Source organism: Amphiura filiformis, chromosome 7 (assembly GCF_039555335.1).
Source record: "Amphiura filiformis chromosome 7, Afil_fr2py, whole genome shotgun sequence".
Lineage (NCBI taxonomy): Eukaryota > Metazoa > Echinodermata > Ophiuroidea > Amphilepidida > Amphiuridae > Amphiura > Amphiura filiformis.
The window spans coordinates 19,503,365-19,575,453 of record NC_092634.1 but is presented as its reverse complement, the minus strand read 5'-3'; the positions used below and the strand labels follow the sequence as shown (position 1 = coordinate 19,575,453).

Genomic DNA, 72,089 nt, shown 5'->3' with positions numbered 1-72,089 from the left:
AACACATGAAAACTAACTTTGAAAGAACTCGCCCAAATAATCTTTTTAGTCAGACATTTTTAAGGGCATATTTTGAACAGGCTTTTCGGTTGGCCTTCAGCGGAGAAAAGGCGGCGATGTCTAACACCTTTTGAAAAGAATAAAAGGCAGCGGAAAAATCTGACTTCACACGCCTTTCGATGGTTTAGATATACGATTGATTCCATGTAAGAAAAGCAACAGGGGACGATCTACCAAATATTGACTGTTTTCTGCTGCCTTTACAACGTTCATGGCACCCCCACTTATCTAGTCTTAATTGACATGGGGTTGTACTGTTACTTAATTTAACCTTTATTCGCTTTATAGACCTGACGGACTAAAGCTTTTATTTATCTATTATCATATTATGTCCGATTTGAACGCTGACATATTGGAACATGTTGTTAATCAATATTTATAAAGTCGTGCGAGTGACATTTATACTAGGTGACTTTATTATTAGGTGTTTGTATTCATTATATTGGGCGTATCGCACTATATCGTGAAACTATTCATATACTTTGGGCGCTGCCTTTGATAGAAGGTTTGTGTGCGTGTTCCAAATCGAGGCAATGTGTAATTGGGCTGTGTAATAAGAGGACTTATAGTACAGAGGCCACATCGGTCTATCTGCTCTAGTTAAGGTAGCTTAAGGTTTTTGTGCAACATTTTTGGACAAAGGTGCCAGCCGGGTTAAAATTAACCATAAGAGTCTCATCTTTCTGATTAACCCGGCTGGCACTCTTATGGTTAATTTTAACCCGGCTGGCACCTTTGTCCAAAAATGTTGCACGGGACCCTATGTAGCCAGAAAGGGGCCTCTCTACTATTACCACCAAATCACTTTAAGTTTTATGTGCCATTGAAATGCGATTAAAAATCCGTGTGTCTGCATTCAAACGGATTTCGTCTTTCCGCCATTGTAAGCACTGGAATAGGCATATCCAGTACATCATGAGAAATCGACAGGATATTGGATCAATGTTCAACTTACAGTTTGCGGAATTCTTCCCTTTTTAGCAATGTTGCAATCCATTTGATTTATCCCACATTATTAATGGTGAGATACATACGGTTATATTACATCATGTGATGTCACACCCATGCTTTGTTTAATGAACCCAAATTGCTCTTACCACCATCCGGTGTTTGTGAACTGGTCCACATCCTCACACATGTAGCGCTTCGATGAAATGGCAACCCCTCTCTTGGAAGATGTGTGCACCAAGTTTATAGTAACTAAACCTGACAGACAAAGTAAGCCCCAGAAAGCTGCAACAAATTAAGAAAGTTTGTTGTGTAAAGAAGTTTCCATTTGGCATATTATATATATATATATTTTTTTTTTCGATTGAAAGATCTTCAAATGCCCAGGTGCCCGGGTGGAAGACTAAGCCTGCCAATATCTTGACTGTAAAGAAAGTGTTCAAACGTGTGATTTTTATGTTGCTTTGATTTTAGTGGACTTTTTACTCAGCTCACAAAATAGCCACGGAGTCCTTATTAATGGTCACCCGCCAAGAATGGATGAGAGTCGCATCCCAACTGACTTTATCTTAATTCAAACTTGATTTGGCCTTCTTTTGTCTCGAATCCATTTTATTTTCGAATAAAGTTGTGGGAGGACAGCTACCAATTATGGCGTTGTGACAAAATACCTCATATGTTTTAATATAGTGGTATTTTTCAAATTTATTTTGATACACCCTGTATAGTTGTATCTTCCAGCCGGAAGGTGATTACAGTGGGTCATGTGCAGTTTCCCATTTGATAAATACTATTAGTTGTACGTGAACAGATAAGCGGTTTAAACATGTTAATGGTAGACGAGGTATTGTTGGTCGAAGCAACCTAAAAATCGATTTTCATTATCTAGATCAATATATTATTGAAAATTAACACCTTGATGTTTTGCAAAAGTTCATTCTACAAATTGTATACTTTGCAAACGTGCTTAATTTATTGTTGTTAATTAGTTATATACGTTTTACAAAAGTGTTGTTGTTTCAGCCCTCATTACAACGTAACTCAAGAACTACAGCACAAAAGTATGTCTGTGATATTTTAATTCTTCTACACACTCGCTATGAACTGAGCAATGCAGTTTTTGCCAAAGCTCACTACCATTCGTAAGATGCTGTGAACTACCAAATCACAACAGTTTAAAATAATTAATAACCTTAAACATGTCGAGATACAAATAGGTGCTTCAAAAAGAAATTCACTATTTTTTGTCCATTTTGTTACTTTTGAATTAGTGATCGAGCGAATGATTGAATAAGGGGTGATGGGGGTGGGGAACAGCCTATTTATTGCGAAGGGTGATTAGTTTGAAATGAGTTACAGTTAGGGTTTAGGGCACGTAGGTTAGGGTTAAGGATAAGGTTAGGGTTATGGTTACGGTTAGTATTAGTGTAAGATTAAGAGGCTTTATCCGATAGACTCTGATGGTAGGTGGAAGATGGGGGTCAGCAAATTTTGTTCATATTTTGTCAATCAAACATGTGTCCATGAGTATTTACTGTGGAGGTATTAAAAATTTGAGGACCCCCACTGGGAGATACTGGACCCCCTCAAATTGACCCCCATGATTGTCTTCTCAGACACAAAAACTTTGAAATGTGCACTAACTTTTGATTAGAGCCACGTAATAACGCGCATCTGCAGACATTTTATTTATACTTCACAGTAATAATACACATCTTGTCTCGACATAACAATTAAAAATTCTTTGGACAACATTTGGGTTGTTCCATTTTCAGAGAGGGGTGTAATGGCCTTTTCAGCAATTGTGTAAATGTGAAAAATCCTAATTTTGAAGCAAAGTTTGCAAGATGATTGTGAGAGTTCCTCAATATTTTTGGTCAAAGTTATTTACTTGTTGGATAAAGTATATATAGGTTGAACAATTGAGCAAATAAAAATCGTGGAGACTTTTTCCGTTTTAAAATGAGCACATCTTACTTTATGCTCTTTTTCAGAAAAGTGCAAAATCCTAATTTTGAAGCAAAGTTTGCATGATGATTGTGAGAGTTCCTCAATATTTTTGTCAAAGTTATTTACTTGTTGGATAAAGTAGATATAGGTTGAACAATTGAGCAAATAAAATCGTGGAGACTTTTTCCGTTTTAAAATGAGCACATCTTACTTTATGCTCTTTTTTCAGAAAAGTGCAAAAGTGCAATATTTTCATGCTAAACTCAGGTACGGTGATTTTCTAAGTTTAAAAATGACAATATTTTTCTTTATTTTTAGCTGTATTAAATAAAGCCTAAATTTTCACTTAAGCTTAATTTTGTATATCTTTACAGGTAAGGTTCAGTTTTTATTAACAAATGTTAGAAAGTGATACAACATCGAAACTAGTACTAAAACGGGCTCTGTTAGCAGTTAATTCGGAGAGGGCCTACTTTTCTTGTGAAATCGAACTTGCTTAATGTTACTGGGGAAATTCGCTTAAATATTAGTATAAATGGCCATTGCCATGACAACTGCCTTCTCTTTGAAATCTCCTAATACTTAAAATTAAAGAATCCATGAATATCAATATACTTATAAAGTGTAATACAAACTTTTTTAATGCAACAAATTGCTCAAAATGAAGAAAATGGGTCAATTTGGGGTCAAACTGCCCAAAATTCAAAGATCATAGATTACTGGGGAAATTCGCTTAAATATTAGTATAAATGGGCATTGCCATGGCAATTGCTTTCCCTTTGAAATCTCCTAATACATGAAGCTTAAAATTAAAGAATCCATATATCAATAATATACTCATTAAAGGGGCATTTCGTGATCCACAGCCTCATCCCCCCACTTTTCTCAAAAAAAGTTGAGATTTTTATATCACTGGAAACCTCGGGCTACATAATGTTTATGTACACAATATTTCTTGCAGATTAATTCGTTTAGCAAAGATATCGTGAAATTTGAATTTCGTTCTGGTGCACCAGAACGAAATTACAACGCATTGTCTATGGAGCAGTGTAATACACATAATCATGCATAACTCGCGAACGCAAAATCGGAAGCAACTGAAATTTTGGGAATAGTTTTTTTTCGTGGATATCTAATGAAAAATGACATAAATAGAGGATGCTAGGATCACGAAATACTCCTTTAAGTGTAATACAAACTTTTTTAATGCAACAAATTGCTCAAAATTTGGGGTCAAACTGCCCAAAATTCAAAGGTCATAGGTCACAGAAAAATGTTGTTGCTGTCATCTGGGATGAGGGAGGCAACAAAAGTTGGTAGGCCTATATTGGGTTTTACCTTGATGATAATGGGGACGAAACGCGGGGGACAAAACCTTCGAGTGGATCACCTGATGCGCGTTGGTACTGATACCGGGGATGAAAGTTTAGCAGCATGGCACTGATGATGATATAGGACACTATCATGCAGCAGTTTGAGATTGTGCCTGTGACACTTATCAGTTTCCGTAGCAACATAACAACTAGCCATTTATATTATGTTTTTTTTTTGTAAATTTTACCTCATATTGTGGAGATGTCCTTAAAAATTTTACTCTCAAATAGCCAGTATCGGGGATAATACATTTTTCCCCTCATCTTATTTTAACATACCACTGTCACCGTAGAAGGTCAAGGGTCAATACACATGACTTGGTTGGAGCTCTCCCCTACTGACAGTGTAAAAAAAGATCAGGAAAAGAAAATTTATTATCCCTGATACTGGCTATTCCGGGTTAAATGTTTAGGTCATGTTCACATGATGAGGGAATTTGTCGAAAAATGTTACCGGGGAAATTTGCTTTAAAATTAGTATAAATGGCCGTTGCCATGGAAACTGCCTTCTCCTTGAATTATCGTATAATCAGTAAAGTGTAATACAAACTTTTGTAATGCAAGAAATTGCTAAAAATGTAAATATAATAAAATCCATTAAACTATCAAAATTGTATAAAAGTCTGCAGTGCAAAAATCTACATTTTTTACTTGATGTAACGTATGTTGTGTGTCTATTTCGTTTTTCCAATTTATATTGTTATGTAAGTTTTAACCTGTTATCTAGCTTTTTCTGTAATTTAAATATGAGGTCTATGGGCCTGGTTCAAAATTTGGGTAAAAAAGGTGCATTGGGTCAGAAATGGTCGTAACTCAACACATGAAGATTTGAGACTACTTCTAACTGCATAAATAGATTGATTGACCCAAAACAACATATAGACTAGACACCAGAACCTGGTAAAAAGACCAAAAAATGACAAAGTTATGGCTAAAAATGTGATTTTCAGGGGAAAATGCGGCCATTTTGGATTTTTGCTGTGCACATTCTTTTTTGAAACCCAGGCTTATCATTTTGTAATTTCATGTTGAGATAGGCCTAGGTCAAATAGAACATACAAAAAACCTTATCCCGAAGCAAAACAAAACAAGTCCCATTTATAGCCCACTCCTAGCATTAAGTTCCACCCCCAGGTTATTAGGATTTAGTACTTTGGGGTATGAAGCCCTACAAGGCCTAGGTCCTATAGCTTAAGTACTGATGCATGTGAAATGATTAAGAATCAGAATAGGAGCTTGTGATTCATAATACCACTAACATGTAGGCCTATGAATACGAGCTTGTGACATGAGGTAGGGGCTCATATTCAAGGAGCATTATCTACTGGCGATTTTACCAATATGCTGTAAAAGAGAAACATCTACCCCTGTATTTGATTTGCATTCTTAAATGTGGTTCTTAACTCCTCAATGCAATAACTGACTATTGGCTCAAAAAAAGGGACTGCTACAGTGAAAAGATCTTATATTTGATGTTGGTGTTTTATACAGCATCATTATACCAATGTCACATATTGGGAAAATCCATGTTTGTGTTCTATGAAAAGTAAAAAAGTCTCCATGATTTTTATTGCATTATATAAATGACCTATGTACAGAGGTTCTCTCCTGTAATGAACAATGTGAGAAAGATTGAGGAACTCCTACAATGACATCACAAAGTAGAGGGATATTTCACTTTTTTTCAAAAGTTGTAAAATGTGAAATATGGGCCCCACCCCTGTTCATAAATGGAACATCCCAATATAAACATTTGTTGTTTTATATATTTTGATAAAGACAAAGGATGAAAGAAGGTGTGTAGAAAAATTTACTTTCATAGATGCTTGTCTTAGGTGCCAAAAATTTGTTCAAAAATGGCATAAAACTGCATTTTACAAGTCAGGGAAATACGTGTTAGGGGGCATATTTTAGGGGGCCCCATATTTCCCAGGAGGGGGCATAGCAGATTTTTTTAAACTGATTATTATGAACACTTATCCAAACTTATTAAATTGCCAAAATATGGTTGAAATTTGCTGAACCCCATCTTCCACCTTTTTCCCATGGCATCAGTATTTCTCAGAAAATCTCTCTTAAGTGATAGGGTTAGGCTAGGCCAGGATTATGTTAGAATTAGGGTTTAGGTCAGTGTGGTTTTTGTAAAAATGCTTTGGGGACTTAAATTCTTTCCATTACTATTATATTGTGAAATATCATATAGCTGCAGTGTTAGTCCAATATGTTAAGGAAGATATTTTTTCTATGAACTCAAAAGTTGCAGGCCTTTTCGTAAAGAGCAGGGATCAGCCCGGGCATCTGTCACACTCAACATTGAGGTCAACTTGCGCTGCCCATTGCATTCTTAGGGGATTGGTATGTAGCGGTCCGTAGCGCTTTGGGTATCTGCTGAAAGTCGCATTCCAAGAAAAATCTATATGAAGAGCTTTGTTGCAAAACCCCTTACATCCACTTGCCCAATTTTGGGAACACATCAAAAAATCATCAAAACAATCACTGACATAAGGTTTTTTTCAACCAAAGCAGGTTTTGGCGGGATGCCCATCCTATTCAAAATAATTATGGCACCTTTGGCTTTCACCCTGTACAGACAGTAAATTGTAAAATTATCATATGAATGTGAAAAAAGAGTACGTATTTACCATTGTTCTGCATCCAGCGTATAAACATGTTTGACGTTAATGGCGATACCCCGTGTGAAGTCTAATCTCACTGTGCTGACAAGACCAGCTGATGAAGAAATGAAGATGTGTTTATTCCACGGATGTCCTGAAATCTTAACAGACGTAACCGGCCACCACGCTGTCTTTACGCCTGCTCAGTTATATATATTGGTTTTTCTCAGTGACCCAAGATTATGGGTAGGCCTATATGTAATATTATATTACACCCACTTATGATTGACTATTCTGCTCTACGTCATCGTTCGAATTGCTACTTCCACTAATATTAGTACTTCGAGTTGCCGTCATTGTATCTTGTAATTCGTCGATTGGCGGCGCTATTTTAATATTTTTTCCTTCTTTTACTGGAAAATTCCGGTTTTAACGACATTGTGCATAGGATATCGTAAGTAGACTACAATTGAAAAGTTTGTGGTTATTGTTTCACCGAAATTATTGTTTATTGTTTTAATATTCTAGAATATTCAGAACTTTGTCCATGTATATTTTTTCATGTTATGCGAATGTGAAAAAACATTGTACCTTAATCATTATACTAAGAAGTCGCTGTAAAAGTAGTTATGTTACAGGATTGATTACCATAGCAACGGGTTTACACTATCTTTGAACGTATTCGCCCTTCACTACAAACAGGATGCATATGTGCAATGATTGCCGCTCTTTTCAAAGACACAATATCTTACAGGCTCGGGTGATCAGCATAATGTGAAAATTCTATAGAGTTATCCCGGTCTTTATCTCTGTACGCCGCGGCGTCGCCTAGTGCGCGCAATACATTCAAAAGTAGTGTAAACCCATTGCTATCGTTATTAATCCAGTTACATCACCACTTGAGTTGACTTGTGACGTCATTAGCAGGCGGTTTTCGGCAATTACCATTGTTCCTTGCCTGGCAGTATGCGCACGTATCATATGGTGTACAGGACCTGTGTTTTTAAAACCCCCGCCGCATCACGATAAGTGGCTGTATGTAGTTCGCGCACGCATAATCGATATCGATAAACATTGAGGTCAGCTCATCTATAAGTAGGAGTCAAAATGGTACAAGTTTGGTATCATAATAATTCTATAAATGTTTTTTAGTTATCTTTTAGCTATCATTGGCAAAACAACAATATTTTTGAGGATATGATCTCGAATGTGCAAGTGATGGGGGGGGGGGGGCTACGTATCTCAGTCTCTGGATCAATTATTTTTATCAAAAATGTCTGAGAATTTCAAAAATGTCATTCAAATTTGGATACGTCAATTAGTTCTTACGTTATTGATCAAAATATAGAGAATTTATATTTTTATATTTACATCTTCAAAACCGTTTTTTATCAAATAAGCTATAATTATTTGCAAATTAATGATATCTAATGATGTGGTTTTTACATATTTGTAAGCACGGAACGATTGGTGCAAATATATTTTTTTAATATCACAAGATTCGTTGGAACTCACTTTTATGGGACACCCTGTATATTGGCTTAGAAATGAAAGGCATCAATTAAGAGACTAATTGTTTCCTTCAACACCCTTAATTACACTTCTGCCACTTACTCAATGACGTTAAAGATACAATCTATACAACGAATGACGAAAATGACATTAATGAAATGCGTGAATTCAAAATAAATAAATAATTGAAAATAAAATCACATTGTCTTGAAGAAAGATGGAACGACAGATAGAGGGGGGGGGGGATAAAGAGCGAAGAGAGGAGTGACGATCGATTGAAGGAAAGAGCGAGAAAGATAAGGAAGCCGCTAGCCGGAAGAAGGTTATTGAAGCTTAATGCCCTGCGTGCTTCAACATAAAAAGGCCAAGGTTTGAGATATTTTTTTTCAAAATATCAAGAGCTTTAAGAACCATTGAGCTTTAAGAACCATTTTAATGCATTTGTCATGCTGATTCCAAGTATGGTCATTGTTGTCTACCAACCTGCTGCCATGTCAAATAAATGCCATATACCTGTGACAAGGGGTTACAGAGCTACAGGCCTTTGGGCCTCAACTGCAATTCCTTCACTCATCGTTGTATTATGCATTTCCATAGTTTATTATATACCTATGTATTATTGCTTATATCTTTATAATGAATAATGTATTATTCTTATGTATTATTCTTGTATCATGTAATGAGTGAAAAGATAATAATAAAAAAATAAAAATAAAAGTCATGCCAATTTACAATATTCTTAAATTTTTGAAAAAAATAAATGAAACTTGTCGTCTGCAGTCGACATGACACCCGAGTGGAGGGGTTTAACAAAACACGATACAACACAACTGTAAGAAGTAATTTATTCTCTTACTTATTTAATTTATCGTAAATATCAACCGCGAATATACGGTATGCAAAAAACAGTAAATTCTAGTTCTTTACATAATCGTTTAATACCAACCAATACCACTGGAATTATTTCAAAACCACTGAACCACAAAAGCACAGGCCATCCTACTAGTCTATCTTTATTATTATACTTTTATTAAGGATTCGAAATGAAATACACAGGTGTCCTACGAGTTATTACACCCATACTTTTGGTCTTAACACCAATAAAATAACAATAATAAGCCTTTTTGAAGTATGACGTGCACAAAGGGAGAGGGCGTACTTTGATTTGGGTAATCATTTCACAACTGAAAAAGCATACAAAAGATTACCCAAATAAAAGTACACACTCTTCTTTTGTGCCCGCCATACACGTACTTCAAAAAACCTTATGCTATTTTAAAAATGTCTTAGAGTTATAAACTATTTTCGATACAAGGTTGGAGAGAGAATGCTATTTCCTTGAAGATAAACAACCCAACACTGATTAGTCCGGGCGAACTAGGAAATGTGTCACATCTGGTAATACGTTAAGGTATGTATAATAATGAAAACAATTAATTAATCAAATTTCTCAAATTTAATTGATAAAGGTCATCATTTGTTGAGTTAGCATTCCAAGTATATGTTCTGTAAAAAAAATGAAACGGTTGATTTAAACTAGGAAATTTGAATTGAGCAAGTCTATGTGCAATGTATTGTGGGATCGATATTAAAATCAGTCATTGTATTACCAGATTGGTCACATTTCATAATCTGGAAATTTGCTTGGACTGCTGATGTTGTTATATCTGTGAGTTTTGTGACGAATCTCTAAATATTTACCCCTAAGACTGTCACTTTTTTCTTCTTCAAAATTTCACAACATAATATAATATAATTATAATATCTTTAAAATCTATTATAATTAATTAACTTATGTAAATGGGTCTAATAACTTTGGGACACCCGGTACCCATAAAGATTTATATTTTCTTTATTTCAAATTGAAACTTGGTTGACAATAAATTACACTGCGTGATATTATTGATTGAAATTATTGTAATATTCTCCAAGCGGTGTAAGCTTAGTCTCATTTGCTTCTAAGAGGGAAGCAGATGGCTTGACATAGCCGTTTGGATCGGTTAGTCGGTTACAGTACCATGCATACCTTTCAACAAAGTCCGCTTCTTCTAACAAAGGTAAGACCTCCTTCATATAATCAAGCTGATCGTTAGGATCGGTAGTGTGGGGGCAGGCAAACTCTGTCAACCAAATTTTTTTACCATATCTCTCCCATAAATTGGTGAGAAAATTCATAACTCTATTGGTATTGCAGTTAAATAAATGAGTAGCAAGAAAATCTATTTGACAATCTGTACAAAGTTCGAAAAACGTGTCGAACCATTCAATGTAATTATCGCCGCCAGGTGCCGCGGCTGGACTCCCAAAATATATTGCACCATTTTCTCTCCCTTCTGTTTCTAGCTCTTTCCAACGTATTGCAGCATCTTGTGGTGACATGTATGCTTGTTTGGGGTGGTTTGGTTCGTTAAAACCGAGGACATACTCAGATGGTTCAGAGAATTGAAACCGTTTTGCAGGATCCTTGCGCCATCCCCAAATCATCGGGATACGGTTTTCTTTTAATGGGTTGGTACATCCATATTGTTCCGTGTGGTAGGCGTTCCAATCGCCCCAATCGTACCTGCACCGTGGTAAAAAAAAAACCCCACAAATTTAGAGCAGGCAATTTCATACAGTTACATTACATTAAAAAACCCACAGTTGGGAAAATGAAACATTCTGAGGAAGAATAATGCCCATAATTAATTAATGAAGCAATGATTCGTTTAAGACGGTTAATGAAACCAATGATTGCTCTTACCACCACGTGATGTTTGTGAACTGGTCCAAATCCTCACACATGTAGCGCTTCCTTGAAATGCCAACCCCTTTCTTGGTAGATGCTGCTGCATGCACCAAGTCTATAGTAACTAAGACTGACAGACAAAGTAAGCCATAGAAAGCTGTAACAAATTCAGAAACTTTATGTTAAACAAATGTTTCTATTTAATGGCATATATATTTTAATCTAACTTTTCGAGAGAAAGATCTTCAAAATGGTGTTCAAGCGCAAAACTGAGTATCCTTAAATTTAAAACAAAGGCAATTTAAAGACCCTGCACCTAAATCATTATGTAGTCAGCAAATGGAAAACTTTGTTTTGGGTATTTTGATAGCTCATTTGGAACAATGCGATTTTCACAACATAAACCAATTTAAATAAAATAAGAGAGTATTTAAAAAATGACAAAACTTTTGTCCCGAAACACGCTCATTATGAGCACAGTGATTTTTTGATATGTCACGTCGTAACGAACCCGTTACAAAAGCCGGTGGTAATCGCCCTGAAGGAAGAAGTATCTCAAATGTGTCACTTTTGAAATTATCTCGTTTCCATTAAAATTGGAATAACATGAGGAAATAAAGTTACATTGTGCAGAATAAAATGCTAAAATACACAGAACAAAATATTTCATCTAAGAACTGTATGCTTTATTTGTTAATTTTAATAGTGTCTTTATTAAGATATTGCTTTTGTTATAAGTGTATTAAACACTTTTTTACGCAGTATTACACATTCTATTACTCTAATATTTCTATTTACTGGCGATATTACAGATATTTTAATGTTAAATGTAGACACTAAAATGTTTATAATTTTCGGAGTTTCCTTCTAAGCCGTTATTTCTAACCGTACATTTCAGAAGTAAAATTATAACGATATAATTATTAAGATATAACACTAAACGTATTTACCATTGTTTTGCATCCAGCGTATAAACATGTTTGCCGTTACTGACGGTATCCCGTTTGAAGTGTAATCTCAATGTACTGACAAGACCAACTGATGAAAAAAAATGTCCTGAAATCTTTGATTTGCCGGAGAAAATAGGCTAGACATAACCACTACGTTGTCTTGTCTGTCTAACAGAGCATTTACGCCTCGGATTTACGCCTACTTGTATTGGCTTTTAACAGTGTCCCGTAGTATTATGGGTAAGCCTATAACAGTGTTACACACACTGATGGTTGGCTATTCTGCGCTACGTCATCGTTCGAATTGGTGAATCACGTTAAAATGTACTGTGTATTCCCGTTTTATAGACATTGCACATAGGATATCGTAAGTAGACAACAATTCCAAATATTGTGGTTAGGTATGTTATGAAAGTTTTTCCGGAAAACAATATGAGAAGTAAATTTGCTAATTTAGTCAATTAACGAGCTGTCAACTTATTTTGATATAATAATTAGTCCTAAGCCTATTAAAGTGAGGAAGGTCTATTTATTTTCTTGAGTTGTGGGCTATGCCAACCCCCCTCCCCCAGGGGATTTTCGGAGGCAGGTATTTTTGGGACCCTAATGCATTAAGGGGGAATAATACCCTGATTTTCATCAGTACCCCTCTTCTTTTTTTTCTTGCAAATTTATGAACTACATAAATATGTTCATCATCTCATGTCCTTACTATGGGATTATAGTAACTCAGTATGTGTGCCTCACTCATAACAAAACATAATTTATTCTATTGAAGTCAGTACTTGAAAAGAATAAATTATATCCTTTGTTATACCATCTTCAGACTTGTGATCAACTATATCTCTTCCTCAATGAATGGTATAGCAAATTTAATACTATCATGTCTCTATCATGTGTTAAAGAGATTTCTATAAGGTTATAGGTCATCATAGGTCAGGTTATATGTCACCTGGTTGAGGTCAAATTTTAGCCCATTTTGTATACACATGTGATATATCAACATAGCTGCAATGAGGCATCAATTTTGATATTTGGTCTAGTTTGTCATTTTACTGGATATATAATGCTATGATGGACAGAATAATATTTCTTGGGAATGGATGTAAATGGTGAGTACAATTTAGATTGGTTTGTCCAATCCATTTCAACTAGACAAAGGTAAAATTGGTACCAAAATCACAAAAATGAAGCTTACGAAAAACTACCTAATCTGATGGTATGGGTGAAGAGAAATGCAATTTTTCAACATAACTGTAGTTTGGTTGTGGAAACCTTTTACCTATAGCTTAATTAGGTTTCAGTGAAATAATGTCGCTAGTTAAAAATACAAAATATAGCTTAACATTGAAAATAGAAGCATTTTAACCAGTTCATTTGTTGATAGGTGTGGAGCACTGAAAATCACCAAGTTCATGAAGTCATCAAGAACCATTTATTCCCATTTTACATATCAACATTATTTCTCTAATGCGTTTGCAACATGTATCCAAAATTTTAACGAAATCCGTTGATAGTAAGGTTTCCAAAAGGAAGTGAATTTAAAATATTGGTGATGTACCACATTTTGGCTTCTACCTGTAAAAAGCATGTAAGCTACATTGATACCGATGCCACCAATAGAACGAGAAGATTTGCCCCTTCATTTTGCATACTACTTTGTCCAATTTTTTTTTTTTTTTTTTTTCACAAAATGCAAAAAAAAATTCAATGGGTGTAGTACCCCCTTAAGGTTTTTAAATTAAATTCGCTTGCCTGCACATTGGCCAGCGGTGGGTCCGGTGGTGAGGGCAAAATAGATTTCTGCATTACATGTCTGAAAATGACTCCACATTTTCCGTTTACTTGTTGAAAATTTTCAGTATGAAATTTCAGTCTTCCTGTATGAGCAGTTGGAGTTAAATAAGGCCACATACTCCCTGATAATATGAAGTTCTCGCAACGCTGTAAGGTCTACAGCTTCAATGACCTCAACCAGATCTATTACAATCTTGAAAATGCTTGGCCCTATTGCAGCAGCTCTCGCTTTGAGTTTCTCCCCAACTTCTCTGTGGCTGCCATCTTGGCAAACGTCAAGCGTTTGCTCAGTGGGACGCATGCATGGATTGAGGTATTCTTACTGAGCATCCGTCTCGCAAGAAGCTGGTCAACTTTTCCTCTCCCGTAGCACGTGCTGAGTTGAAGTCTGCAATAAGCTCATCGGAGATAAAACTCATGCTTGCACGCGATTGGGTCCTGCACACACTGCTTATCTTCTAGCATCCGTTTTGGGCCGCATTTTACATTCTGCGTGTTTCCCTTGGCTCGTTTACCGGTGGCCAAGGCGTTATGAGCCACCCGGATCTGTACCACGTTATTCACATTTCTGGAGTTCGAACCAGCAATAAACATTGAGGTCAGCTCATCTATAAGTAGGAGTCAAAATGGTACAAGTTTGGTATCATAATAATTCTATAAATGTTTTTTAGTTATCTTTTAGATATCATTGGCAAAACAACAATAGTTTTGAGGATATGATCTCGAATGTGCAAGTGATGGAGGGGGGGCAGGCTACGTTATCTCAGTCTCTAGATCAATTTGTTAAATCAAACATTTCTGAGAATTTCAAAAATGTCATTCAAATTTGGATACGTCAATTAGTTCTTACGTTATTGATCAAAATATAGAGAATCTATATTTTTATATTTACATCTTCAAGAAATGAAAGGCATCAATTAATCAATACTTCGACTTGCTTAATTTATTGTTGTTAAGGAGTTATGTACGTTTTACAAAAGTGTTGTTGTTTTAGCCCTCTTTACAACGTAACTCAAGAACCGCAGCACCTATAAAAGTATATCTGTGATATTTGAATTCTTCTACACGCTCGCTATGAATTGAGCAATGCAGTTTTTGGCAAAGCTCCCTACCATTCGTAAGATGCTGTGAACTACCAAATCACAACAGATTAAAATAATTAATAACCTTAAGGACTCTAAAAAGTACTTTTTTGGTTATATAACTTGATCAATTTCAGCGATTTTAATGCAGTCTTTTCGAATGCCATGAAAACAAATAGTTCCTCATCGTATTTCAATGTATCGCCCAGGCCTATTAGTGGTATTTAACCAATAGCTTTCCCCAAATCGAAACATAATTAATTGACTTATGCAAATACATAAGTCTAATAACTTTAGACACCCGGAACCCACAAAGATTTTCTTTATTTCAAATTGAAATTTGGTTGACAACTAAATTACACTGCGTGATATTAAGGATTGAAATTATTGTAATATTCTCCAAGCGGTGTAAGCTTAGCCTCAGTTTCTTCTAAGAGGGATGCAGATGGCTTGACATAGCCGTTTGGATCGGTTAGTCGGTTACAATACCATGCATACCTTTCAACAAATTCCGCTTGTTCTAATAGGGGTAAGAGCTCCTTCATATAATTAAGCTGATCGTTAGGATCGGTAGTGTGGGGCAGGCAAACTCTGTCAACCAAATTTTTTACCATATCTCTCCCATAAATTTGTCAGAAAATTCATAACCCCAGTGGCTTTGCAGTTATATGAATGAGTGGCAAGAAAATCTATTTGACAATCTGTACGATGTTCGAAAAACGTGTCGAACCATTCAATGTAACTATCACCGCCGGGTGCAGCGGCTGGACTCCAAAAATATATTGCACCATTTGCTCTACCAGCTGTTTCTAGATCTTTCCAACGTATTGCAGCGTCTTGTGCGGACATGTATGCTTGTTTGTGGTGGTTTGGTTCGTTAAAACCGAGGACGTACTCAGATTGCTGAATTTATGCAGAAAATGATTGATTAAAAATTGACGATAAAATTTTCTAAGTGTATAAAGATGAATTGTGAAGTATTGTTTTACATTTTGAACAGTCCATATCAGTGCATACGTATCCATCAACATAGCATTGAATCTGGAACTGAAATACCAAATCCGTATTCACGTTTTGTCTCTTTGTATGACGTTATTACCAGATTTCAAAAGGCTTGACAGATTTTAAAACAATATTTCATTTGTCATTTAGCATGACGGCAGCCTCAGCAGGTGATCTGATTGGTTCCTGTCCATTCATAACCAGCTCATAAAAAATGGACAAGCTAGACCGTATCACGCACTGTGTAGCGGGAAGTTCAAAACATTACGCCTGAGTTGTGCTTTTGATATGAATTTTGCTAGCAACAAGAGAAAGGATGAACAAATTGTGTCTCAAAAAATGACGGTGTTGGGTTTCTATTACCATTTTTTAGACACTCTGTAATAGGTCTACTTATAATTTGTAAAAAAAATGGCATAAAAGCCCAGTACAGATCATTATCCATATTATTAATGGTCACGCAGGGTAGATATAAACAGTTACATCACATTAAAAAAGCAAGAGTAGGGAAAACAAAACATGAGACATTTTATAGAAGAATAACGCCCATAATTGTGATGCGATCAAGCAAAATCAGTCGGACCTCGGAAATATTGATTTTTCACATTTTTTTGCGGGTTTTTTGCATTTTGTGAAGAAATTCGAAAAAAAATGGACAAAGTGGAATGCAAAACGAAGGGGCAAATCTTCTCGTTCTATTGGTGGCATCGGTATTAAGATGTAGCTTACATGCTTTTTTAGGTATAAGCCAAAAAGTGGTACGTCAGGCGACATTCATAACCAGGAGTATAATTATCTTGAATTTCAGAATTGCTACCGTGAATCCGTTCACACACACATATTTAGCACCAATGTCCGGCTCAAAAAGTATTAAAATTTATTTTTTGGGGAAATTCACTAATTATACACAGCTTTGAAAACACAAATTTGCATCAATTTCATGTTATCAATGAAATTAAACGTATTTTTCCCCTTCCAGTTGACAATGATATGCAAAATTTGTGTTCGCTAGCCAGCACATCTGTTTCAGTTTTGAAACAGTAAAATCTGAATGATAATATTATGGTTGGTTTTTAGTAATAGGCGATTTTTAGGGCCGCCATCTGACAATGTCTGAGTAAAACACCAACACTGAATTATAATGTAAAACGCTACATAATCACACGTGTTTGGGACAAACACGTTAATTTGTGCAACTTGTTGCACAAAATCAACTAAAGTGGAAACATTGACAGTGTATGTTGGAGCATAATTAATATGCCATCAGGCACGTTAATCCGGTCCATTTCACTTTAAACAACTGTCTCTGCCAGCTAAATATTCCTGTACTGGCCGTCGCCATTGTAATATGGATTTCGGTGCTGGGCGATACTCGATGGGTGATACCGCCGGATGGTAGATACCCTTAATTGGTATCGGCCATACGATAGGCCACTTTTGATTTATTTTTTGAAGCTTTTTGACAGAATATAGAAAAAATAAAATGTATTATTATGAAACGTATTGAAAACAAAAAAAATTCGAAAATTGAAAACAAATAATTATAAGCAAATATTCTAATCTTTCATTCTCGACTTCAGGTAGAGAATAAATTGTGTGGTATAGTGATTTCCAATGGATTGTCCCTGGATTGTCTATGGGATATACACTCAGCGGCATACATGGCGTGATATTATGCGAGATATTTCGAGTGATAGAGGTGAAATTTATGTGGTTTTTTTTTTGGTGTGCAAATTTCCAATGTTTTTCGCCTCCAAATGTATTGGGAACTTTCATAATGATTGCATATTAAAGACCCATTCAGTGATTCAGCGCAACTGCGCAAGTGTAAAAAAATAAAATTGTTTGAAGGATAAGTCATTCAAATTGTCAATTGGTATTTTTGAAATGACAAATTTGGCAAAAAACGAAAAAAAAACCCAGCAGCACTGACGAAGTTGAAGCCACATTTAAATACACGTAGCTAATTTAGATACTGTCAGTATCTAAATTACAGATTCGTGTAAAATGTCTTTCGGCTGAACCACTCGCAGGCTATGTTTGGCACATCTATGACAATGACAAAGGTACCAAAATCTGAATTTTGATGATTTTTACTATCGTCCGGATGAGCAAATCACTGAATGGGCCTTTAACTATTTTATCATTTTGGAAGAAAAAAAGAAAAATTTAAAACGATCGTACATTAAGGCTTTAAAAAGAAAGTTGTAAACTTGTTGCATCTAGTTGATTAAAGTGATGTTTGCTACTGGATTTATTATCACCTGTGTTGTTTGTGTTTACGATTCGTAATCCCACGAAGAGTAAGTTTAGTTCATTAATGTGGTAGGCCTACAGCCACACGTACCCCGCATCCCCTAAACAAACACATCCTACTCATTTCAGGCGCGGATTCAGGGGAGCGCCGACTGGCTCTGCTACCCCCCCAAAAGAGAGAGAAAGGCGAGAAGAGAAGATAAGAGAAAGGGGGAAGGAGAAGAGAAAAGGGAGAAAAGGAGGAGAGAAAAGGAAGGTTAAATTTCACGTAATTGAGTAGGGCTATGCTTAATAAAAACCCGCAGTAGTCGGGTCGATTGGAAGTAGGTCCTATAATAATGGCCTGTGATTATTTTAGGCATTGGGCTTGAAGGCGGGTCCGCATCCTAAAAGCATGTGAAAATTACTAGTGCGGCCCCGCCGATACAGAGTCCGTCACATTTTACCACCAAAGTCATTATTCCTACCGACTTCATCCCGGCGTTTTATGCACGGCTTTAACCATGTTTACGAATCTCAAATTTTGCAAATTGAGTTCGGGCCCTTTTTTTAAGCAATTGTTTTGAATGGTGTAAAAATGATGCACCAAATGGCTTGAATTGGACCTTCATTTTGCAAACTTCTCAGGAGGGAACACCCGTCCTCAGACAGCGTAGTGGATAAACATATTATATTAAACCATTTTCGCTCTTCTTTCAACATTTGCTAATTTCCTATTTTAACACAATTTATAGGGAATTAATTTTACACATTTGTGGCTTTTTCAAGTAAAATTTTACACTATAGCCTAATAGTGCCAAAATTGTCCACCACTCAATTAGATCCTCATTTTGCACAAGTTTCTTACTTCTGTAGAGGAACATCCCCCTTAGACAACCCCCTGCGTCGCACAAGCGCGCTCCGCGGCCATTATTTTTTCATTTTATTTTATTTATTTTCTAAAAATCCGGCCCTACCCCACTGCTCTACCCCACACCTAAATCATCAATTATGTAGTCAGCATATGGAAAAGTTTGTTCTAGGTATTTTGACACCTCATTTGGCACAATGCGATTTTTACAACATAGCAATTAAAATGAAATGAGAGATTATTTCAATAGTAACAAAAGTTTTCTCCCGCAACACGCTAATAATGTGAGCGATTGTTGATGTCACATCATAATGAGTCCGTTACAAAAGCCGTTGATAATCCCCTGAAGGAAGAAGTATTGCAAATGTGTCACTTTTGAAATGATCTCTTTTTTTCCATTCAAATTGACATAACATAATAGAATAAACTTCCATTGTGCAGATAAAATGCCAAAACAACGAGAACAATATGTTTTATCTATTAACTACTTTAAATACTTTATAATTTTGTTTTATGTTTAGTGTCAGTAAGATAATTGCTTTTCTTAGAAGTGTAAGGACACTCTATATACGCAGTACTCTGATATTTCTATTTACTGGCATTATTACAGATATTTTAATGTTAAATGTAGACACTAAATTGTTTATAATTTTCGGACTTTCCTTGTAAGCCGTCATCTCCATGTACATTTCAAAGTAAAATTATAACGATATATTTATAAAAAAAATAGCACTAAATGTATTTACCATTGTTCTGCATCCAGCGTATAAACATGTTTGCCGTTACTGACGGTATCCCGTGTGAAGTCTAATCTCAATGCACTGACAAGAACAACTGATGAAAAAAAATAAAAGTTGTGTTATACCTCGAATGTCAGAAGTTAAAGAAGTAACCACCACACTGTCTTGACTGTGTAACAGAGCATTTACGTCTCGGATTTACGCCTACTTGCATTGGCTTTTAACAGTGTCCCGTAGTATTATTTTTGGACATAAATAACTGATCAGTGAACCAGTTGTGCACTTTCATCGAGCTGTAGCTATAATAAGTAATCAAACAGTTCCGGGTTAAGGATATGGTGTCATTATGCATTTTCAAATATTTTTGGTAGCTATTCAGCTATAGGGGAAAATCAAAATAATAAGAATCTGAGACCCGTATTATAATATGTAATCGCAAGGAGCATATTGCGTAAAGAGCTGTAAAGAGGCAGGTTTTCAATTTCCAACATCAAACTCCGAGTTATTGCCACATAAAATATTGGCTATATTGAATGTACATCAATTAAACCCCATATTTTACCGACATTTTCTTCAATTCTTTTATTTTACTTATCTTAAGCCTTATAGTATAGGGTCGCCAACTTTTAAAATCCAACTAAATATTTTTTTGCTTTTCCGAGTCGCCGATATACAGAAACGTCTCACGAGGCGCCATTTTGTTTTGTTAGCATTTGGCCCCATTGTTTTAGGCCAAATCAAACAACATTCCTTATAAATTGTAGAACACCAAAACATACTGGAATTTGGCGCTTTAGAGCCAAATTAAGGTTCGGATACGATTTAAAATGTGTTTGACTTTGTGATGTGCATTAAACGGCGCGAAGTCATAGTCAGAGGTAGTGGTGCCACAATTAAGTTGTGGGTATGATCTGTGTGTATTTGTCCAGTGTATTAGAGGGCGCTTCTACAGTTAAGGTGGGGTATGATTTGTGTGTGCTTGTGCTGTGTATGTGTAGGTATAATCTGTGCTGTGCATAGAAGGGGGTCCCACAATTAAGGGTTGGGTATGATTTGTGTGTTTGTGTTGTGTATTAGAGGGCGGTCCCAAAATTAAGGTGTAGGTATGATCTGCGTGTGTTTGTGCTGTGTATTAGAGGGCGGTCCCAAAATTAAGGTGTGGGTATGATCTGTGTGTGTTTATGCTGTGTATTAGAGGGCGGTCCCAAAATTAAGGTGTATGTATAATTTGTTTGCGTTTGTGCTGTGTATTAGAGGGTGGTCCCACAATTAAGGTGTGGGTATGATCGGGGGGTGTTTATGCTGTGTATTAGAGGGCGGTCCCACAATTAAGGTGTAGGTATGATCTGTGTATGTTTGTTCTCTGTATTAGGGGGCAGTCCCACAATTAAGGTGTAGGTATGATCGGTGTGTGTTTGTGTTGTGTATTAGGGGGCGGTCCAACAATTATAGTGTAGGTATGATTGGGGTGTGTTTGTGCTGTGTATTAGAGGGTGGTCCCACATTTAAGGTGTAGGTATGATCTGTGTATGTTTATTCTCTGTATTAGAGGGCAGTCCCACAATTAAGGTGTAGGTATGATCGGTGTGTGTTTGTGTTGTGTATAAGAGAGTGGTCCCACAATTAAGGTGTAGGTATGATTTGTGTGTTTTGTGCTGTGTATTAGAGGGCGGCCCCACAATTAAGGTGTAGGTATGGTCCGTGTATGTTTGTGCTCTGTATAAGAGGGTGGTCCCACAATTAAGGTGTAGGTATGATTTGTGTCTGTTTGTCGGGTTGCAACAATTAACAATTAATTAAGGTGTAGATATGATCTGTGTATATTTGTGCTCTGTATTAGAGGCGGTCTCAAAATTAAGGTGTAGGTATGATTTGTGTATGTTTGTTCTCTGTATTAGAGGGCGGTCCCACAATTAAGGTGTACGTATGATCTGTGTATGTTTGTGCTGTGTATTAGATTGTGGTCCCTCAATTAAGGTGTGGGTATGATATGTGTATGTTTGTAATCTGTATTAGAGGGCGGTCCCACAATTACGGTGTGGGTACGATTTGTATGTGTTTGTGCTGTGTATTAGAGGGTGGTCCCACAATTAAGGCGTGGGCATGATTTGTGCGTGTTTGTGTTGTGTTTTAGAGGGCGCTCCCACAATCACACGTGTAGGTGTGATTTGTTTGTTTGTATTGTGTATTAGATGGTACTCCCGTTATTAAGGTGTGGGTATTCGAGGGCGGTCCTAAAATTTAAATGTGGGTATGGGGTGTGTATGTTTGTGGCGTGTATTTAATGGTGCTTCCTCAATTGAGGGTGGGGTACGATCTGTGTGTGCTTGTACTGTGTACTAGAGGGCGGTCCTACAATTAAAAGGTATGTATGATCTGCTTGTGTTACGACGATTTTTACACAGTGACGTTAACTAGGCAATACCCTATACCACTAACATACACCGTTTGTAGAGGTCACACGTCAATGGTGAGAGCACTGTGTATTGTGTATAGGAAAATGGACAGTAACTGCAGTATGTGTGGTCCAATAATTAAGGTGTGTGTATTATTTGTGTGAGTTTGTGCTGTACGGTGTCTTAGAGTGTAGTCCCACAATTAAGATGTGGGTATAATGATCCGTGTGTTTGTGCGTATTTTTTAGTCACCTTGTTCACTGACTCTTTTGGCAGGGATGAGAAGTTGTGTGCTCTGAATTTGAAGGTGGTCCCACAATGAGAAATTTGCACCAAAAATGGTAAAAAAATGCTTAATTTGTGAAAAATCATAAAAAGTCTGATTTTCACCCAAATTTCTAATATTTTTAGTGAAGTTGGTCAAAATTAAAAAAAAACCCAAAAAAAACACCAAAAAACAAAAAAAACCGGCTCCTAGATATATTTATCTAGTTTTTAAAAGTTAATGAGCATTTTGGCCCAAATTTGACCTCACAGATGAATTTACCAAGTCACTGTTTAATATATGATATTACATGTAGTGATTCTTCAGTAGGGAGAGGCTGTCTCCTGCTTCTTGAGTATAAAAAACACCGTTACTCTTTGACCTTGATCAAACTTTGGACTTGGATTTATGCAACAAGCACTCAAGTAGATAAACTTCTCTAACCGTGAAACCATCTCATGAGAAGAAATCAAGGGTCCCACCATAACCAAGCTTAGCCTATGCATCAAGAATATCATCATCATTTCAGAATTTGATGATTTAAAAGTACCATCCTTCACATCGTCATGCCAACAAATTTGCCACTGATATCAGAACATTATAAAGGCGTGAAACCCGAGAACTGCTGAAGTATGATTTGCTCCTAGCGTCTCACAGATTAGTCTTTGGTTGCCATCCCATACGTCACCATGAATATCTCGTTAACTGATTTAGGCTGCAGGTAAGTCTTACTAAATATACTCATCTATACCTTTTCGCCGAGTTAATGTCAAAGAGGAGGTGTTTAGGGATATGGATGAGTGTACTACCCTTGACGTGTTCTTGCTGGTTATCTCTTTTTGAAGACTATCTAAGGGTGCGTTTTCTGGACTGAAACAGGAAAAATGAGAAATAATCCACTAGGACAAACCTATGAAAAGCTATGAGAAAGCATATAGTACTCCTCAGCTTCCACACCTTTATCTGGTTTTGATATGAGCGACAAATTTCCTGACAGGATGGCAGAAGGATACTTCAATCCTGTAATGATAATGTAATTGTTGATACATTGGCATCGCTTGATTATGGTGGTAACTTTCCTTCGCATGAGATGGTTTCACAGTTAAAAAAAGTTTGAGTTTTTGAGTTGCAAGAAAGGGGTGGCACTGCAACCGCACTGGAAATTGCAGTATCTCATTTCAATAGGCTACTCTGTACAGAAACATGTGGTTGCTTACAATATGGGTGCAATAAGTTCACACAATTTATATGAACAGTTATGAACTAATAGTATAATGTTCTTTTATTGATATATGTTCCCTTATTCAAAAAATGTTGGGCCACAAGAGAATAGGTTCACAAACATGACACGTGTTTCTATTGAGCATCCGGAATTTTTCCAGTGAAATTGTTAACCGGGTAATAGCGGAGAATGACGGCTAACAGTAAATTTCTATTGGGGACTGTTATCCGGAAAATGCAAGCAGCCGTGGCCCGATCGTCACACTTCGTAACTTTGCCGGAGAAAGGTCATCTCAGGTCATTGCAAGTCTTGTTGGTTGACGATGGCGATCGTAACTTGTTCACTTTTAATGGGAATTTTAACATGTTATTTCTACCTAGCCAATAAACATGTTGTATTATTGAAGTTGTATGCCGGGAATACCCGGGTCTTAATATCGCCCTACACACGCTCTACACCCGCTGCAATCACTGAACATGCTGAAATCTTCTCGGGCCCCTTAGGCCTATTCCTTCAGTTGTCCACACGAAAAGAAGATTTTCAGCAATGATTTCTGATATATTAATAATCTATACCTTAATTTATGCCTCTTTTAACAATGTTTAAAATATATTTTACTCTGCACGAACACATACAGCTGATGAAATGGTAAACAAAACAGAACACACGTTGCGATCATGTGACCGTGTCGATTTTCGGTTTCTCTCCTGTAAGCGCAGTCTGTCGGAACGATGTCAGTTTACATTGGCGTTATCCGGATAATTTCTCCGCCATTATGCACATATCAAATGCATCCCCGGAACCTGGGGACCCGGGGATGGTCCGGGACTTGACATCATGTGACCCGGGATTTGACTCAAAATGTGTCCCGGGGGAGCCGGGTGTTAGCCGGGACTGGTATAAGAATTGACGTCGGCCAAACCCCGGGAAATTGGGCTGGGACTTTACCCAGGCGAGACCCGGATTATGTCGTAACTTACAGGGGTTTTCCAACCAGTAAAATGGGTCGTGAACATGGCCGTGGTTTACTAGTAAGGATGCCCGCATTTATGGGCCGGGGAATCCTATCACTTGACCATACTTGAGCCGTGGATGTATATTAATAATCCACATTAATGTTAATACTGTTCATAATCCATTCCAAAAACAAAATCTTTGCTATTGTTTCAACATTTTGCAGTAGGCCATGTATCTGCTATTTAACGGGGCTCTAAAGTTAGCATGTTTAACCAGACCACACTGTCTTCCTATGCATGTGCACACGAAGACCTGCTATACGCTTATTTAACCACCGCCGAGATTTTTTTTATCACAAATCGTTGAAAGGATGTTTTAAATAATATCTAAAATGGCAACCTCGTGAAACAAAATCTTAATAAGTTGTGCGCTAAAAGTTTCATAGATGGTCATTTGATTTTAAACAAGATTCAAGGTAGGCATATTTGGATGGGGTATGGGCCTTATACAGAATAGCCTCATTATAATTGAAGTTGCATTTTGGATTGAAAAAAAAAAAAAAATCGTATAGGCCTATAATATTATGTGCTTAAAATGTTTATGCAAAGATCGAACATTCGCCACTCCCGTATCCTGGACAGATGTAAATGTAGTAATCTGTTTCTTTCATATCTTTGATGTTTTAATCATATAGACCTACACGTAGGCCCTATATCAATACGATATTCCTGGTTTATTCCCGGTATTTTCCGACCCGCCAATATTTAAAACAAGTATGCATAATATTAAATATAGTGATGGCACACACTGGGTCAGGTATCTTCCTCTTGTCCCGTTCCCCCTGCCACTATAAAGCATGAAAAATACGCGAAGTGACTAACTGGGAAAGTCGGGTGACTGGGTCCGACATTGATATATGCAACGTAAAATTCCTTCGACGGTGTGCCAAAATCACCCCAAAACTGTGGAACGTCCCCGTACACCTTCAACCAAGAAGATCCCCGCCATGTCGCGTCACACTCTTGGCCACGGGCCTGGGATATCAAATCCGGGTGTCAAATTCACCCAGCATGTCCAGAGCTCAGCAGTCCATTGAAGACATACCTGCCGCATGACAAGATTGCCGCGATATTAAAACCATATTAAAATCAACAGGCCTATATCCGATGCTCAGGGCCGGGAACTTGGGCCGAGGAATACCCGGGGTTTGCATCGGTTTGCATCGGTTATTCGCCCCGGGAGGGCCGGGGAGTGGCTGAGAGTTTGGCCCGGGTGGGTCCGGGACTGGCCAGGTGTTTACCCGGGACTTGAACTTTTAAACCAAAAATCCACGGCCCACGACCCGGCCATCCCCGGGTCCCCAGGGGCCGGGGTTGCATTTGATATGTGCATTATCCTACTAAAAGTAGGATAAATTCCCCGGAAAACTCTCGCCACTATTATCCGGAGAATAGCGGAGAAGGTCAGTTTCTATTGGGCACAGTTAATCTCTTAACCGGTTTTTATCCGGATAATGGCCCCAATAGAAACACGCTAAGGAAAAAAAAAAAAGTAGTCAATTTACTTAGGGGTGCAAAATTGATAGATAGTATAAATATCTATAGATAGAAGCTTCTAAATATTATTTAAATAGTCTTAAAAGACCTCTACAAAACAAATAATTCCTCAGAGTTTAAAATCCATTTATATCATTGTCTTACCTAACATATGAACATCTGCATGCATATTGTCATCGTGCATAAGCAATTATATACTTTTTAAAGTGATTTATTAATACATGCTTTGATTAACGAGCAAAAATAAGACTTTTTAGAATAGAACCTTAAAAAGGCGAGTACCATTAAATAAGTATCTCCTGATGAAGCAGAAAATAAACATAATCGTTTTATCAAGGAATTAATACCGAAACCACTGGAATTATTTCAAAACTACCGAATCACAAAAGTTCAGGGCATCCTGCTAGTCTATCTTTATTATTATACTTTTATCAAGGATTCGAATTGAAATACACAGGTGTCCTACAAGTTATTACACCCATACTATTGATCATAACTCCAATAAAATAATAACACTGGATTTCAAAAAATACAGTTGTGAACTGTTTGTTAGAAACCAAATTTGTCAAATAGAAGTAAACAACCCAACACTGATTAGTCCGACCAAATTGCCAGATTGGAAATGTGGTAATACGTTACGGTTTGTATATTAATGAAAACAATTTATTAATCAATTTTGGTTCTGTAAAAAAAGTAAAACGGTCGAGAAGCTTGACATTTGCCCGCGAAATTGTATTTGACCTTTTTGGTAAACCCATAAGCCGTTTCGGGTACACCTGAGATGTCGTCATTTGACGATGCGCACATCGTTTAACGAACTGCGCATTACAACTCGGCGTGACGTCAAATGACGACATCTCAGGTGTACTCGCAAAGTCGTGTGGGATTTACCGAAAGGTCAGTTCAGCAAATCTATGTGCAATGCATTGTGGGATCGATATATCAAGATCAGTCATTGTATTACCAGATTGGTCAAATTTCCTAATCTGGAAATTTGCCTGGACTGCTGATGTTGTTATTTCTGCAGGTTTTGTAATAAATCTTCAAATATTTACCCTAGGACTATCACCTTTTTTCAGTATTTTACAATATAATATGAAATAATATTTTTAAAATCGATACATAATTAATTGACATATGCAAATGGTCTAATAACTTTGGGACACCCGGAACCCACAAAGAGATTCATATTTTCTTTATTTCAAATTGAAAGATGGTTGACAATAGATTACACTGTGTGATATTATGGATTGTAATTATTGTAATATTCCCCAAGCGGTGTGAGCTTAGCCTCAGTTGCTTCTAAGAGGGCAGCAGAGGGCTTGACATAACTGTTTGGATCGGTTAGTCGATTACAATACCATGCATACCTTTCAACAAAGTCCGCTTCTTCTAACAGCGGCAAGAGCTCTTCCATATATTCAAGCTGATCGTTAACATCGGTAGTGTGGGGGCAGGCAAACTCTGTCAACCAAATTTTTTTACCATATCTCTCCCATAAATTGGTAAGAAAATTCATAACTCCAGTGGCTCTGCAGTTATATGAATGAGTAGCAAGAAAATCTATTTGACAATCTGTACAATGTTCGAAAAACGTGTCGAACCATTCAATGTAATTATCGTCACCAGGTGCCGCGGCTGGACTTCCAAAATATATTGCACCATTTGCTTTCCCAGCTGTTTCTAGCTCTCTCCAACGTATTGCAGCGTCTTGTGGTGACATGTATGCTTGTTTGTGATGGTTTGGTTCGTTAAACCCGAGAAGGTACTCAGATGGTTCAGAGAATTGAAACCGCTTTGCAGGATCCTTGCGCCATCCCCAAATCATCGGGATACGGTTTTCTTTTAATGGGTTGGTACATCCATATTGTTCCGTGTGGTAGGCGTTCGAATCGCCCCAATCGTACCTGCACCGTGGTAAAAACAGGGAAACAGAAAACCTTTCGAATTTTAGGAACTTAAGGATTGGACATGTTTTCCAAATTCGAAACATTCAAAACACGTACATTTAAAAATTAACGTGGCTATTGTGCTGAATTTATGCAGAAAATGAATTGATTCTACAAGATAAAATCGAGGGCTTAGAGCAAGAACTAGCTTACATGTTACTCAATTCGGCAACAAATGGATGGTTAATTCTGCCCTCCATAATAAATGCAAGTGACCTTGGGGTATATGCATGGTCACTTAAACACTTAGCATGGTTAGTTAGACGCAAGTTACCATGTACATATACCCCCAAAGTCACTTACATTATATTATAGAGGGCAGCATTAACCGTCCATTTGTTGCCGAAATGAGTAACATGTAATTGTGGACATAGCTAGTTCTTGCTCTAAGCCCTCAAAATTTTCTAAGTGTATACAGATGAATTGTTAATTGTTTTACATTTTGAACAGTCCAACTCAATACAGACGTATACATCAACATAGCATTGAAGCTGGAACTGAACCCGTATTCACGTCTTTCTCTCTGTACGTTATTACCAGATTTCAAAAGGCTTGACAGATTTTAAAACAATGTTCCATTTGTCATTTAGCATGGCAGCAGGTAATCTGATTGGTTCCTGCCCATCCATCATTATCAGATGATGAAAATGGACAAGCCAGACCGACCGCATCAAACACTGTATAGTGGGAAGTTCAATACTGAGTTGTGTTTTAGATATGAATTTAAATGTTGCTAACACCAAGAGAGAAGATGAACAAATTGTATCTGAAAAATTCACGTTGTTGGGTTGTTTTTTATAAGCAAATCAATTTTCTATAACCCTTTTTTAGACACTCTGTGAATTTACGTAGTAGTGTAACATTACTTTACTAAAATAATATCATATAAAAAGACATAAAAGCCCAGAACAAACCTTTATACATGTTATTATTGATTACGCAGGGCAGATACATACAGTTACATTATATTGAAAAGCCACAGTATATAAGTATACCGTAAAAACCCGATAGTTAGCATATGTGCTTACTATCGAGTGCTTTTTAAGACATGAAATTGTACCAAAGTCCTGCGCTATACCAACTGAGCTAATGGGGTTGAGATACACATTTGCAGGTTTGCTTGTTCGTATTATAACTATGTGTATCGACGATTTGCTCAAAACCCTTTACACTTTTGTGGATGGGGCTCTTGATGTTTGCATGTTTTAAAAGCGCTAGATAGTAAGCACATATGCTAACTATCGAGTTTTTACGGTATTGCTCTTACCACCACGCGATGTTTGTGAATTGATCCAAATCGTCACACATGTAGCGCTTCCTTGAAATGCCAACCCCTTTCTTGGTAGATGCTGCGTACACATAGTCTATAGTGACTAAGACTAACAGACAAAGTAAGCCACAGAAAGCTGTAACAAATTCAGAAAGTTTGTTGTGTTAAACAAATATTTCTACCTGGAGTATATATTTTAATCTAAGTTTTCGAGAGAAAGATCTTCAAAATGGTGTTTCAATTCGGACGTCTGTTCATTGTCAGACTTCACGTTGTTGTTTTTTTATCTTCAAAAATACACATATTAGTGTTTACATACTGCGCAAAACTGAGTATCTGCACACTTAAAACAAAAGTAAATTTAAAGACCCTACACCAAAATCATCAACTTATGTAGTCAGCAGATGGAAAATTTTGTTCTGTGTATTTTGACACCTCATTTGACACAATGCGATTTTCAAAACATAAACCAATTGAAATGAAATAAGAGAGAATTTCAAAAGTGACAAAACTTTTTTCCTGCAAAAATAACACTAAACGTATTTACCATTGTTCTGCATCCAGCGTATAAACATTTTTGCCGTTACTGACGGTATCCCGTGTGAAGTCTCACTGTACTGACAATACCAACTGATGAAAAAAATAAAAGTTGTGTTATACTACTGATGTCCTGAAATCTTTGATTTGCTGGAGAAAGACTAGCTGTAACCACCACGCTCTCTTGTCTGTCTAACAGAGCATTATCGCCTCGGATTTACACCTATGGCTTTTAACAATGTCCCGTAGTATTATGGGTAACCCTATAACAGTGTTAAACATGATTGGCTATTCTGCGCTACGTCATTATTCAAATTGGTGAATCACGTTAAAATGTACTGTGTCGAAGTTGTAATTCGCCAATTGGCGGCGCTATTTTATTATTTTTCCTTACTTCAAGAGTATTTTTTATAGACATTGTGCATAGGATGTCGTAATTAGACTACAATTTCAAATATTGTGGTTGGGGATGTTTTCAACAACTCTTCCTATACATTTGTACAGGAGCCAAGCGTGATGAATCCACAGTCCAGTAGCGTATACGCGAACGCAAGGTTACGCGTACGCGTTACGCGTGAATGCGTAAAATTCGTCATGCCTGGAACTTATCAGGAGGCAGCAGCTAATTCATTACCGCTTTATTCTTTAGTTTTATTGCTTGCTTTATTCTTTAGTTTTATTGCTGATATCAACAGAGAAATCACCGATCAGTCTTTTTGTAAGTTGATATGGTTGAGAGGCAATGACAAATGGACATTCCGAATGAAAGAATCATGTGAATTAGATGATCTTTAGCTTGTTTTCGTTGTTGAAAGGGATTCAATCATGTTTCACCGTTATTCATCACTGATTAACAACTCACGTCCGGCGCGTCTGCGTGGTTTACTTCGCTCGGGCAGCTAAAGCTACCCTCGCGAAGTACACCACGCAGACGACGCGGACTCATCGTTGTTCGGTGATGAACAACGGTGAAACATGATTGAATCTAAATGAAAGGTTTCTGGAAAACAAAATGAGAAGCAAAATTTAGCTGATTTAGTCACTTACGAGCTGTCAACTTTGATATAATAATAGTCCTAAGCCTATTAAAGTGAGGAAGGCCTATTCATTTTCTTGAGTTATAAATATCAAATAATGTACGTATTTTCCCGTAGTTTTGGAGCTCGAATAAGGCAAAATTCTAATTCATTCGCATGGCAAAGAATGAATTCAAATTGAAATCGTTTGCTCAATTTTTTTAATTACTAGCAAACTCTACTGTTGTATTAATTAATGCTCAAAATATGAAAAAAATCAAACAATATTGGTGTCAAAATGAATCAACTAACATTACAAAACAACTAAAATGTTGAACACAAGCTCCAAAATAAAAAAATTTTAACATCTTCAGAATGCAAAAATTTGAAAGGAAAAAAACCCTTTTCAGGTATTTCCAAAAATGGGGTCGGTATTCTTTTTCTGATTTCCAAAATTAGGGTCGGTCGGTTGAGGAAATCTTTTTTTTGGCCTAAGCGAGCAGTTTATTTAAAAGAGTAAAATAAGTATACTTATAGGGAGCTCTACATCAGTTGGACCCAGTTTGCTATTCCCACTGTCATGTCTGCTGGACCACTGTATTGCTATTTCCTAGCATGAGTTTCACAAAATGGTTACATTTGTTACCTTTTCTATATGAATTAAGCATCCTGTAGAAAAAAACAATGACTCGATATACTGTAAAATGGGCAATTTCGACCATCCTATTCCAAAATTTTCAGACTTCTTTACCCCCACTCCCAAAGTTTATGACCGGAGTATCAGCGTTAAAATCTAGAAATATTTATGAGGGAGGAGGAAAAATGTCCAAAAACTCAACTGCATGTCAAAAGTGGACTATACATCAATCTAAAATGAACTTTTGTGGGCTATTTTATTAAGTTGTCCCTTTGTTTGTTTGTTTTTCTTTTTTAATTTAGACTTTCTTTGATATTTTACTCTGAAAAGTGGACTCTTTTATCTAGGGGCGGGTGACTGCGGCGCGGGGGATGCGTTGCACTACCCGCACCTACCATCCTTTTTGGTGGATTAGGACCCTCGCCTCACACAGGCGTGCCCACTGAAAAAATCCCAGCTACGCCTCTGATTGTATGTTGAAATATTGGTCATATGGGATCTTTTCGTCGTGAGAGTTTCATGTATGAAGAGAGTGTGTAATAGAGAACTTGTGGTATTTGAATATATAACTTTGCAGAGTTTGTATGTGTTGTGTAATTTCGTCGAGCTGTAGCTGAACAAGGAGATGACAAATCAATTAAGTGGATTTACAATTTGAAGGAAAACCTACCCTTTTAAATAAACCCAATCAACATTTTCTTTCTGACTATTATTTTACATAATTTGTATGCGTTGTGTATTTTCATGGAACTGCAGCTATATGTAACAATATTACAATGCAATTAAATGGATTGACATTTTAAATGAAACCATACCCTTCTTAATCAATCCAATTATCATTTTCTTTTCTGTATGATATGTTCTGATTAACATTTTTAAACATGTATTTTAACTAATGGGTTAAAAACTGTTAAATCAACCGTTACGTAAAAAAATCCTTTAATATGGGTAGGGGTTCAGAGTTCAGCAGTACACCCTTGTCAAAATGTAATTCGCGTACCCACCCGGCCTAGATACATAATGTGACCGTAGTCCGAGGTTGCTCAGACTGATAATTCATAATTGAAGCTACACAGACAGTAACAATAAAAGTTATACAATTGCAATTTCACTTCTCAGAAAAAATAAAAGAGATCATGGCAGCAATATTATATGCAATGGAATCAGTAACATCTTGTCAAACAGAAAAAGACATTATAAACATATTATATAAAACACAAACCAGCCGAACTGGCATAAAAATTGGAATAAATAGTAAAAAGCATATTTACACCAAACTTAATAATGCATGAGTACCCAAAATAAGAATCACATATCAACTCAGAAGGTGTTGGGGAACATCAAGCTGGCAGAAATTGAGCAAAAAGGTACCGGGAAAAAACGCAGAACCACCCATCACCCTGAGCTAAGGGACTATGCAAATCCAAGCAAAAACATAAATACACAGACCAGCTATTTAAAAATAGCATACAAATAATAATAGGGTTCCAAGTCAAAAACGTTACTGAATTAAACGACCAAATGCTGGTGCCATTGTTGTCGGCAGCCATGGTGTGATACAAATTTGTTATACATGTATAGTGGCAGTGTAATAAGTATTAAGTACTTAGGTCAAATTAAAATAGTGCTATAAAAATGTCAACATATTTTTATTTGCATAAAATCAATAGGCTACAGATACAGCAAAAACATGCAAAAATGCGGGCTTTCAGTGAAAGCATATGCTCAAAACCTCAAAGAATATAGCCTACAAGATAACCACGTCTACATACTTGATCCAACATGACTCAAACCATCCAAATTTTAGACCTCTCATAATTTTTTGTATTGATTTCAAGTCAGCGCGAAGATACATTTTCGCCAATATCAAGCTTGCATTGCGTAAAATCGACTTTCATGACTAGCAATTGCATTTTGCTTTTCAGGAAAAAACACTAAAACGTGGTCATGGCGTAAATGTGATATGCAGTAGAATCAGAAATATCTTGACTAACAGAAAACTTTACTTGGTCTCTTTCCTAGGCCACTTTTTGCCATTATTTTGCACATCAAGTTTGCACCGTGTAAAATGAACTCTCATGCGTATCGTCAAAATTCTCAGAACAAAAGCAAAAAGTTTGTCATGTTTTTTTTTTCACTTGATTGACATAAGTAAATAAATAATATTTATATTTATTTCAAAATCATAAATTATAATACCACTTCAATTGCGTCATTGTTTAAAACTACCTATCTTAAGAGCACCGACCAGGCGGTTCATGATTCAACTCATTTCAGTCACTTTTTCTACACAAAAGTGGCCCAAGCTGTTTTAGGACTACCTTATACAATTGGCCATATCTTTGCTTGTAGACCACCGACTTTATTGAAAGGTAGTAGCTTAAGAAATTACCTTCACAACCAAGTAAAATTTAATACAATCAATAAGGGACATGTTTGCTTAATACTATTTTCTAAATTGTATAATTGTTTTTGTTGTAACCTGTAGTTACAGAGTGACTGAGGCTACAGGAACTGAGCTAATGCAACCCTAGCGAGCAGGATATTTGAACATTTCTGTTTTCCTAAGCCCTTTTAGGGCGTGCTATTTTTAAATTTTGTAAATTTGTGCCAAAAATCGGCAATGTGCTTTAAGATATTACTCTGTGTAAATGATACAATTTTCGGAAGTTATGAAAATGGAGAAATTGAAAAGAGGTTGGATATGTGGTTTCGTAAAACATAGATGCCGGGTCTTATTTATTTAGGGATTCAATCATGTTTCACCGTTGTTCATCACCGTTTAACAACGATGCGGCCGCGTCGTCTGCGTGGTTTACTTCGCGAGCGAAGTAAACCACGCAGACGTGCCGGACGCGAGTTGTTAAACGGTGATGAATAACGGTGAATCATGATTGAATCCCTTTCAACAACGTAAGCAAGCTAAAGATCGTCTAGTTCACATGATTCTTTCATTCGGAATATCCGTTTGTCATTGCCGCTCAACCTTACAAGAAGATCAAGTATTTCTCTGTTGATATCAGCAATAAAACTAAAGAATAAAGCGGTAATGTTTAGCTTACTTTAATAACATAATTAAGAAAGTGTTTACGCATAAGCTCCAGGCATGACGAATTTTACGCGCTCACGCGTAACGCGTACGCGTACGCGTAACCTTGCGTTCTCGTATACGCTACTGGAAGTGTGGATTCATCACGGATTAACAACGCTTGGCTTCTGTACAAAGGTATAGGAAGAGTTGTTGAATGCCAATTTGATGATCAGTTCTAATAAAGTCAGACAAACATCTGACGAAAGCTTGACAGCTCACACAGGAACCAGCTGCGCCGGTACAGTGATAACCGAAGGCGTACTCGTAGAAATACTTAGAGAATAAAGGTATTGTTTTTAGCCGCTGTCGTGCATCTATCGTCTCATATAACACGGGCGACATCATTATTTTAAGTAAAACAACGAGGCGAAGCCGAGTTGTTTTACGCCAAAAATAATGATGTCGCCCGTGTTATATGAGACGATAGATGCACGACAGCGGCTAAAAACAATACCTTTATTCTCATTCTTAAACACTTCAATTCAAATAGAAATATCATAAATATTACAAATTTTAATCAAATTAAATCCTACATTTTATAAGGAACTACCTATGGCTTAAAATCGAACAGTCCCGTTGTTGCTATGCGCCTCCCGATTGGTTCAAATAGCGAGCACGCGTATCGTGTTGATGCACACGCGCTGACCCGTGTGATATCGTATCATATCACACGGGTAAGAGCTGGAAAGAACCAATGAGATTGCAGGAACGTTCTCAAGTGTTTTTAAACACTTAAAAGAATATAACTTAACGCATACCTGTAGCATTTTGATATGGCAGGCCAGGACACAATTATAGTGCGAGAATCTCAGAGAGTCCTAAAGTTTTTAAGCAGAGTTAATAAAATGTAAGAAATTGCTTCGAAAAAGTCACACTTGACAGGTTATCACAACACAATGTGGTCTTCTAATTGTTGCGTCCATCATACCTACGTGAATGTAAAATTGATCATACATCGGGCCTGTTTAGCCTAACTTGAGCCTGGTCCTGATCAAGTGTGTTTCCACACGGAGAGACCATTTTTAAACAAACACACAAACTACTTGATGAAGTCTGTTTCACCACGAACCTGCAGTGAAATAAGTTACTCATACCTAAAAGCGTAATGTGGATTGAAAATCTAAAGATCATCCAAACTATTTACCAAAATGTGACTTTTCAATACGGATCAAGAAGTCGAGAGTTATAGATTTTGATAAAGTCTGTGAAAATAAACACCTACCTGATCTGCACGTCTGGTTGGTGTCCTTCCTATCCACTCCAGAAATGGTTGTCGAATAGAATATTCTAATCTATATATAGTAGTTTTCAACATGATCATGAAGATAGGTAAAAAAGAAGCTAATAAAATTGGCTTAAAGAGCGAACTATTCTATTAATAGTTTCGTAATTAGTCGTATTATTTACCAGTTTGCTGATGATGTGATTGGCTCAGAGACATCGAACCATTCAAAATTGTTGTGATTGGTCGAAAGTAAAATAGAATAGAACTGACTATAGCCGTATTTTTATCTTTGTATTTTTTATATAAATTAAGCAAAACAGAGGACATGGACTGGGACGTACATTTAATAAAAGGACGGGTTGACCAAATGCAATAAATATTTATGATTTTCAAACAGTAATTGAAAAATGGGAATTCACTGGTATAAATATGCTATAGGCCGTACCGTACGGTACGGCCATACCCATCATAATGCCTCGTGACTGTATATTATACTTTTGGTAATTTTAGTGTATTCTTTGTTTTGTTGTGCCAAGCAGTCTACATCTGAAATACAAAATGAGGTGGGATTGGACAGCCAACTTGAAAGCCTGAAGAGAAGTGGACGTGACGATAGCTTGCGGTTAATAATTCTAAAGTGGAGCATAAGGATAGAAGGATCTCGTAGAAAGAGTCAGGCGGAAAAAAAAGGGGGGGGGGTCAACGCCGCAGGAATTCAGGTGCCGCAGATTAGGTCGGAGATGTGGTCTGTAAGGGTTTGGAGATTAGCACAGACTGTGGAAGATTTTATACAAATGAAAAAGCGTGGCAACGTCAATACATGGCGCTTAGAGAGGGTTGGTAGATCCGAATCCCGTAGAAGCTCATCATGGGTTAACTTCCATCGCTGAAGGATAACACGGCAGACAAACCTCAGTGTGGACTCAATCGGATTTGTCAGTGTTTTACTGAGGGATGCCAGATAATACAGTCATATTCGAGGATAGGACGAACCAAGTCCAGGTATAAAGTGCGGCATAACCAACGATCAATGTACCGGTGGTGTACTTTCATCGAGATGTACTAAGCGAAAGTGCCCATTTGAATTCCAATTAAAGGGATTTGTATTTTAAAACAAAACTACCGTCTAAATATTGTTTTCGAACTAAAAATAACCGATCAGTGAACCAGATGTGTACTTTCATCGAGCTGTAACTAGAGCGGTTACCGCACCATAGCTGAACCATGGGGCTTCGGCAGTATACATGTGTGGTATACAACTGAATATATGAATACAAAACCCACCCAAGTCCACACTTTGGCCAAATTCAGTTAAGCATGGGAAATTGTTGCTATACATAGGCCTGTCATATGTATGAAAGAACAACTCAAATTCATCCTCTGTGACTATTGAGCATGCGAAAAATAGCATGTATGAAAGAATCACCCAAAATCCAGGATTTGAGTCTTGTAACACATTGATTAAAATCCAGTATGTATAAAAGTCCACTTGAAACACATTCATTGCTGGAGAGTGACTTTTGAAAAAATGGGTTTAATCAAAAAATTGTGTGTGGTTTATATTACATGGCAGCACCTGTGTGCTTTATTTTGTATTATCTTACTAGTGGTAATCTCATTCCAACATTGTTGTCTTTGTATATGATTCAAATAACCACCCAAGTCTAGCATTTAAAATGAACCCACACGAAGTCCCTGAAATGCTAATCGTCATACCTAATACAGTTTAACCCACTCATTTGCACGTAAAACTTACCATATTGACCAGGTAAATCAGACTGAAGGAATTAAAATGATACACAGCTTTTTTCCACAAAATCACTTCCCATGGACTTGGGTGGGTTTTTAATTCATATATTCATTACTGTCACGGAGGGGGGGGGGGTCATACCTTCTTGGGATTTCTAGATATGAAAAGGACCCAAAATAGGAACATTGACCTGAGTCTTTGAGGAGTGTCACCCCCGGTGGAAAAATTATTTTCATTATTTGTTTTACTTTTTCTCTTTCATTTGACACCACTCGGGGGTCATAGCTTCTTGGCATTTCAAGATATAAGGAGCGTATAGCGTAAATTTCGAAATGTTCATCAACTAAACCCCTTATTTTACCGATATTGTCATCAAATTCCTTTATTTTACTTACATTAAGTCTTATAGTAGGGTCGCCAACTTTTAAAATTCAATTAAATATATATATACGAGGGGTATCAAAAGTTTTAGAAATCGCCTAGAAGTGAAAGAGCTATATCAATGAAATTTTGTCAGTGCAATCACTAGTCCTTATGTACACTATGTACATCATCATGTGAAAATCCAACATGGCCGCCGTTACCATGCATGGCAACCGTTATAACGACGATCATTTTTTTGGCTGGAATCGCTAAGTTTGATCAGCACACACATTCCCACCAATTTACAAGTGCACAGGTCAAATACTTTAGAAAATCACTTTTTTCAGTGCAGCTTCCCTTAAAGAAACGTCTCACGAGGCGCCATTTTGTTTTGTTACATACTATTGTTTTGGGCCAAATTAACAAAATTTCCTACAATTTCGGGATTTTTTAGAACACCACAAAATACCGGAATTCGACGTTTTAGAGCCAAATTAATGTTTTGGTATGATTTATAATGTGTCTGACATTGTACTGTGGATTAAACGGCGCGACTGTCTCGCAAAGCCATAGTCAGGGGATATGCGACAATTAAGGTGTGTGTATGAATTGCATCATGCAGTTATTGTTAACTACATGTAGGCACACAACACAGGGACACTCACAATAGGCAATTGAACCCTACTGGTAGCGCTGTATCGTAGCTATTGGGGATGAACTAGTTAGTATCTTATATCAAAAAGTATAAAAGCTATGATTTTAGTACTTTCTCTCTGTTTCAATTACTTATTCTTTTCCAAATATCTGAATCTTCAATCCGGTACAAGCTTTAATAACGGGGAACATACATTTTATTAAAAGAAATCCTACCATCTATCCAAACTCGCCGTGTTATTCCAATGCACATTTTACTTCACCGGGCAGCCATTTTTGATCGTATTTTGAAGATTGGCGTCATAAAACCGTCATAGGTACAAATTTAGTACTTTCTGTCAATCAATTATGGCTTATTCTCTACATGTCAATCTTTAAATAATTGGCATAGTCCTTATAATAACGGTACTCCGCATTGATGAGTAAATGACAGCAAACAGCTGCAAACCAGTGAAAAATATCCCAAAACTCGGTCAGTGGGGCTCTGTTCGTACATGTCAATAAAGTCATTATCGATTGGATTAGTCGTCCGTAGCGGACAATTCGGTCGCTCATTGGATCAATATTATCAGGTGGTAATAAATTTGCATTGGACAATAGATTACTATATAATGGTTTAGTACTGCATATATCGGTTTAATCTTCAACATGTTCAATAAGCGGGTTTATGGCTGGAAAGGTCACGGTGAATTCGCCGTGGACGTAAGTGCACTATGGTGCGTGTTTGTGCTGTGTATTAGAGGGCGGTCCTACAATTAACGTGTGGGTATGATTTGTGTGTGTTTGTGCTGTATATTAGAGGGTGGTGTGTATGATATGTGTATTCTTGTCCCGGATTCTTGTCCTGTGAATTGGAGTTCCCAGAATTAGAGTGTGGTTATGATTTTGTGTCTGTAAATGTGTATTAGAAGGTCTCACAGTTAGTGCGTGCGTATGATTTGTGTGCGTTTGTGCTGTGTTTTAGAGGCGGTGCCACAATAAGGCGTGGGTATGATTTGTGTTTATTTGTCCCGTGTTTGAGAGGGCGCTAATACAGTTAAGGTGGGGATATGATTTGTGTGTGCTTGTGCTATGTATTAGATAGTGATCCCAATATTAAGGTGTAGGTATAATTTGTGCATGTTTGTGCTGTGTATTAGAGGGCGGTCCCACAATTACGGTGTGGGTATGATTTGTGTGTATCTGTGTTGTATAAAAGGCAGTCCTACAATTAAGGTGCGTGCGTATGATTTATACGTGTCTGTGCTGTGTATTTCGCGGTCCCACAATTAAGGTATGGGTATGATTTGTATGTGTGTGTGTTGTGTATTAGAGGGCGGTCCCACAATTAAGGTGTAGGTATGATCTGTGTATGTTTGTGCTGTGTATTAGATGACGGTCCCACAATTAAGGTGTGGGTATGATTTGTGCGTGTTTGTGCTCCGTATTAGAGTGCGGTTCCATAATTAAGGTGTGGGTATGATTTGTATGTGTTTGTGCTGTGTATAAGAGGGCGGTCCCACAATTAAGGTGTTGGTATGATTTGTGAGTGTTTGTGTTCTGCATTAGAGGGCGGTCCCACAATTAAGGTGTAGATATGATCTGTGTTGTGTATGTTTGTGCTGTGTACCCAGCAAACACAAAAACGTTTTTAAAACGTTTTAAATAAGTTATATTTTGGGTTTTGGTTTAGGTAAAAACGTTTTAATAACATTAAAATGTCGGGTTATGTAAAGGTCATGAAATCGTTTTAAAACGTTTTGTATGAAAACACACTACAACAATATTTTAAAATGTTTTCGAAATCTCATTGTAAACTATTTTTGCAAACATTTTTGGCCAAATATTTTGTCAACACTTAAATAACATTATGTTAAAATATTTGCACAGAAATGTTCTTAAAATGTTTTTTACAAAAATGTTTTAATAACATTTAAATGTCGGGTTATATAAAGGTCGTGAAAACATTTTAAAAACGTTATGGTAAATATTTTGGGCAAACATTTTTTGCAAAATATTTTCAACCCCAAAATAACATTCTGTTTAGAATGATTTGTACCAAGTTTTCGAGTTTTCAAAATGTTTTTGGAATGTTATTAAAACGTTTTTATACCCTTTATATAACCCGACATTTAAATGTTTTCTGTAAAACATTTGTGTTTGCTGTGCAGTAAATTACCAACAAATGTTATTTAATGTTATGAAAACGTTTTATACCATTAATGTACCCTTTATATAACCCGACATTTAAACGTTTTCTGACAACCTTTTATAACCCTTTGCGAATGATGTCGAACACGTTTTGTGTTTGCTGTGTATTAGAGGGCGGTCCCACAATTAAGGTGTGGGTATGATTTATATGTGTTCGTGCTGTGTATTAAAGAGCGGTCCCACAATAAACGTGTAGGTATGATTTGTGCGTGTTTGTGTTCTGTATTAGAGGGCGATCCCTCAATTAAGGTGTGGGTATGATTGGGGTGTGTTTGTGATGTGTATTAGAGGGCGGTCGTCCCACAATTAATGTGTAGATATGATCTGTGTACTTTTAGTATGTTTGTGTTCTGTATTAGATGGCGGTCCCACAATTAAGGTGTGGGTATGATTTGTGCGTGTTTGTGTTCTTTATTAGAGGGCGGTCCCATAAATAAGGTGTGGGTATGATTTGTATGTGTTTGTGCTGTGTATTAGAGGGCGGTCCCACAATTAACGTGTAGGTATGATTTGTGCGTGTTTGTGTTCTATATTAGAGGGCGGTCCCTCAATTAAGGTGTTAGTATGTTTTGTATGTGTTTGTGCTGTGTATTAGAGGTGGTCCCTAATTACGATTTGGGTATGATTGGGGTGTGTTTGTGCTCTTCTAATAAGAAGGCGGTCCCACAATTAAGGTGTAGGTATGATCTGTGTGTTTGTGCTCTTTATTTAAAGGCCGTCCCACAATTAAGGTGTAGGTACGATTTTTGCGTGTTTGTGTTGTGTATTAGAGAGCGGATCCATAATTAAGGTGTAGGTATAATATGTGTGTGTTTGTGCTGTGTATTAGAGGGCGGTCCTAAAATTAAAGTGTGGGTATGATTTGTATAATTATGTTTGTGCTGTGTATTAGAGGGCGGTCCCACAATTAAGGGGTGGGGTATGAACCTTTGGACAGTATTTATTGTGGGACATTAGAGCACATCAGACATATTGAATTGCATTCTGAATACGAAGAATGTCCTTCTGATATCAAATAATTTTGATTTTTTGAAATTCGCAATGTAATACACATTTTATGGCAAATGATTACAAATTGATATTTTTGATATTTAACAGTACTCCAAGTAAACTTTATAAATCTGATAATGTGTACTTAAAGTGTATGTAGGTGGGATGAAAAGCCGACGATCAATTGAAAATGTTGACCATTCGTATTGAAGATACGGATTTTTTTCCAAAAACACCAACAAAAAACATAGGTCTTTTGGGGAAAAAATCCATATCTTCAATATGAGAGGTCAAAATTGTCAATTGATCGTCGGCTTTTCCTCCCAGCTACATACACTTTAAGAATATATCATTAGATTTATAAAATTTACTTCGACTGTTATATATCAAAAATGTGAAAAATATCAAATTTTAATAATTTGTCCTAAAATTTGTATTATATCGTGAATTTCAAAAATGAAAATTATTTGATATCAGAAAGACATTCTTCGTATTCAGAATGCAATTCGATATGTCTGATGTGCTCTCATGTCCCACAAAAAATACTGTCGAAACGCTCAAAACGCTCATTCCAGATCCCTTAAGGTGCGGGTATGATTTGTGCGTGTTTGTGCTCTGTATTAGAAGGCGGTCCCACAATTAAGGTGTGGGTATGATTTGTGCGTGTTTGTGTTCTTTATTAGAGGGCGGTCCCATAAATAAGGTGTGGGTATGATTTGTATGTGCTTGTGCTGTGTATTAGAGGGCGGTCCCATAATTAAGATGTTGATATGATCTGTTTTGTGCGTGTTTGTATTCTGTACTAGAGGGCGATCCCTCAATTAAGGTGTGGGTATGATTGGGGTGTGTATTAGAGGGCGGTCCCACAATTAAGGTGTAGATATGATCTGTGTATATTTGTGCTGTGTATTAGAGGGCGGTCCCACAATTAAGGTGTAGATATGATCTATGTATATTTGTGCTGTGTATTAGAGGGCGGTCCCACAATTAAGGTGTAGATAAGATCTTTGTATATTTGTGCTGTGTATTAGAGGGCGGTCCCACAATTAAGATGAAGGTATGATCGGTGTGTGTATGTGTTGTGTATTAGAGTGTGGTCCAATTATTAAGGTGTGTGTATTATTTGTGTGGGGGTGTGCTATACGGTGTCTTAGAGTGTAGTCCCACAGTAAGATGTAGGTAATATGATCTGTGTGTTTGTGCTGTGGGTATTTTATAGTCCCTTCACCATGTTCACTGACTCTTTTGGCAGGGACAAAAAGGTGGAACTTGAATCATGCCATGTACACTAAGCCAAAAAAGAAACTTATATTATTCACAAGGTCATATCTTACAATCATGTGCATCAAAATGAACCAAAATTACACACATGATTATTTCAATACTCTACTCTAAACACATGCCAGTAACTGCAAGCAGTTGTGCAACTGGCACAACAGCAAAATGCACTGATATTGAACAGCTTCCTGGACAACATTCACAGTCCAATAATTTGCACCCAGCACAAGAAATCTGTGAGAATGCGTATAGGATCCTTACACTGATGACAATTTCCAAAGATTATGTGAAATAGTGTGGAACGGGGCTGATTTCGGCTTTTTACACACTTTTTTTTTCAAGAAACAGGTCTTGTTGTACACTATTCCACTTTTACTCACAGACTTGTTGTGCTGGGTGCCATTCATTGGGCTGCGAATGTTGTCCAGGAAGCTGTTCCATGTCAATGCATTTTGCTGTTGTGTCAGTTGGACAACTGCTTGGCTACTGACATGTGTTTGGAGTAGAATATTGCAGTTACCTAACATATTACCTAAATATGAACCTCTGCATCCATTTGCACTTCTGCACTTTTTTAAAGTGACTTATTAATAAATATGTAGTATGGAGCAAATGCTTTGTTTAAAGAACAAAAATAAGACTTTTAAAAATAAAATCTTAAAAAGGCGAATATCATTAATTCATTAAAATTAGTATCTCCTGATGAAGGAAAAAGTAAAGTTTTTGTAAAATCACTAATGGCATTATAGTGCTAATGTATCTGATGACGCCCATCTTGGATTTCACAAATGTGATGTGAAATTACATAAAATGTAGGTCTTATGGTCCAAGGACATGTCACTTGGAATATCGATTATAAAAGTAAAAGTTGTTCACATACATATTAATATTTACCATCTCTTTCAATAGTTGACTACCAGCACGCAGTATATCGGCGGCCATATTGGTCGCCATATTGAATATTATTCATATTACCAGAATATAAATAATCTATTTTTAGTGTCTGATACAAAAGAAGTTTTGAGAGTGATATATGGCTTTTTTACATTTTTACATTCATCATGTAATCATGGTAATTGCAAGGGCGTTTGGCGGCCATCTTGGATAAGTTGGATTTGACCACTTTCCCCCATCTGAAAAAATGGAAACATATTTTTTCCATTATTTGCACCCACAAGTGCCCAAATCAATTGCTTTTAACACAAAAATCGCACGAGAGCCCCTTCGTCAACGAAGTGCTATGTACTAATTAGCTTCAACTTAAAAAGTCCAAGTTTTGAGATATTTTCTCAAAATATCACGAAGCTACCTAAAGAACCACTGAGCTTGTTTGTACTTATTTAATGCATTTTTACATGCTGATTCCAAGATGACAATTTATAATTCTGAAGTTTTTGATAAAATAAATGAAATTTAGTCGACACCCGCGTGGAACACAATACAACACAACTGTAAGGAATAATTTAATATACCACTTATTTAATCTAATATCAACCGCAAATATACGATATGCAAAAACAATATTTTTTACATAATCTTTTAATATATCTAGGAATTATACCGAAACCACTGGAATTATCTCAAAACTACTGAATCACGAAAGTTCGGGGAATCCCGCTAGTCTATCTTTATTATTATACTTTTATTAAGGACTCGAAATGAAATACACAGGTATCCTACGAGTTATTACACCCATACTTTTGGTCATAACTTTAATAAAATAATAAGAATGGATTTAAAAAATGTCTTAGAGTTATAAACTATTTGTTAAAAACCAAATTGGTCAAATAGAGTGAGTACTATTTTTGAAACATGGTTGGAGAGAGAATATTTCCATGAAGGTAAACAACCCAACACTGATTAGTCCGGGCGAATTAACAGATTAGGAAATGTGGCACCTTTTGTAATACTTTCTGGTTTGTATATTAATGAAAACAACTGATTTACCAATTTTGAACAAATTGAACTGATAAAGGTCATCATTTGCAGTTTTAACTATAAAATTGTTGTTTCAGCATTCCTAGTTCTGTAAAAAAAACTGATAATAAAACGGTCTAGTTTAAGCTAGAAATTTTGCCCGGGAAATTTGATTTGACCTTTTCGGTAAATCCCATAAGCCTTTGCGAGCACACCTGAGATGTCGTCATTTGACGTCACGCCGATCTGCGCCGATGCGCACATCGTTTAACGAACATCGTTACTGCGCATACAAGTCGGCGTGACGTCAAATGACGACATCTCAGGTGTACTCGCAAAGACTTATGGGATTTACCGAAAAGGGCAGTTGAGCAAGTCTATGCGCAATGCATTGTGGGATTGATATTTCAAGATCAATCATTGTATTACCAGATTCCAAATCTGGAAATTTGCCTGATTGCTGATGTTGTTATTTCTGCCTTGTTTGTGACAAATCTTCAAATATTTACCCCTAGGACCATCACTTTTTTCAGTATTTCGCAACATAATATATAACATAATATCTTTAAAATCGATACATAATTAATTGACTTATGTAAATACATGGGTCAAATGACTTTTGAGACACCCGGAACCTACAAAGATTTATATCTTCTTTATCATGTTTATTTCAAATTGAAATTTGGTTGACAATGAATTACACGTATGATATTATGGATTGAAATTATTGTAATATTCTCCAAGCGGTGTAAGCTTAGCCTCATCTGCTTCTAAGAGGGATGCAGATGGCTTGACATAGCCGTTTGGATCGGTTAGTCGGTTACAATACCATGCATACCTTTCAACAAAGTCCGCTTCTTCTAACAGGGGTAAGAGCTCCTTCATATAATTAAGCTGATCGTTAGGATCGGTAGTGTGGGGGCAGGCAAACTCTGTCAACCAAATTTTTTTACCATATCTCTCCCACAAATTGGTGAGAAAATTCATAACTCCAGTGGCTTTGCAGTTATATGAATGAGTAGCAAGAAAATCTATTTGACAATCTGTACAAAGTTCGAAAAACGTGTCGAACCATTCAATGTAACTATCGCCGCCAGGTGCAGCGGCTGGACTCCCAAAATATATTGCACCATTTGCTTTCCCAGCTGTTTCTAGCTCTCTCCAACGTATTGCAGCGTCTTGTGGTGACATGTATGCTTGTTTGTGGTGGTTTGGTTCGTTAAAACCGAGGACGTACTCAGATCGTTCAGAGAATTGAAACCGTTTTTCAGGATTATCGCGCCATCCCCAAATCATCGGGATACGGTTTTCTTTTAATGGGTTGGTGCATCCTTGTCCTGCGTGATAGGCGTTCGAATCGCCCCAATCGTACCTGCACCGTGATAAAAAAAAACAGGAAAAAAAAGTAAAGCTTTCGAATTTTAGAGACTTAAGGATTGGACACGTTAATAATTAGGAAAATACAATTCCAGTATTTAATACTGGCATAGTACACACTTGTATTTTGTGCAAACGTTTGTGTTAGATACTCCTTAGATACTCCTTAGATAGTTACTTACTGTCCATTCAATTAGCTTAGATTCTTTTTGTTTTAAAAGATATTTGAAAAATAAAATAAAAAGAATAAACATGAAAACTTAGACCCAACGTCCACCTGTTTGCGCGAAATTAGGTGAAGCTTAAAAAGTATGTAATTTATTAGTCGGTTTATTGTTTTGTGGCTATTGTATTTATTGTACATGCCGAGTTGATATCCTGCGACGATCTGAGAATGTTATCTCCTAGTACGAAATGAATTATAATAATTCTCCCTATTCCAAAACAAAGTTGCTTTTAATATTTTGAGATTAAAAATATGAAGAGAAGAACAATTTTGCCATAACGTTGGATTATACCCTATTGTGAGCCCTAACTGGGAATTCAACTCAAATTGAACAAATCATAATTTCCAAGAAAAATAACTTGTTTTTGAACATTTGCCACACACATTTCACAAAACTTGAAGGCTTGGCACAAGTGTATAGGCCTATTATATTTGAATGATTTCAGTTCAGGCTTAAAATGTAACTCTAAATTTCCAAATTCTTTATTCATTACAATAATATCATTCCTCAAAATAACAAACATTATTTTAGAATGAACAAAGCTTAAAATTATAAATTTTAGGCAAACAGACATTACTGAATCCAGCACACTTCATGTATAATAATGTAGGACAATAATATTTCAATTGTTTAATATTCAATGCCTACCTTGGTATGCCCTACACAACAGCCACATGGGCCCAATGATACATATTAACGGTATATAATAAGATAATGATAATCAACAGAGAAAACACAAGACGAAGTTGGATATCGTGTCAAAGGTCACGACACGACATCCAAACCCCGGAGGGCGCTGGTCTATCGTAATTAATGTTTTAGGCAAACATACATCACTGTTTGTTAGACTAGCACACTATAATAATAGTATAGAACAATAATATTTTATTTGTTTAATATTCAATGCCTATTAGAGATTTCTCAATGCACACTTATGCTCTCAAATTTGAAATACATTTCTTTGCAGTTAATCATGTTCAAAGAGTTACACATGTCACATTTATGAACTCAAATTTGAAATTAATTTCTTTGCAGTCAATCATGTTCAAAGAGTTTATTAACAAAGTCCGGCATAGAAGCACCAATTTCATGCCAGTTGTCTAGATTTGACAACTGCATTGTGTTTACATTCCTTCGTTGGGACAGAAAGGAGGATATTGGTTTGATGACAGTTGGTGAAATCAATATCTTCCTGTTACCTACCACCTCTATAATAACCTGAGGTGCGATAAAAAACCCTGCCCTCTACTTTTGAATTGAGGGCGCTGCTGATAGCGACCGTTTGATTTTGACCTTGTTCACTCGCTTGCGATTGCCCCTTAATTGCCGCAAGCTCTGCTGCTACTTTCAATTGAACAACACCTTCTGAAGTGTGCGAAAAACTTTGGCTGTTTCCGCGTCAAACTGAGCAGCAAAAAGATGTTATGTTCTATGTGTGCTTTGAGTACTGTTGCGATCTGACCAATGTAATCTGGATTTATTGACTCTTTGTCCTCCAAGTCTCTGTAACACACTTTCACAATCTTCAATGCCGTTTCAACATAGCGACTAGCTTTTGTCAATTGAAAATATGTTGCTCTTTCGACTTTGTTGTTTGATACTACGGACAAGGTCCTTCACACGATCTTAATTCTGGATCTAGCGTTATACGTGCTACAGAGTCTCGAATACTCTGGCATTCTTTTTCTATGTCTAGGAGCAAAGTTTGTTCCTGATATTGGTGATTTGTCTGACCGACGACACCTTCCACTGCTTGCATAAGCTTGTTATTGTTTATTTCAATGGAACTTGCCTGATTTATCGTCTGCGAATTTGCCAATTGTTTTTTTCTTTGTTGTTCACTCGCTTCTTCTTTATTTTCGTCGATATTTTCGTCGAGGGCGCTGGTCTATTGTAATTACTGTTGGTCAAGAAACAATGGTCGATGTCACAAGTGTTTGTGTCAGTACAGACCATAGGATAACGCGGCCATAAAAACACATTATTTTCGGCCATTTCACACAGAAAATGGCAAAGCACTAACATTTAAATTATAGTACCGTCCCACTTAGGACTCACATATTGCAATTAAAGTCATAATGTTCTAATTTTCGAATTTCTAATTTATCCTGAGTTCAAGTAAGTAATAATTGATCTAAAGCATCCTGGTAAAAAACAGAGTTATTATAACCTTGTATGGTTTTGCACGCTCTCTTTTGAATACGCTCAAGAGCTGAATGTTGATGCTCAGTGAGCCCCGGATGGCAAGCCAGAACGGCATATTTAACAAGCGGCCTAATTTTACACCACCAAATAAATCCCCATAGAGATATGTAAAATTTGCCTTCAGAAAACGTCATTTTTTCTTTGCAGGAGCGACTTAGTTCTTAGCGACAGCTATGATGGTTAAAATTAGCACTAGCCTGATCCCTCTGGGTGGGTAAAAATATAGGTTGGCCGTCGAAGTCTATGATGTCTGGGAATCACCTAATTTACAGGCGAAATCGTGCCAGTGTTTCTGTATAGAAAAGGCTGCTTAAAAATCATTAAAGGTGAACCTCATTGAAAATAAAGTTATATATCAATGGAAAGCAGTTACTTCCGGGTTTGATTGTAAACACAATGTCCATGCATTACTGTTGCATGCATCGGGCCAATGCACGAATTCAGTCATTGTCAACTTACTTTACATGAAAAATATCTTCAATAAAATAAGAATAACACGAAGGAAACATCATGATCCAATCAAGAATGAAGTTCCTGAATAAAGTGTGTGGATTTAAAAATGGGAAAAGTGCTGGCCGGAATGATTTGGGATAGGCTAGGCCAAGCCATCCACGATATGCATAGGGAATATTACAGTAAAGCACGAAAAGCGAAGATTCGCCGAAGAACCGGAATGAAAACAGATTGCAAAAAAATAACTGCTAGTGCTACCAGTTCAGATCGTCACACCTAGTTGAGATGAACTTATCACAATGAGAAAATGAAGGAATAGAATAAGGTACATGTACAGGATTTTTTAATTATTTCTTAGCTTTACAACTGGTCTTGTATGATAGGCGAACTCGTAGATACATACGGGATGAAGTCAGTGACTGACTGAGTCTCAGTCGCCGAGTGTTCGGTATCCGCGACTGTACTTGCAGACAAAATGACCGATTTGATATTTACATTCTGATATTTTCAACTTATTGTTACTTTATCAGCAAAATTTATTCCTGTAAATGTTCCAAATATAAGGGAACGATTGATCAAATCTGCTGAAACACACAGCGCAAGTGCTACCGGAGGACGAAGCGAGTCGCTGTGTTTGTGCATATCCACCTTGATCATGTTGATCGGCTCCCTGCAATTTCTTCAGCAGCAATTTACGCATCGTGTTCGGTAGTCCATAAAACATGAATGTTGACTTTTTCAGTACCGTACACTGATTGTACTATCATTTAAAGAATCATGACACAAGTGACAATATTTTAATTTTATTCAGATTTCAGAATTCCACCAAATAACGGTCTACTAAGCCTAAATTGTATTTATTTTATAATAAAGTATCTGTTTTTGTTTTTTGGAAAGAATGTATTACCGCAATGCGCTAAATATGAAAACCTTTATATGGGCTGGATTTGATGAAATCGGCGGTTTTTTATTATTATTTTTTTGATTACTGCAAGACGATATTTTAAAAATCAGATATTTTAAAATGAATCAAGAATAGGGAATGTCACAAACAAGTATTTAATTTGTTATTCGATCATGCTTATTCAGTCCATGACATGAACGGTAGCAGCAAGCATTTGCGCATGGAATTGATCCCAGCGCGAAATTCAAACTCAATTACCCATTTATACCCAGCCAGCAATGACTGATTTTGTCAAAAATTTACGGAAAATTTATGTGTTGACAATAATTCTATTATTTCAAATATATATAGAAGGAACCAGCAACTTGAAGAGTCCTCTAATTTCAAGCTTTATTGTGAAAATCAGAATTGCCGGGCAGCTTGCAAAATACAGGAAGCAAGTCTTGTTTACACGTTTCCGAGTAGGATCACGTGACTGCGAACCATGAGCTTACGTCACGAGCATTCCCAAGGTCATAGACGATTGATTTGGGTGCTTTTTGGGCGCCTTAAAAAAGACCAAAATTCATTCATTTTTTAATTTTCAGCTTTATTGGCCATCAAAAATCGGAATAACTAATTTTGAGTATCCTGACATCATAAGCTTTCCATTGATATATAACTTTATTTTACTCGATCTCTCCCATCTGTGGTATACTTGCAGGAATTAATATTACTAATCATGATCAATCCAAATTTGGCTAAAATTGTGCAAATTTCTGCTCATTTTAATACTTAATTTGGCAATGCATGGGTTTTACTGAGAAATGAAATTCAAGGGCGCACAACCATATAATACTATAATACTAAACCAAACCGCTTCAAATGGTAAGCATAAATGAACGCTCACTGGCACGTTTAACAACATTTGATAAGTGCACATCCTATTTAAGATCTTTTGTGATTTGATGAACCCCCATGAATCTTGACACAACTTGTCGACTGCAGACCGCAGAACCTCCCCAGACAACCTCAGTGGGTCTCTAATAATAGGGATGACCATCAAAATTTCATGTTGCCCCTATTGCTACAAAAGATTGTTTTCTGGAAAGAACTCATCAGCAGAAGTATGTTGGTGGTTAAATGGCCAAAATCGGTCAAAACTTTTCGAATTATGAATTTTCAAAGTTTTCCATTCTGACCGGTCATTGGAACGAAATAAAATGACAAAGTCCAAAAATAGCAATGGGAGCAAAATTGGTATAAGCATATATTTACCTTTTTATATTTCTTTATTTTAATGCAAACATGAAACAAGCATATTGTGAAAGTATCAAAGGGGTTTCTTATGAAATGGCACTTTACTAGTCAATAGCATAAATTATTTCTTCAAACCGAGGCACTGAAATCAGACTTTTAGAAAACATTTGCCAAAAATCATCCAAAATGGCCGAAATGGCACAAAATCAAAAGTCCAGGTGAACTTTTTTTCCACAACAATATACACTACACATAAAAATAATACTACTACAAGGGATTTTCAACATAGGAATCCAAACAATCAAGTACCAACATGCACAGCTTTGTCCTGATATCACTTTTGTTTAACCTCTACTGTGATTGGCAGCTGCACAAGGCATCTCTTTGATAGCTGATAATGCCCAGCCATTCAGCAAGTGGCTAATAACTGACCTTGATAGGCTTGAATGAACACTGTCATCTGCTACAAACCATCACACTCTAGGACCTGGTCACTCCATAATGCTACAGGGAGCACAGTACTTGGAGTGAAAGACTCATTATTGATTAGGCGCGTATTTTAAAAGTACAACTCCTGTGCGTGTATAGCAGCAAGTCAGTGTAGATGGTATAAATATAAGATAAAGTTTAGGGTTGAGATCATGTGAAAAATACATCAAATGAGCACGAAAATTCACATTTATGTTCAGAAAGGTGTCTATTTAACATGACTCGAAAGGTGTATGGAAATTCCAAAGGGAAGCTGGTGATTTAATTTTTAACTCGAGATCTACTTGTCCATTTTTTAAACCTTTTTAGAGAGGGTATGATAGAGGTAAAAACGGCAACTCTGCCAAATTACAGCTCAGTAGGTAAAGGTTTGCACCTGATCTTATTGATCTGAATATTTTTGGGCCATTCTGAGCAGTGCTGTACTTGGCCACTGGCAATTAAGCGCACTGTGGCGATGGACCAATTTTGACTCACACTTGCAGAAAAACCAAATAAGTTGTGTTGCTGTAATTTGCAGGATAGTTACAAAACATAATTGGCATTAACATCCCCAATTTTTACAGAACAATTTTGAAAAATAAAAGAATGAGCTCAATTTAGAAATGTCTGTGCAAGCAGTGCACAGTTGAGCTCCCATGTCTATGGGAGTGTTCTAATCAAGTTGATGGTTCATTGGTCATCCCTACTAATAAGGTCAATGTGCATTGTAAGAGGACCAGCGAATTTGCCAGATTTTCAATTCGGAAAGAAAGTTCCTAAAATGTACACTTACTTTACCTTAGTATTGCAAAATCAACACAAAACTCCTGTTGTCTTCACCGACCAATGTTGGTATTTCTATTTGCTATGACAACTTGATAATTTTTTGACAATATTTTCTGTTTTATTCATAAACTGTCTAATAAAAAGTTAGAAACAACAACAAACTCAAAGCAATTATAAAGCTATGGCTGGCCGGTACAAAAAATGACGGCGTTGGTTGTCTTTGTAAGCGGTCAATTTTCTATAACCATTTTTAGACACTCTGCAATTTACGTAGTAGTATACTGTATATAACATCACTTCACTAAATATCAAATAAAAAGACATAAAACATAGGACAGACCTTTATTCATGTTATCAATTGTCACGCAGGGTAGATACATACAGTTACATAACATTAAAAAGCCACAATATATAAAAAGCAACACATGAGATATTTTTATGGAAGAATAACGCCCATAATAAAAACAATGATTTGTTTATTAATGGAACCAATGATTGCTCTTACCACCACGCGATGTTTGTGAACTTTTCCAAATCCTCACACATGTAGCGTTTCTTTGAACTGCCAAGCCCTTTCTTGGTAGATGCTGTGTCGGGTGCTGTGTGCACCAAGTCTATAGTAACTAAGACTGACAGACAAAGTAAGCCACAGAAAGCTGTAACAAATTCAAGTTTGTTGTGTTAAAATTTGGCATATTAATTTAAGGTTGCGAGAGAAAGATTTTAACGTCTATTCATTGTCAGACTTCACGTTGTTGTTATCTTGAAACATACTCATATTAGTGTTTATATACTGCGCAAATCTGAGTATCCGTACACTTAAAACAAAAGCAATTTTAAAGACCCTACACCTAAATCATCAAATTATGTAGTCAGCAGATGAGAAATTTTGTTCTGCGTATTTTGATACCTCATTTGGCACAATGCGATTTTCACAACATAGCAATTTAAATGTATTAATCCACGTGCTTCAACGGAAAAAGGTAAAGTTTTGAAATATTTTCTCAAAATATCAAGAGCTATCTTAAGAACTACTGAACCAATACTAGGCTTGTTTGTACTCATTTAATGCAATTTCCATGTTGATTCCAAATATGGTCAGGAAAATTTACTGAAATTTCTGAAATTTTTGAATTTTTAAGAAATTTTTGAAACATGTCGTCTGCAGTCGACACCCGCGTGAAGAGAGTTAAGAGAGTATTTCAAAAGTGACAAAGCTTTACACAGACTTTTCTCCCGAAACATGCTAATTATGAGCATTGTTGATATGTCACGTCGTAATGAGCCCGTTGCAAAAGGCCGGTGGTAATCGCCCTGAAGAAAGAAGTATCTCAATTATCTCTTTTTCCATTCAAATTGGTATAACTTAAGGCAATAAAGTTGCATTGTGCCGAATGAAATGCCAAAATACGACAAAAACACAAAATGTTTATGATCCTAGCATCCTCTTTTTTTTATGACATTTGTCAGTAGATATCCACGAACAAAGCTTAAGTTGATTCCGATTTTGCGTTAGCGAATTATGCATGATTATGTGTATTACATTGCTCCACTGTTGTAATTTCGTTCTGGTATACCAGAACGAAATTCAATTTTCACGATGTCTTTGCCAAACGAATTAATCTGCGGGAAATGTTTTGTACGTAAACATTATGTAGTCAGAGGTTTCCAGTGATATAAGGGGGATGGTGCTGTGGATCACGAAATGCCCTTTTAACTATATACTTTATTGTTATGTTTATTGTCTTTTAGATATTGCCAAGCCCTTTGTTATAAGTGTAAGGACACATTGTGTACGCAGTATTACACATTCTTATTCATGTACATTTCAGATATTATAACGATACAATTATTTAAAAAATAACACTAAACGTATTTACCATTGTTTTGCATCCAGCGTATAAACATGTTTGTCGTTACTGACGGTATCTCGTGTGAAGTCTAATCTCACTGTGCTGACAAGACCAGCTGATGAAGAAATAAGATGTGTTATACCACCGTACTACGGATGTCCTGAAATCTTTGATTTGCCGGAGAAAATAGACTAGCTGTCTAACAGAGCATTTACGTCTCGGATTTACGCCTACTTATATTGGCCTTTAACAGTGTTCCGTAGCATTATGGGTAAGCATATAACAGTGTTACACACACTGATGATTGGCTATTCTGCGTTACGTCATCGTTTCAATTAACATTAACATTAATGTTATATAGCGCCTTTGCCGAAAAGTTACATAGCGCTGATTTGGTGAATCACGTTAAAATGTACTGTGTCAAAGTACTTTGAGCTGCAAGCTGGTATTTTGGCGAACTTTTATAATAATAATTTTATTATTGTTATTTATTTATTATTGTAATAAATATTATAACAAGTTTTATATAATAGACATTAGTTCATACACGGTGTGAATACAACTTTGCCTAATTTTGTACAATTCACCGATATCTAATGGCAAATGTGAGCAGATTTCAGAGTAACATGAAGAAATGACATGTTTATTACCATTATTTCACAGTTTTGATGAAAAGTTCCTCCAAATTCATCCGGTAGATATCGAGTTTCTCACCCTACTGGTGTGTTCCTCTCAGGTTTCAAAGAGGAGGGCGCACTGTAAATTCGTGGTCTTTACACTTCAGTGGTTTAAAATAAGAAAAGTCTCAGGTCTTTGTTGCAGTGGCATAGCTGCCGGGGGCAAGGGGGAAATTGCGTATTTTTAAGAAAGCGTGTAATAGAGAATTTGTGGTATTTGAATATGCAACTTTGCAAAGTTTGTATGCGTCGTGTACTTGGGGATTTGCCATTTGGTCTAATACCATTTGGTCTAATATCCATTTCGTCTACATCCATTTCATCTAAACCCATTAGGTCTATATCCACTACGTCCAATAATCATTTGGTCCTTTAACCATTTGGTCCGATAACCATTTGGTCCGATAACCATTTAGTCTAATAACCAATATGTCTAAAACCATTTAGTCTAACAACCATTTAGTCTAATACCTATTTGGTCTATAACCAATAGGTCTAATAGCCATTTGGTCTAATACTCATTTGGTCTACAAACCATTTAGTCTTACAAGCATTTAGTTTATTAATAAATAGACGAAATGGTATTAGACTAACTGGTTATTAGACCATACGAGTATTAGACCTAACGGTTATTAGACCAAATGGGTATTAGACCAAATGGTTATTAAAGAAATATTAGACCAAATGGTCATTAGACTATATGGTTAGTAGACATATCGGTTATTAGACCAAACAATATTAGACTAAATGGACATTAGACTAAATGATTATTAGACTAAGTGGCAATTAGCCTTTCTGGTAATAGACCAATTGAATATGGACTAAACGGGAATTAGACGAAATGGTATTAGACCAAACGGCAATAGACCGTGTACTTTCGTCGAGCTGCAGCTGAATAAGGAGATGACAATTCAATTAAATGGATTTACAATTTTAACGAAAACCTACCCTTTTAAATAAACTCAATTAGTAGCATTTTCTTTTCTGATAATTATTTTACATGGATTAAAATTTTATTAAATTGTAGGCACCTGTGTGCTCTTTATGCAGCACTGTGTACTTTCATATGGAACTGCAGCTATAGGTAAAATAGTACAATGCAATTAAATGGAATGACATTTAAATGAAAACATACCCTTCTTAATCAATCCAATTAGAATTTTCATTTCAGTATGAGATGTTCTAATTAACATATTTAAACATGCCTTTTAACTTAGCATTAATGAACCAGGTGCGTACTTTCATCGAGCTGTAGCTAGTTTCAAAACATGACAATAAATATCGAGTCATATGCACTTTCAAAGTCTCAGTTTGTGTAGCTATTAAGTTATGGTAGAAGAAAATCACATCACAAAATAATGAGAATGGTGGTGAAGTTGGTCTAACGAACAGTTTGGTAACATGTTTATTTGTAATACTCTTTGTAATAATGTAAAATTTTCTTAGAAACAACAAGTTTTTCCGTATAATAATTTACGCCAACATTTGGAAAAATCATAAATTAAAAAATTTAAATATAAGTTGTGAATGTAATAAATTCATCAAGGATAAAAAATATTCTCTCACACAACAATACTATACTCAAATAAGAATATCATTAGTCATGAACTAGAGCAAACTAACTCATTGGGATCGAATTATTTAGTGATACAACACTCATAGCTAGAATGGAGTCAAATGACTCTCAAAGTGGAGTAAACTAGCTGCCACACGAAAGAGTAAGTTGACTCTACCCGTGGAGTCATATTATTGACTCTAACTGCGGAATGTGTACGACGTGGTAGTTATTTGACACTGACTTGCAAAATGAGTCGGACCTGACTTTCACTACAGAGTCAATTGACTCCAATTGACTCTACATTCATACACAGTGTATTGCTGAGGTAGCAGCCATTTTGCATTTATGCTGTTCTGAATGCTGGTCAAATTTATTATTTATTATTATTATTATTATTATTATTATTATTATTATTATTATTATTATTATTATTATTATTATTATTATTATTATTCGCACGGCGTATCATATCTGGGTGTTTAAAAAGTGTGATGTAGCATTTTCATGTTGCAGGCTAACTTGGTCTTGAGCAGGAATTCCACAGGAGAATTAATCTGACGGTGAGGTAAAGCTAATAATTGTAAGCTTAAATTTTTGTATCTGTGATGAATTGTTCTCACCCATAGTGCAGTTATACTGCACAGCAAGCATGATTCGACCTTTGCAGTACTTGGTTAACAGGAAATTACTCCAGCAAAATCAATCGATAAAGTCTAGTCTATCCTCCACATTGAATGATGGACTGCACTTATGCCCAAATATGACACTTGCCAATCAATAATCACCCACTTGAAATCCCCTGACTCCCTGCACTGACTTAAGTGGACAGATATGGGAGCTGTTTTTGCTGTTACCTGTCATTTACATATCAGGGAAGTACGAACATTTGCAGATATTTTTAGCCTACATGTAATGTATACATTATTCTTGATTGACAACAAGTACAAAAAATATCCGTCAAGTGGTTTAGCTTTAATGCCCTTCGGAAGAGAGTGGTCTACAAGTGAGTGATAGTCACTAAAAGTTGCATGTCGTGCCCTTCCTTACTGAAACACCAAAGTGCGAATATTTCCAAATATCTAAATTAGCTAAAAATTTAGGACATGTTACAAAACTATATTTTCTAGAATTTCAGAGAGTACAACAAATATTGGCCGGTTATTTTTCACACAGTGACGTTAACTAGGCAATGGCCTATACCTCTAATATACACTGTTTGTAGAGGTCACACGTGAATGGTGAGAGCACTGTGTATGGTGTATAGGAAAATGAACAGTAACTGCAGTATGCATGATATGTTCGCCTCACTGGCCTACCCATTAGCCGAGCATTTGAAAAGTTTGGCCACAATATAAGCAGAAAAATGGTAGCATGAAGAACAAGACCTTGTATTCGGCCAGGAGGGTGAAAGTGCATAGGAACAATGCCGGAAACTACGTCACGCTATTGTTCAACCTAGGATACATCATTCGCCATTTTGTAAATATTAACGCATGATCGTTGATTTGACATTTCCACCGGATAGGCTGTGGATAGCGTAAGAGCATGCTTTGACCATGCTTTGACCATGCGCAAAAAAATAATATCATGAAGATGTTTAAGATTGATTCATAGATGTTTCAAAAATTACCGTCATATTGCATAGATTCACCAAAGAATGGTTTGTTAAGTACTATACTTATATTTAGTAATTGAAAATCGGGAGAATTTAAAGAAATCAATGTTTTACCTGTCGGTATTACAACTCGTGAAACACATTACTGATGTGCCTGGGTGACCTAAATCTATTAACCTTTGACGTTTCCTCTATGAACTCTAACCCTCCTGCAATATGGCGCCTATTGTCTAGACCTAGGCTACATCTTCCGGTTTGGTTATGTAACCTAGGATGCTTATCCCTTCATATAGATCCCTGATTCGGCAAGCATGGGAAGCCCCATTGTGCTCCTCATAGTTCACTCGTTATGGCTGATCGATTTCAATTGTTTGGATCCCCCTGCACATCAACTGATTATTCTGAGAGAAGGTTTTTTGATTAATATCAAATATGAAGTGAACACCATTTCCTATTTGAAGAGCTCTGTTGCAAAAGCCCTTACACCCACCTCAGGCTGAAACTGGGTTATTGGCATGACATTATAGTGTGGGTAACAATACACATTTGGTGCTTGTTTGACCTTCATACTACCGTCTCTTCCGGAGATATCGTATATTTCCTGTTTGGGAAATTTTAGGGAAATTCCGGAAATCTGAACTTTAATAGGAAAATATTTTTGATGTATATAAATAGTAGCCTTGAATATTCTTTAACTATTAAAACCAAAAGGTACTGTTTTAGGGTCACTATGTTTGAAAAAATCTTTGTAATTAACCAAAGTTGTAGCTTCAGAAATGCTCAAAAATGGCATTTTACCGGATATAATTAAAAATTTATGATTAAAAAAGTAATTTCAATTCGTCTTTTTTGATTTCGAAGGCATTAGTCAAGTTACATAATGTAGTTCAAATAAATGGGGTCAAATTTGATTGCAAAGGTGGTTTCTAGAAATGGGGTAAACTTATTTTGTTCCAAAAGACCGTACATCCACAAAATGCGTTATATAAAATTAATAATAATTAAATTAAATAGGAAGGCTTGATAATTGTACCAAACCTATTCTTTTAGTTTTTATTCATCAACAGTTTATCCAATCCAAATTGAATCAAATCGAACAATATTTACACAATTAAAAAAGCTGCTTTTCTCACAATGTCAAAAGGTGGATGTGAGGGATTTTGCAACAAAGCTCTTCATTTGTGCGCAGGTGTGGGACTGACTATTGGGACGCAGATGGAACTGTAAACGTAATGCCAATAAACTCGCACGCACCTGCTCTTGTCAATTGATGATGGGTGTAGAACCAAAAAACTAGTCTAATTAAATCTATTTCGTCAAAGAAGATCAATAGTATGAATTATATTAAACACACATTGAATGATTTTTATTTTTACAATGAAAATGTTCATAATCGGTGAAATACCAACTGTTCCATTCTGAAGAAATGTTCCATTTCGACGGTGCAGTCCATTATTTCAGAGAATAAAGCCTTTATGCGTTATTGACACCATACTTTAGAAAGTACATGGCAAATTTTCTCACCATCGTTTTATGATGATTATTTAAAAATATCTCAACATATCTCAATCTTACGGATATTTACCAGGTCAGTACTCGCACATTGTGTGTGTTTGCAGATAAGCCTCGTCATTTTTGTCTATCTGCTGGTCAGTCTGGGTCAGATTGATTAAATTGAGAATTCAGATACAAAATCAGATAAACGCCATTTTGGAAACGCCAACTTTTCAAAATAAGGCCACCAACATGTACCCCATAATGCTAGCTTTAAATTGACACCATACTTTAGAAAGTACGTGGCAAATTTGTGAACATATGACCAAAAGTAGCTCATATTTTCTTATTATTTTCTCTATATTTGACTTGCTATATTTGCCTGTACTTGAAATTGAGATAAATGGATATCTCTTTTTGCATCTGACCTTAATCATCAAAATCTGAACTTTAAGTGTTGATGTTTGTACTATACTTATCCGTAATATATAATATTATTTAGCCACAATCCGCATTTTTAATACAATAAGCTTTTCTGAAAACTAAAACTAGCAGCTTCTATTAAGGACATATTATTAATTTCCAAACAAAATTGTCGACGCTTCTTTAACAAAATGGTCTTTAATTACCATGATGATTTGGTGAATGTGAAGTCAGTTTTGGTACTCGTATTGGTATTTCTGTTGGTTGTCTGGTGGATGCAGCAGCCACGCAATTTTCCACCAGGACCATGGCGTTTCCCAGTCATTGGTTTCGTTCCCCAGCTGATGTGGTCTATGGTTTACAAAAGAGAAGAAATGCATCTGCTAGCAACACGTCTGGGACAGAAATACGGGAAGATTTGCAGTTTTGATTTATTTGGACTAGTGTTTGTGGTCATGAATGATTTTGATATCATAAAGGAAGCAAGCAATAATCCACTAAATAGCAACAAAGGATTCAACAATGAGTTTGAATACAAAATGTTTGGCAGTGTGTGTAAGTAATACAAATTAAAATATATTGTCTTATGCTGAACAAAACAATTGTTAGGTCTGAAAGCCCATGGCAGTTTAAAAAACGAATGCGGAATGCGTTTATTTTTTTTTAAAGATATTTGTTTTAAAACTTATTTTGAATTTAGATGTAATTTTCGAGTGTTGAAAAGTACACAGCATAAAATTTGTAATTTGTAATAAAGCTTTGTAATTTGAGAACCACCCGTGTTATTTTATACATATTGCAAATCATGAGCAGGGACATGAAAACTAAAATGTTACCATTATTACTTTTAATTGCTTGCAGTTCATTCGTATAAACACATGGCCGAATACAGGAAATTTGCTTTACATGCTTTCCGAGGATTTGGGATCGGGAAGCGCAGCTTTGAAGCTAACATCACAGCGGAATCTGAGATGCTCTCCCAGGAGTTAGACGTTCTCAAGGGCAAACCTTTTAACCCACACCAGTTCTTCATCAACTGTACAACAAATGTATTATTTGCTGTTGTGTTTGGAAGGCGTCACGATTATGATGATGAAAACTTTCGATATCTTACTGATTCCAATTCCCGTGTAATGCACCTTCTTGGCGCGGGCGCGTGGTCTATCATGCTTCCAAAATACTATCCAAATAATGACACTAAAGAAATGTTACATCTTATCAAAGATATTCTTGATTTTGTGGACAAACGTATCGAGGAACACCGGGACATTTTCGATGTCGAAAACGCCAATGATTTCATAGACGTATATCTAAAAGCAATAGAAGAGACGCCGAAACCAGATGACCCCTTTTCATATCTCCAAGAGGATAACATGCGTGCTCAATTGTATCTGCTGTTTTTAGCCGGAGCTGACACCACGTCCACGACTTTAGATTGGTGTTGTTTGTACATGATGGCATATCCAGATATTCAGAAGAAAATTCAAGAGGAAATGGATTCAGTTATTGGCCGCAATCGACTACCACAAGTTTCTGATCAAGAGCAACTGCCATACACCAGAGCAACCCTTCTTGAGATACAACGTCATGTCACTTTGGTACCACTAAGCGTTTTTCATTCAGCCAGTGATGATACCTCTCTTCATGGATACCGTATTCCGAAGGGCGCGACTTTAGTTTCAAATCTATATGCTGTGATGAGAGATCCTAATATGTTCCCAGAGCCTGACCAATTTAAACCTGAAAGGTTCATCAATGATGAGGGAAAATATTTTGAAAGAGAGGAAGTTTGTCCTTTTGGAGTCGGTAAGTAAACAGTTTGTATACTAATATGCTTTTAAGCTTACTAGTATATTAAAAATTATATATTAGTAATTAAAAAATTCACATATAGGGGCTAATTATTTTCGGAAGGGAGTCATAAATGTATCGGTGCACCAAGTTGATTTTGCACAACCCCCTATATGCATAGTCGATCGATACATATCGTTGGTTGCAACACATAGTGGTGTACAGTGATTTTTCCCAATTTTCCATTTCACATAGTGACGTATAAGTAATCTATATCCTATAATAGTCATTCTTTTTAAAATATTAATGATACAGTTTAATACTTTCAACCTTAAACTTTCATTTTAAATGGATTCGGTCCATGAGAGAAAACAGTGTCGTATCGACTCCGGGAGAGAGAGAAGGAATCCATACGATATGCAGTACCATACGATTATTATCAACAAGCTTCAATATACTTGTAGCTGTAGCCCGTATCCCAGAATCGTTTTTGACCTCTCGAAGGCAAAGCAATAAAAAGGCGCTGAAACAGTGGCGTAGCAGCAGGGAGGGACATAGAGGGCGCAATTACCCCTAGCAAAAACTCTCTATTTGGGTCCAGCCTCCTAGTGCAGGGAAAAAAGAGAAATGAGGGGAGAGAGGGAAAAGAGAGGGGGAAGGGAAGAGGGAGATGGAGAGAAGGAATCCATACGACATGTAAGGCTCGATCACCCACCTTTACACAGTATTTTTGAGTTTGCAAATGTGGGTGACCGAGCTCTTAAAATCAAACATATAAAATATGTACTAGTATTTAAAATACGTATATCGTTTTCTTACAGGGCGCCGCATCTGTCTTGGTCAGACCTTGGCAAAAATGGAGTTGTTTGTCTTTTTTTCATCTTCTTCACCGCTATTCACTTGTCAAACCAGACGATACGCCACCAATAACCTTCAAAGGAACATACGGAACAACATTTGCACCAACACCATATACTATCAAATTTGATCTCAGAATGTAAATGTAATCTGATATCAAGAAATTTGATATAGTTCCCTTGGTTATCACGTGAAAAGAAGGACACTCCGTTAACCATGGGGATATTTCTGGCATGAGGCAAAATAAATGTAAAAATACCTCCTCTCTCTGTTAATACATGTGACACATAACTCAGTTGTGCCACTCACACAGAGCTACACAGGGGGCATATGGGATCAAAATTGTGACTGACCAAAGATGAGGTTTGGCACATCAAAGATTAAAATGAAACACACGGTTAATGACATGGCAAGAAAAGAGCATTAGGCTTTGGAACCCATTCACTATGAGCGAGGATCACCAGCAACCCTTCAACATCTTTGCAATCGTATTACTGCTGCATTCGCAAGTATCCGGCGCACAAGGAGGGTACGCAACGCAAACAATGAGGACCAGGCTGAAACCTGTATTCGTCAAGGAGGCAACCAAGTAGAGGGCACAGTAAACTTGCTTCAAAAGAACCGCCCTTTGGCTACCTTAGTCCCAAACGACTTATGTTTTAAATAAAAATTAAATATAATAAAAAAAAAGAAAGAAAGAACGAAAGAAAGAAAGAAAGAAAGAAAGAAAGAAAGAAAGAAAGAAAGAAAGAAAGAAAGAAAGAAAGAAAGAAAGAAAGAAAGAAAGAAAGAAAGAAAGAAAGAAAGAAAGAAAGAAAGAAAGAAAGAAAGAAAGAAAAAGAAAGAAATATAATAAAACAAAAAGGCATAAATAACCAAGAAAAAATAAGTAATTGCAAGTACGAGGAAAGGTCAATAATATCCCGCATCTAATATATATATCCGCTCATGCATGACTTTGATGACTGTTAATTATACGATAAATACAATTTTGTACCTTTGTCTTTCAAAACACACAACAATTAGTATTAGAGTACATTTAATTACGTAATCTCATTTGCATAATGTCATTGCTATATGTACACTGACAATTGTCAACATTGGCGGGAAATATGAATTGTATTTGAGTAACGTGTAATAAAAAGAAGCATAAGTAAGTACCAAAGCAGTTTACAAGCCTTATTTTGGTATGAGGTAATTTGAGTATATACAATAATTGTGAAAGAAGAAATGTATCCATCAACAGATGAGAAAAGGGGCAGTCTTTGAACCTCGTCAAAATAGGCCTTAATGACAAACAAGAACGGTATGTCGCAGGTAGGTCAAACTATACTTTTTCTGAATCCTTGCAATGAGTGGAATAATGTCAAGAAGTTGTTTTCCCGGTTTTAAAAGTTTTATGTTAAACAGGGATAGTCCCGATTTTTGGCGGGAAACCTCTTTTGTTCAGGGCAAATTCTGAATGGTAGCCAAAATCCTCTGGATTGATCAATCTTTTGTTCAGAACAAACCCTGATTGGTCACCGAAATCCTGTACCAATCGATTGGGGCTGTTCCGTTTTGTGTCCAAACTCCCTGGCCAGGTTGTTCGTGTTCAATTTTTGTATTCATGTACGGGAGCAAGTATATTGACGAATGTCCTTTCCTCCAAATATTGAGTCAGTGGAACTTGCCCTTTCACAAATAGGGAGGGAGTAAAGTGGAAATAAGAGCGGCGAAATCGCCGAGACATCCGGTCTGAACCAGAGCAGATCAGTTCTGTCGGGTCGTTCGTGGGCTAGAGACATGCGTCTGGTTTTGCTTAAAAAATGTTTCAATTTGTTTTGTAGGTTTTTCATCAAAATTTAGTGCGGAATAACTCCACCTTGAGAGTGAATTCCCTACACAAGTTTGGTCAAAATTTTAGCTCGACCAACGTCGAGAAAGCAAAAAGAAATGTGTTTTAAAATATAAACACGTGTGAAATTTTGAGATAAAAAAAATGGCGTCTAACATGTCCAAGGCCTTTCGCTACATACGGAATTGATGGTTTGGTAAGTGTCGTAAACCTTAAAAATCTGTTCCACTGACTGACTGACCCTCCATTTATCCATGTTTGAAAATATTATCTGAGATGTGTGAGGAATTATATTGGCGTTCTATTACGGGACACAAATAGAAAATGGGGGGGGGAGTGTTGTTGTTTTGCAAGAAATTCAGACACCGTTGCCTCAAATTTTAAAACCGAAAATTGATTTGCGCATATTTTGATTATTTGAATTTATTGATGTCATATTTTCGTTAAGCTTAAGAATTGCACTTTTTGTATTTGCCTCAAAATTTAAAAAGTCCACGGCGTTTCGAATGCTGTGGCTTCTTTATTCGGAATTCCGAAAATTAATTTGTGTATTATTTGGATGTTCTGAATTGATTGGTGATATATTTTTGGTAAGATTAAGATTTGCACTTTTTGTATTTGTACCATCCGCGGAAGCACATACAAATTATTTTGTGGTCATTTCGATGTGAAGTGACACTTTTGTTGGAAAATTTAGTTACGCAATTCAATTTGAATAATCAACAATGTCATGATGTCTTCATGAATGTTGGTGTCTGGTTTTCTCGAGAAACAAATTAACCTCGGGTGCTGAAAATTTTAGCACATGAGTTTGTGGCCGTCACAAATTTGGGGAGAAAAAAAATGGTTAGGTAAGCTTAAACTTTGTTTAAATTGAAAATTGATTGATGAACCGCCCTTGTTATCTTATACATATTGCAAATCATAAAGCAGAGACAAATTAAAATGTCAGCATTATTACTTTTAATTGCTTTCAGTTCATTCGTATAAACACATGGCCGAATACAGGAAATTTGCTTTACATACTTTTCGAGGATTTGGGATTGGGAAGCGCAGCTTTGATGCTAACATTACAGCAGAATCTGAGATGCTCTCCCAGGAGTTAGACGTTCTCAAGGGCAAACCTTTTAACCCACACCAGTTCTTCATCAACTGTACAACAAATGTACTATTTGCTGTTGTGTTTGGAAGGCGTCACGATTATGATGATGAAAATTTCTTTGTGAATCCAATGCCCGTGTAGGGCACCTTCTTGGCGCGGGCGCGTGGTCTATCATGCTTCCAAAATACTATCCAAATAATGACACTAAAGAAATGTTACATCTTATCAAAGATATTCTTGATTTCGTGGACAAGCGTATCGATGAACACCAGGAAGACTTTCATGATTAGTTAATGGTTGTGCGCCAGCATGCAGGCAGCCAACCATGCTCCTGTTTTCTGTTTGTTTTTCTGATTTACCAAGCCACAGATCTTAGCATAAACCTTGTGAACTGTCATCCAATGACTGATAATTACATTTGATGAAGTTTTGTTTCTGTGCTCCAGCTCTTTTTTGTGTAAAATCTGGACATATTTTCAACTGCAACTACTACAGATTGGGCATCAGAATTCTGCAGACTTTTCATCAGTAACTGTGTGAGACTGATTGATCATTGGTGTAGTTGTACTCATCCTTTTGACCTTCAGTTGCTGCATGTCTACTTTAAAGGATTATTGATCTGTTCTATTCATCTTGGCTTGGATGATGCAGTGCTTCAAGGTTGTATTTTTGTTAATCTTGCTGGGCCTTATCCCATGCATGACCAAATACACCACTACTGGTACTACTATAGTGCACTCCCACAAGTACCAGCATGGTACTACTCATCTAAAACACTCCCGGTTCCTCAACACTAGAATTGCATATTATGCAAATGCAAGTGCTACTTTTCAAGATGACATTCTTAAGGGATCTAAAATGAGCGTTTATTGCGTTTCGACAGTATTTTTTGTGGACATGAGAGCACCTCAGACCTATCGAATCGCATTCTGAATACGAAGCATGTCTTTCTGATATCAAATAATTTTCATTTTTGAAAATCACAATATAATACAAATTTTATGACAAATTATAAAAATTTGATATTTTTCAAATTTTTGATATATAACAGTCCTCGAAGTAAATTATATAAATCTAATGACATATTCTTAAAGTGTATGTAGCAGGAGGAAAAGCCGACGGTCAATTGAAAAATTTGACGTTTCGTATTGAAGATATGGATTTTTTTCCCAAAAAGACCTAATTTTTTTTGGTGTTTTGGGAAAAAAATCGATATCTTCAATACGAAAGGTCAAAATTTTCAATTGATCGTCGGCATTTCATCCCACCTACATACACTTTAAGTATAAATCATCAGATTTATAAAGTTTACTTCAAGTACTGTTAAATATCAAAAATATCAATTTTAATGATTTGCCATAAAATGTGTATTAAATTGCGAATTTCAAAAATCAAAATTATTTGATATCAGAATGACATTCTTCGTATTCAGAATGCAATTCGATATGTCTGATGTGCTCTAATGTCCCACAATAAATACTGTCCAAACGTTCATACCCCAGCCCTTAAAGCTGGTGATGTTAACCCAAATCCTGGGCCGCTAACTGAAAACACTGACCACAATTCTCACAACTCTTCATCCGTTCTTTACAATCAGACTGAGCTCAATAACATTGCAAAATCTTGCATAAACCGTCGTCTACCTCAACATTTGAAGAGCTTATTTCCAAACCGTGTTAAGTCCACAAGATTCACTTTGAAGAAAATCAGGAATTTTCTTTATGGCAATGAAAAAAAGTTCGAATTCTATAAAATTACAGTGAAGTGAAGGTGACATATATAGGACCATAAAAACATGTTAAGTTAAAATCTAGAGACTTTTGATTTTTTTAAATGAATTAATTTGTTTTAAAAATAGCATGGACTTAACACGTTTTGACACAAAACGCAATTTCTGGCATGGACTTTTGACACAAAACATAGTATCTGTAACACAGAACTAACCATATTTTTCTCAAACTAGTCTTAAAAGATAACAAATTCATTAAAACATACAAAATGTGATTCTCTCTACTATAAAACACAATTTTGCCACAAAACACCTTGCATCTCGAACCCCCTCCTACTGCCCATTTTTTACAAAAATTCGACGTTTAAAATAATTCAAAATTCAAAACTTAGTTGAATTGCATTTCTCAGAATTGAATAAACATCATTTCACTGACAATAAGTGATGACCTGAAATATCCACTTGTTTGATCACATTATCACAAATATTTCCCCTCCCCCATGCTGCCACCCTAATCCCATATTGACAGTCGTAAGTTTTAAGTCCTAAGTTTTTTATACCTTTAACTTTAAAATTATACCTTGAATTTAGTAGCACATTTTGATAATCATACAAAATAATAATATCAAAAACTAACTCTACCACCATCCTCTAACATTAATTCTACCATCATAGCCTCTCCCTCTCCCCCTTCCCACCCTATCCATGTCTTTCTGGAGGTATCTATCAACTATTTCAGAAATCCCATACAAACTAAGCCTACTAATATAAAACAAAAACAACAACAACAACTTTTTATGCAGACCAAATTCATGTATACTAGTCTCAGGACCAAACAAGAACTTTGGTGATTAACTATTGGAAGCCCTATGCCGTGTTACTTGCCTACGAGCTGCCCACAAGGGCAGTGTTCGTGGACTTAACACAGTTTGCTACAAAACTGGATTGGACTTAACACGTTTTGGAAAAAATTCGATACTTTGTGTGTCAATATTTCGGAACTTGACTAATTTTGGGAAAAAACAAACACATTGCTGGATAGCCCTAGTTACTCACTACCCATTTTCATCAAAATCTCAATTTTGAAGGTGGGTGGACTTAACACTGTTTGGAAATAAGCTCTTCATTTATGGAATCATATTGTTGCCCTTGGTATAAACAAGAAATCTTGTAAACCGACACACAGAGGGGTACGAGCTGGAAGACGTATGCATGTGCATGCCAACAGACCTACTCCTGCACTTTACTCCATCTCTCCAGTTGATAACAGTCGTTCCGACAACATAATTCCTGTTCTTGGTTCAAACAGACCACCATGCAACTCTACTCCCAGTAGTAAAGCAGTTAACTTTCGCACATTTTCTCATGTTGATCGTTTTTTGACAGTGTATTCATGGAATGTTCAATCCATCAGGAAAAAGACGTTATATATTTGTGACTTTATATTGGATAACTGTATTGACATTTTTCTGTTACAAGAAACATGGTTAAGGCTACATGCTCTTTTTGGTTGAAATTTTTGGCGGGAAATAATCCCGCCAAAACATTAAGTAATCTTTTCCCACAACTAAATATCATAGTCAGGAAATTATTGATGCATCTGATAGCTTAGATCATAACTTTCATTGCACTTAGTTGCAATTATCCCAGAAAATTCTTGATTTGTTTTTACAGAGTCTTGAATTGTCGATGTTTTTGATCAAAACACATCACTCGGTGTATTTTGAAACTCGAGGCATTAACTCTTCTCAAATTAGCCCCAAATCATAATTTATTATATGCACGTGTAGCAAACACCAATGGGAATAATTGGACGTTGTTTGCGGAGCCTAAATTTGGTTTGATTTTATTTCACAATAATTCTAAGGTGAGAATTTTGACCTGACATTTACTTTTTGGATTTCAAATTTAAATTTATTGATATACATATTTTGAATAAATAAAGAGTACGCTTACCTTTCTGCAACACTTCCCGGTATCATTAAGCATCTGCTGATAACCAACATTTTAGCTGAAAACAGTCCTTTCCTATCATTTTGAACAAAATATGGTTCAAAAGTCCGTACGCTGCGTGTATAAACTAGCACAGCGAGATAACGAACAGAGCTATTTACGGTGGGGTATCTATTGTAAGCTATTAGGGTAGGCCTATAGTATATCTTCCCGCAAGTGACAAGATGTGTCAAGCAGGGCGGTATATTCAAACGCTATTGTCTGGATCATTGAGTATCGATTGAGCACGTATACATGCAGCACGGATGTGTGTGGTCCTCCCAGGTTTTGACATAAATTACAAATGACGTCGTGAATGACCCAGCGTTTTCATTTTATTATTACTAAATTAATCGTCGTTTATCACGAGTGCTAAGAGTTGTACCAGTTCAATGTATCAAAATTAATTTGTATTAAATGAAAAACAAACAGACAAGTAGAGTCATATGTCTTTCTATGACCGTATTCCTACCAAAATCAAAATCAAAATGATTTTCAATACACTAGAAACGTGTTGATATGTATATCTTTGAAAACAGTCACCGTGGCACAGCATAGGCATCTTTAGCATTCAGTGAAATTGGCAGTGGTTCGAACCCCGGTGAAAATTTTTTATTCTTTTTACTAATGCGCTGTGCCGTTTTACAAACACGCCCCTGAATGAAACTCATGGGCATGTACCCTTAACCAATACTGAAGATGTTGTAATTAATGAATTCACTCCTCCTGGTTATTCATATCTTAATTTCCCTCGTGATGATGGAAAACAAGGCTATGGTGGAATTGGCGTATTGTACCGATCTGTTTTGAATCTGTCCATTGTCCCAATGGATTTAAGTTTCAAAACATTTGAGATGTCATGCGTCAAAGACTCACGTACTGGTTTAATACTCATTTCCATCTATAGACCTTTTGATTCCCTCTTAGATGAAGTGTCATCTTTGGCCAATAAGGTTCTTATATTTGGCGATTTAAATATCCATGTAAATCGTCCTGCTAAACCAGAGGTTTGTAAATTTATGAATTCTCTCTGTACTAATGGTTTTAATCAACATGTGACCAAACCTACCCACAAGTTGGGTAACACATTAGATCTTATAATATCTAGAGTCAATGACGTCAATATTATTGTTGATTGGGATGTTAAAATTCCTCCAATGTCTGACCACTTTATTATATCAAACCTGATCTTCCCAAAACTTACCGTACCTTGCGTAATTTCCGTGATTTTGACAATCAAGTATTTGCTGGTGATCTTGCCAGTAGTCTTTCAAAATTACCTCACTCTGATAATGTTAATATTATTGTATCTAGTTTTTCCGAAATATGTACCAACCTGCTTGATAAATATGCTCCTCTTTCAACAAAACTTGTTGCTGCTCGCTGTAGGCTTCCCTGGTACAATGAAGAAATAAGGAAAGCTAAGCGGGTGCGCAGGAGATCAGAGCGCAAATGGCGCAAGTCTGGTTGTGAGCACGATCGTTCTGCATATCTGGATCAGGTGCACCATGTCAGTGATCTTATTTTGCAGGCTAAAACAAAGTTCTTCAAGTCCAAACTGGCCAATGCGAATAGTAAAGATCTTTTCAGTACAGTTAACGGCCTTCTAAACAGATCTGGTAAATGTCTTCCAATCCACGAATCTGCTGCCGAACTTGCTGATAAATTTGCTTGCTTTTTAAAATCCAAAATTGATAAAATCAGTGCCGAATTTGATATTGATATATGTATTGATAATGACTGTATGGTTCAATCCAGTGGTCAAACAACAGACTCATTGACTTGTTTTGTCCCTGCGTTAGTTGATGAGGTTGAAACGGTTATCGGCACACTTGCAAATAAGTCTTGCAATCTTGATCCACTTCCAACTTGGATTTTAAAGCAAAATGTGTCTGTTGTTTCTCCAATTGTTACTAAGATCGTTAATGCTTCTCTGCGAGATGGCATTTTCCCTGATGCATTCAAGGAGGCCATTGTTACACCTGTGTTGAAAAAACATAATTTGGATTCAAATATCCTGAAAAACTACCGGCCCATTTCCAACATTCAATTTCTCGCTAAAGTCATCGAAAGTATTGTTTCCTCAAGATTCAAAGACTATCTAAATGAACATCATATGTATGAAGACCATCAGTCGGCTTACCGAACTGGCCACAGTACAGAAACTGCTTTACTTAAAGTTAAAAGTGACATTCTATGTGAACTGGATAAAAATCATGTCGTCGTCATGGCCATGCTCGATCTGACGGCGGCGTTCGATACGATAAGCCATACCACCCTCATCAGTCGTCTTCAAACCACGTTTAATGTTTCTGGTCCACCTTTAGACTGGTTTAAATCATATATAACTGATCGTCATAGCCGTGTGTGCA

The 72,089-nt window shown here is 36.5% G+C and overlaps 4 protein-coding genes across 6 annotated transcripts in view; 1 reads left to right on the top strand and 3 right to left on the bottom strand.

The window, feature by feature from the left end:
- Window positions 1–19,949, bottom strand: part of LOC140156299 (uncharacterized) — a 21,294-nt gene extending 1,345 nt beyond the window's left edge. The window contains exons 1-2 of one of the 2 annotated variants that reach the window (XM_072179278.1): window positions 19,870–19,949; window positions 1,158–1,293 (exon numbers count right to left, since the gene is read on the bottom strand). In XM_072179278.1, the coding sequence (XP_072035379.1) occupies window positions 1,158–1,293; window positions 19,870–19,897 (164 nt within the window). In that variant the 5' untranslated portion in view covers window positions 19,898–19,949. Of the gene's footprint in view, window positions 1–1,157; window positions 1,294–6,973; window positions 7,158–19,869 lie in introns of those variants that run through there. The other variant, XM_072179277.1, reaches the window with a different exon arrangement.
- Window positions 9,186–12,190, bottom strand: LOC140156854 (uncharacterized). Its single transcript, XM_072179849.1, has 3 exons — window positions 12,137–12,190; window positions 11,202–11,343; window positions 9,186–11,021 (listed from the first exon to the last, which is right to left on the bottom strand). Exons 1-3 carry the CDS (start codon window positions 12,162–12,164, stop codon window positions 10,358–10,360), a joined length of 834 nt encoding a protein of 277 aa, XP_072035950.1. The 5' UTR covers window positions 12,165–12,190; the 3' UTR covers window positions 9,186–10,357.
- A 7,510-nt stretch (window positions 19,950–27,459) lies between the features above and the next one.
- On the bottom strand, window positions 27,460–54,880 carry LOC140156853 (uncharacterized). 2 transcript variants are annotated; one of them, XM_072179848.1, is made up of 4 exons: window positions 54,669–54,880; window positions 53,394–53,444; window positions 29,476–29,563; window positions 27,460–28,166 (listed from the first exon to the last, which is right to left on the bottom strand). In XM_072179848.1, the coding sequence occupies exons 1-4, from the start codon at window positions 54,694–54,696 to the stop codon at window positions 27,503–27,505; spliced, it is 831 nt and encodes a 276-aa protein (XP_072035949.1). In that variant the 5' UTR covers window positions 54,697–54,880; the 3' UTR covers window positions 27,460–27,502. The 2 variants fall into 2 exon arrangements, with proteins under 2 accessions (XP_072035949.1, XP_072035948.1); XM_072179847.1 differs by lacking the exons at window positions 27,460–28,166; window positions 29,476–29,563 and adding an exon at window positions 44,660–46,498 and having other exon boundaries at window positions 53,294–53,444; window positions 54,669–54,871.
- A 6,392-nt stretch (window positions 54,881–61,272) lies between these two features.
- LOC140156298 (cytochrome P450 2U1-like) lies at window positions 61,273–63,674 on the top strand. Its single transcript, XM_072179276.1, has 2 exons — window positions 61,273–62,214; window positions 63,021–63,674. The coding sequence occupies exons 1-2, from the start codon at window positions 61,287–61,289 to the stop codon at window positions 63,185–63,187; spliced, it is 1,095 nt and encodes a 364-aa protein (XP_072035377.1). The 5' UTR covers window positions 61,273–61,286; the 3' UTR covers window positions 63,188–63,674.
- Window positions 63,675–72,089: the final 8,415 nt, after the last annotated feature.

What these genes read in the sequence shown, in the direction of transcription:
- LOC140156854 (XM_072179849.1), bottom strand. Translation starts at nt 12,164, where the DNA reads ATGTTTATACGCTGGATGCAAAACAATG. An exon ending in ACGCTGGATGCAAAACAATG is followed by an intron (nt 11,344 to 12,136) that starts GTAAATACGTTT and finishes AATTTGTTACAG; the next exon opens with CTTTCTATGGCTTACTTTGT. An exon ending in TTCACAAACATCACGTGGTG is followed by an intron (nt 11,022 to 11,201) that starts GTAAGAGCAATC and finishes ACCACGGTGCAG; the next exon opens with GTACGATTGGGGCGATTGGA.
- LOC140156853 (XM_072179847.1), bottom strand. Translation starts at nt 54,696, where the DNA reads ATGTTTATACGCTGGATGCAAAACAATG. An exon ending in ACGCTGGATGCAAAACAATG is followed by an intron (nt 53,445 to 54,668) that starts GTAAATACGTTT and finishes AATTTGTTACAG; the next exon opens with CTTTCTGTGGCTTACTTTGT. An exon ending in TTCACAAACATCGCGTGGTG is followed by an intron (nt 46,499 to 53,293) that starts GTAAGAGCAATC and finishes ATCACGGTGCAG; the next exon opens with GTACGATTGGGGCGATTCGA.
- LOC140156298 (XM_072179276.1), top strand. Translation starts at nt 61,287, where the DNA reads ATGGCCGAATACAGGAAATTTGCTTTACATGCTTTCCGAGGATTTGGG. An exon ending in AGTTTGTCCTTTTGGAGTCG is followed by an intron (nt 62,215 to 63,020) that starts GTAAGTAAACAG and finishes GTTTTCTTACAG; the next exon opens with GGCGCCGCATCTGTCTTGGT.